The sequence below is a fragment of the Lepisma saccharinum genome, chromosome 1, assembly GCF_977018435.1.
Source record: "Lepisma saccharinum chromosome 1, izLepSacc3.1, whole genome shotgun sequence".
Taxonomy (NCBI): domain Eukaryota; kingdom Metazoa; phylum Arthropoda; class Insecta; order Zygentoma; family Lepismatidae; genus Lepisma; species Lepisma saccharinum.
This window is the reverse complement of record NC_139229.1, coordinates 112,180,610-112,252,698: the sequence shown is the minus strand read 5'-3', so window position 1 is coordinate 112,252,698 and position 72,089 is coordinate 112,180,610.

Sequence of the window (72,089 nt, the reverse complement as noted above, 5' to 3'; positions counted from 1 at the left end):
AAGAGGCCAGCGTCGATTCCTGCGTGGATTCCAGCACCCCAACTTGATCCCTGATGTTGACGACAATACTCTGAAGGTTCTCGACTTGATTTAATTTCGAACTTTTCTCGGTAAGATCGTTCACGATGCTTCGCATCTCGGTAAACTGCGTGTGAAGGTCGGCGACGCTCTGCGAAGTGGGCAGCGTCGACACCAGCGAAGCAAGTTCGTCTCGAATCTGTTCCACGTTCGCCGTTTCTGTTTCTAGTCGTTTTAGCATACGTGATATGTTCCTTTTCAAAGCGTGTAATTCTTTGGAGGTGGGGAGATTGGCCACCCTACTCTCGAGATCGCTCAATGAACTTTTGATGTCGCTCGAATCGGATAGTGCCGTTACTGCCGTTTTCAATTTTTCCAAATCTTTGCTCGAAGGTACGCTCGTCCGTAACGATTCCAAGTCACCCTGTATGTTGTCCAGCACGTGATGAAAATGAGCAAGATTGGATTCGACGTTCAAATTTTCTAAATATTCGATCTTCTGCTGAACCGTGCTCAACGTGTCTTGTATGCTCGTCAACGCGTTCGCTTCAGCGTGAATATTTTTAATTTCTTCGTTGATCAACTCCAGAGACGCCTGAAGCGTAGCGATGGTGGTTTGAATGTGTTCGAAATCTTGATAAGCCTCCAATTGAATTTTTATGTTTGCGACGCTTTTGCTGATGACCTGCAGTTCGTCTGACGATGGTAGGTTCGTCATAGTATCTTCCAAAGTCTGTAACTTGGATTTAATTTCTTCCAACGTGCTGGCGAATTCTTCTTGTAATTTGGAAACAACAACATGCAAGCGTTCTACATCAATATTTTTCACGACGGTTTGAAGTTCAGAGAAATTCTTTTCGATTGCCGAAGTTCGTTCTTCGATTTCGAGTTTCAATTTTTCCAAATCTTCATTTTTCGATTGAAATTGCTGCAATTTGAGCAAATCATTTTGAAGCTTATCCACGCTCAACTGTATATTTTGAACGTTGTCGTAAGAAGGTACGTCGACATAATTTTTTATGAGCGTTTTCAGTTCGGAATCGATTTTCAGAATGGGGTCGAGACATTGCGTTTGGAGCGTAGCGATCTCCGACTCTAAACTTTTGTTTAAGGTCTCCTGCAAAGCGATCAAATCGCTCCTCAACTTTTTAATTCGGACGTCCAACATGAGAATCTGTTCTGCGTGGTCTACACGTTTGGTGTGGCCGAAAATGTCGTTAGGCATTTTGGTTACGGGTTATTTATTAAAGGATAGACGATTCGTAATTCTACGAAGAGAGGAATAAGTTTGTCGTAATCTCCTAGGAGTTCCACGTATAAACAATCTCCTGCAGAAACATCGTACGTAATGTTAGAAAGCATCTTGTCGTGCTTGATTCGAAAAATGTTTTTGCCGGTAGATATTTTGATTTCGCCTATGTTTTCCGGATTCACGGTGATCCGAAGTTTTCCATCGATCGGAATTTTGTAAAAATGTAAATTGTTGTTGAAGACGTAAAACATCTTGCCCACATCGTCATCCAATTTTGTCCAAATACTGTTGAGATGAACGATCAGTAGACCGTTGAGTTTAGTTAACATGGAAGGTAGAAATTCATGATCTGTTGTCGCGCGGTGTACAGTCTCCATGTTGGTTTGTTTTCGGAAACCAAAGAGATTCATAGGTATGCTGGTTATTTAAGAATACGGTCAAAGTTTTTTGTAATGACTGTCAGTGTTTTTTTTTGTTGTTTTTTTATGAATCTTCTGTTGAAGATGGGCATATGTTGCAGGTTTTGCTTTCTGCTAAGCGATAGTGCCCCCACGGCAGTGTGTGGATTCCACATTGGAGAACGCACCTCTTGTCGTCGTTGGGATCCAGGGCAATCTTCCTCACTTTGTTTGTGGTGATGATATGGTCGACGCTCTGGATGCGCTGTTCTGCTCTTAGAACCGACGACTTGGTCTTGAGGCAATCGACGAAGTCCTCGAATGTGAGATGCTCCCGAACCACCTGTCTGCCGACACCCTTGGCCTTCTTGGTAACGCTGCCCTCGGCTTTGATGGTATAGGCCTTGGGGCGAAGACCTGCAAACTCGAGAATCACGTCTCCGTCCTTCTCGTCTTTGAGTTTGCCGGGCTCTTTTTTGTTGCGAGTCGGGATTTTGTATCGGTTTGGCTGGGGATAGCCTGACGTGTCAAAGAGGTTAACCAAAGATGGAACTGTGGCTATATCCCCGTATGCGTCGGCTGTGCGAACGTGGTACACCAAGCTGCCCGTGTCCGTGTAGAGAAGCGAGATGTTGTGACCGTAGTGTGGACGTAATATGTTGTAATACGTCTCGAACATGTGAAGCTTGCTCAGATCCAGAACAGTGGCTCCGACGTAGATGGGTTTGTCGAGCCTCACCTCACCTTGCTTCATGTGAATCAGAGCCAGCTGCTCGTTATAGATTGTTCGAGACTTGAACAATGGACTTGCGACAAGCTGACGACATCGCTCTTTCCTCGTCACCAATTTTATGTCCACGCGATTCCGTACATTCTCCATGTTTTTGCCAAACACCGCATTATTCATGAGTTTGAAAAAATCCTTATCAAACTCGGACGTGGCTGCTGTACGATGTTCGGTGTTGAGCTCGATGTATGGGCGCAACCACGGAGAATGCTCGAACTTGAGGATGTGGTGAACTGCGTGGACTGCGACCCCTCGCTGCATCAACCACCGGAGATTCTGGTAGTGCAGGATGTAATTCTTCTTGGGTTCGAAATCCATGACGAGCTTCTTCTGGTTGGAATCGGGTGGACACTTGAACTCGGGTGCAGGGGGGAGATCGCAGAACAAATCCTGCAGCTTCTCGGAGAACTCAAGGTCCACCTCGGCGAAGAACCCATGTTCCGAATCGTCGAAGCTTTCGATGTCGAATTTGGAAGGATCGGCCCACTCGAACCCTCTAAAGGGGAGTGGCTGCATCATGGAGTGCCCGTACAAGTTATTCACGTCCGTGTGCATGATGTAGCTTGACGGTTGGGTGGAGTCGTAGCCAGTAGCCATGTGATGGTTGTTGGCGCGTGCATGCCGTTGCGACACCTGGACCATTCCACCCCGCACGGCACGTTCTACAAACAGCATCATGTCCTCGTCCGAAAGAAGCTCAAGCTCGATCTTCGTCACCAGAAGCATGGCTGACCACGCCAGTCCGGGGAGGCTATAGAAGTAGGCGGGGTCCAGCTTGTAGATGGTCTTCGCAGTTGCACGAAACGCCTGGAACACATCGGCGAGAAGCGTCACATCAAGTTTGAGGTACGCGTCGTGGTAGTCCCCGAGAGTTCGACAACCTACCTCGCGCCACATGGACTGGGCATGGTGGTATTCTTCGTTGGTGATGTTCGAGCCTCGTAGCTGACTGTAGAACTTCGCCTGGGGAGGTAGCGACGTCTCCGCGAACTTGGCAGGGTCTGTGACGTATTCGTAGGGGTAGACCCCCTTACGCCTGAAGAGACCGGCGTCCAAGTTCGGAAAATTTGCAGAGGTAATGAGCATTTGCTCGTTGCTAAGCTTCCCCGCGAGAGCATCGAGGCTGGTCGGGAGAAACCTCAGGGAGTCGAGGAAGCGAAGCTCGACGGTAGAGTCTGCTCCCGGGATTCGAACCCATTTGCTCACACTGATGTAACGCTCCTCGTTCTGCGCCAGAACGTTGATTTGCATGTTGTCGTACCCAAGATGCTTGATCAGGTGGTGAAAGTCGTACCCCGGTCCATTGTGAAAAAACACAGGGATGAAGCGCGGGTCCCGGGCCATGTGGTTGCAGTCGTCGCACCAAGGACCAACATACCTACCGTTAAAGTGATCGTGGTGTCGGACTTTATGGTTTTTGGCAGTGTATTCCTCAACGCAGACAGGGCAAGCGATGGCCTCGTCGTGTCTACGTTGATCGTCGGGGGACAGTGGGAGCATAGACTTGGGGGTCAACAGCACCTTCCCTATCTCGTTGGCTTCCACAACCATCCTCTCGAGGAAGTGTTTGGCTGCGTTGGGACCACGGTACACGTAGGGCTCGGGGGCGATGTGCTGGTCTCGTCGCACCACAACGTAGGCATAACTCGAGGCCTCGTGGAGTTGGTAAGGGGTGGTGGAAGAAACTTCAGGATCGGGATCGCAAGTAGACAGGGGTTTGAGGAAGGCCTCGAAATCCGCGATGATGATAGCAGGGTGCTCCACCATGGCACTGTGCATGTGGAAACGCTCCACGGTGCCAGGTTTGGGCAAAACTACCACCTCAGGCTTGTTGGCATTACAATAAAGTTTGTGGTTAGCGAGCTTCTCGACAGCGATGTTGGAACCTCTGATGCGGTGATAATCCTGCTGTTCTTGATTACGAAATATAGACAAGCACCTGCGACAAACTTCTATGTGGTGACTATCACTGCTCCGTTGGCTCGAAACAAGCCGAGAGAGGGAACGGATGAGGGTGTAATGGTGATGGGTCTCGTCCTTGATGAGCAGAAGATGAATTTCCTGCACACCATCGTCGTCTACGTCGCTCACCCGGATAGGGTACACCACATTTTCGTCGGTGAGGCCATAAACGTTGATGGCCAACCGAGGGTTGTGTGTACGGGTCTCGAACTTGCGAATGTCCGAAAGCGCCACCGGGTAGTCGATCCCAGCCATCGCATCTTCCAGCTCTGGCTCGTAGGGTAGGTAGTGGTTAACTCGGCGTGGTTGGTTTTTCCAGTGGACAGGGTGTAACGCTGCAAGCACACACCATATGAAGCACTTGGCGTCACTGTTCTGAATGTTCAGGACGGCCTTCTTTTCCACAATCTTATCTGGTAAGTGGACGTAGCTGGAGGCGGAGAGAGGCACAAACTTGCAAAGTTTGATGCGCAGTTCGTGAGGCTCCCCACACAGCGAACCCCCCGAGCCCTTGGCTTGATGTTCCTCCTGCTTTGCCACCAGCTCCTCGGCAAACTTGTTGTAGATGACCTCTAGGTTTTCGACATCCGCCAGATGCAGCGTCTTCGCCTTGGTGTTGTGGCAGAAGCTGTAAATTTCATCAGACGGCTTCTTGTACCAGCAACGAAGCGATGCGTAGAATTTGGTGGAGTGCGTTGCAAGCACATCGCCGAGGATGGAAATAATTTGGGCTTGCACGTTCTCCAAAAAGCTACGCACGTCGCATGAGCCCTCCGAAGTAAGAGGAAAATCCTCTAACAAACGCTCGAAAGCAGACTGGTTCGCTTTCGCCACAGTCTTGATGCGTTTGGCGGATGGTGGCGAGTCGGCTTCCGCTTTCCTCTTGGTTGAGCTGGTCGACGGTTGAGCACCAGATGTACTTTTGCTTAGACAAGTAAGCTTATGCTTCTTGGCATACGCAATTGTGATGTGTTTATTGCATCCGGAACATAGTTCGGTGGCAGCCAAATGCTTGCCTGGCACGCAGGTGCGACAATGTCTTGCAAAATGTTTGCTTGATATGGTTTTTTTGCACACGGGGCAACTTTTCATGGAGCGCATTTTTTCGGGGTATGTTTATTTATATGTGATCTGTTGGTGGTAGAGTGTTTACAAAACAAAAATGCCTTATGAGAAAAATTTTGTAAGCTAATTCTAATTGGTGTTAGTTTGAGGGGTTTATTTATATATGGGTAGTGTTGTCTTCCTCAAATATGTGCTTTAATCAACCCTATAAAAAAATAAAAAAAATATATAAGAAAAATATGATTGTAGATAGAAAAAGCACAATAAATATTGTATGCATGTGTAATTCTATTTAGCTTATTTTTGCTAGACACGAATATTCTTCAGATTTTATTGCCTATTAGTATATTTTTCTACTATTCTAGTAGAGGTGTGAAACTATGAAAATGTTTTTGTTTATATATATTCTATTGTTTTGGCTGATATAATAGCAAATATATATATATATATAGCTATTTTGAAATTCTAAAACTTTCAGGTATACTTATTTTTACATGCGAAGATACATCATAAAAAATTACACAATCGTATTTTTTTTCCATACACACATTTTTTTTTATTTTCAGAAAACAAAGTTATTTTCGATCTCCATTTTTAAAATCAAACAATAAACATTATTTGTGTTTATAGTATTTGTCGGGCAATAGTAGATAAAACAGGAATAGGTTTTCTACGACCTATAGTTTTCGAGTTACAAAACAACTTAGAAATTACATCTTGAAATTTAAATTTAAAATAACTCGAAAACAGTAAGCACTAATCATTATGTTTCCAATAGGTTGCAGAGTACATTTAATTTTTTATCAAATATCATTAAAATTTTCGAATTAGAGTAAAAACTAAGCCGGCAAATCAAGTTTCTCAAAAAATAAAAAAAATGTCTGTATTTCCAAAACTTGAGGGGGTGGAATCGATTTTATTTGCTAGTCGAATAGTTTTCGTCGAATCCTATCCAACAAACCTAAAATCATCATCCTAGCTCAATTAGGAGCCGAGAAAATCAATGTCTTGGAAAACATCTTAAGACAAATGTCTTAAGAAAATTTTCTTGACAAACCGGAAGTAACATCTTGAGATACCGGAAGTCGACTTTCTTAAAGATTAAGATATTTGTCTTAAGACGTTTTCCAAGACATTGATTTTCTCGACTCCTATGGGGCCTAGAACCATGTAACTTTGGTTTATGTATATACCAGTACTTGCCCGACCCTGTGGCCGAGTGGTTAGCACATCGCGCTGCGACGCCAAGGGTCCCGGGTTCAAATCCCGGTCGGGTATGGTTGTTTGTGAATATCGATTTTCATCAATTTCATCACTCATCCCCATCTTCGCAAATTAGCCAAGAGGCACAAAACGCGAAGTTAAAATAAACTAAATCAATCAATCAATCAATCATTAAGTTCCGTGTTGCAATCATGAAATTAAATTTTAATTAATTTTTTTTTCTATCCATCTCTCAAATCTATATAGCCTGTTCATATTTGGCATGTCGACCATTTTGTTTACGTAGCAAAAAAATCTCAAGCTATTTTTTTTTGCGAATGCTCGTTGTAGCCATAAGTATATTTGGATATAATTGCCGGATTTTATTTAACTTTAGGTTTAAAAATCAATAAGCGTGCATAAAAAAACTAAATATTTTAAATAAATAAGATTCGAATAACTATGTACTTCCACTAGCCTTTGCGATGGCGCAGCGGTAGCATTGTAATCAAAAAATCTCGGGTTCGATACCCGCACAAGTGGTTCTTGAAACTGTAGGTCCAGTCCCGATTAGCCTTACTGTGCATAAAATAGACTTAAAACATCAAATCAATCAGTACTTCCACTAGCCTCTGCGATAGCACAGCAATAGCCTTGTAATCAAAAGTTCGTTACCCGCACAAGTGGTTCTTGAAACTGTAGGTCCAGTCCCGATTAGCCTTACTGTGCATAAAGTGAACTTAAAACATCAAATCAATCAATCAATCAGTACTTCCATTAGATATTAAAAACACGCAACTCTCCTCCATTTTTTCTTGCGTTCCTCTAACAATTTAACACATTTATTTTTTGAAATATGCCCCGCACACATATTTCCTACCTACCAACAACAGCGCGCAGAAGAAAAAAAAATATTCCAGCTACCAAGATGCATGCTTCAAATATATAAAAGCAGAGGGAGACATGAAACATCTTCTATATTCTCTCTCTTTTTGCATGTTTTGTGAGTATATTTTCTTCCACAATACATAAGAGCTATTTGGTTTTCAAGAAGTTACCTTCCTTCCACAATCTTTTATATCTGTTTTGCTAGGTTCAAGAATCAACTCAACAAAAGCAATACCATATTTATAAATCAAAGCCAACTCATGCAAGCTAAGAAACAAAGTTACTTACTTTTGGAAAATACTGCAGAAATGCTCTTCACTGACGTTCAAAATAAAACAAGAACTTTCTACACCAGCGCTTTAAGTTTTATACGGTTTTCTAATGAGGTCAAAAATAAAATGTTAGCCAACGCAACGTGGACCAATAGAAATCCGAGACAATCTTCTCTAGAACATTCTCCCCCAGAGCTAATGTTAACAACCTGTTGTAACCTAAGCATCATGTGTATTGCATCCGGCGGAGCAACGTTAACGCCCAAGCAGCCCGCTATTATGTACCTGTACGCTCCGGATGTGCTGACGATCTTCCACCCCAGCTCGCTGTTGTGTGCCTGTACGCTCCAGATATCTAATAATCTTCGGGGGCATCTCGCTCGCTCTGAAAAAAAATATAAACAAAACAAATTGTATACGCCCAAGCAGCCCGCTATTATGTACTTGCACGCTCCGGATGTTGCGAGTAGGTGTACTGACGAGGCTCGCCGTTGTGTAACTTCCGTCGTCCCAAGGCCTACGTATTGTTGAATTTGTGTCATTGCGTCAACATTGATAGCACACATAGAGAGGAGAGGGAACAAAATTGCAGTTTTTCTAGATGTGCTTGCGTCACAATACAGAAATAAAGAGAAGTACGTACGTGTGTGTGCGTGTGCAGCACATCGTTCCCGCGAGAGAGGTTTACAAAAATCACGAAATACATTGGCGCCCGGGACTTGGAAATAATGCGTATTCGTTCACCACTGTTGCCAGCTCTAGGTCTCTCTCTCTTCATCTTACAGCAATATTGGTATCTCTATTTTTTTTAGTTGTAGGTGGGTTGCCAACACACTCTAGTTAATAATGCTACATATTATACACACGCACGCACACACATACTGTGTTGCCATCCATCCATCCATCTCTCTCTTTTACGGCAGTATATATTTGCTGCCGGCTCTCCTTGCCCAGTGTATGTATGTTACGCCAGTATATAAATTGGCTAAGCCCTTGCCAAGTAAAAAAAAAGCTGTAGGTAAATATTCGTAATATTGTCGGTTGTTTAACTCTTCCCTCTCTCTCTCTCTTTTTTTTTTTGTAAAAAGCTATGGCAAAAATACCAGTAGGTTGGCAAATTGCTTTATGCACTGTAAAGCCTCAAGCAGTATTGCCAGCTCCTTGCTTTAGGTTAGGTTAGACCAAAATAAAAACCTTGGTGACTTTTCGAGTAAGATGTTGGCAATACTGCAAGACAAGCCTCAAGCAGTATTGCCAGCTCCTTGCTTTAGGCTAGGTTAGACCAAATAAAAACCTTGGTGATTTTTCGAGTAAGATGTTGGCAACACTGCAAGGCAAGCCTCAAGCAGTGTTGCCAGCTCCTTGCTTTAGGTTAGGTTAGACCAAAAAAAAACCTTGGTGATTTTTTCAAGTAAGGTGTTGGCCACACTGCAAGAAAATAAGGCTTATGCCTTACGAGAGGAACCCATTAAGGCAAGCCTCAAGCAGTGTTGCCAGCTTCTTGCTTTAGGTTAGGTTAGACCCAAAAACAAAAACCTTGGTGATTTTTTCGAGTGAGGAGTTGGCAACACTGCGAGAAAATGGGGCTCATGCCTTACGAGAGAAATCCATTAAGGCGAGCCCCACCGAGCCCCATTTTCGGTTTGTGAACCGGTGCACCTACACTACTATCATTTATGTTTATCATTAATTTATTAATAATAATCTAGTCATCTGAGAAGAAAGTGTTCCTAATAAAAATTGTAGCGTAAACGTTTGTCTTTAATTTGAAATATTACACTTGTTGGTGTTGACCTCAAAATTCATATTAAACGAATTAATTATGTGGAGTATACAGCAAATTCTTCCAGCAGGATGTGTTCTTAGTCCTATTTAATTTCACCTATATTGTAAGTGGTATTGACTATTGATTAGTATATATTGTTGCTATATACATGTAATAACATGTATATAACATGTATATACATTTAATAATAATATATAATAATAATATATTATATCAGCTGGGTGCGCCAATACAGTCTCGGTTTTTACCCTGTGCAAGGAGAGTTTAGAGAGACGCATGGTGATTTCCTAGCTATTGTAAGGGACTTGGCCCCGTATTATGAGACGGTACAAATGCTGACGCATCCAAAATTTTAATTTAAATCAATAAATAACATTTTTCCATGAGCACCGGTAACATTTAAACCCTTTTCTGCACGGATTCTAAGCAATATTTTTACTTGACATTCCGGCATATAAAGGGCAAAACATTACTGCCTGTGATATTTTGTTGATGCCTACTATTGTGGCGCATGGTCTGTGTGACATTATACACCAAAGATGGCTGCCTCTGAAGACATTAACAAAGAAAATCTCCGTCTGAAGCCATTTTGACCGTTTGAAGGTTCGTTTGGGTTTTTGTATGAAGGGAAGACATGTGTATGGAGGATGCCTTCATTTTGAGGCATGCAATCATAAGTATATTACTAGGTGTTTTGATGGACAAATCGTCAAGAGAAGGTATATGGCGTCGGGAATCCAAGATGGCCGCCATGGAGGTTCTGAGCATAAAATACTGTCCATATCCTGATTTAGAGTTTGTTTATCAGATTTCTCCAGAGGCATTTTCTGTTAATAAATAAGTGAAAATAATAATAATAATTATTATTATTATAACTACTATGGTAAAGTTGTAATAACATCACCTGTGATTACCGCATTGTCTTTTGAAATTTAATCAGCTCACTTGCTATCAAGATTTAGAGTAGTCGTAATCATTTGGGAAACATCATATCATCAGTACTGCCACTTTAGTCAAATTCCTTGTTATTTTGATCTGATGCTCTGTCTTGTAAGTAATTGTTTTAACACTTTTCTTCATCTCCACTACAAGAACACAGTTCAGTACGTCGCAGGGACTGGTCTCGACACATGCATGAACATTCCTCTTTCTGCAACCACAACATGTCAACTGTAATATTCTATGGAGCTGTAGGTAGTGTGAATATGACAGGAATGATCTTGTTATCCTCATTTTTTTCTTTTTTACCATCAATAAATAGCCTATTTGATTGGGTAGATATGAATGTGCCTTTTCTGCTTTTACTTTACTCCACTACTTGGAAGTAAGCGTTCTGATGAAAGGTGTGAGGGTCACTTTGGCGGCAGCGTTCACACTATATATTAATGCTATCCCAGATTGTGTAGGTACAGGAGTACTTGCAAAGAAGGCAAAGAAGTGATTGTTGAATGTATTTGATGGTCCAGAAGATGATGTGCTTCAATAGCTTGAAAATTTTGGTTCTCCTGGATTCTCCTGGATGCTTAATTTTGGACACTACTATAGTTACAACAATTATAATAATATTTTTTTTCACTTGCTATTTATTAACAGAAAATGCCTCTGGAAAAATCTGAACTCTAAATCAGGATATTGACAGTATTTTATGCTCAGAACCTCCATGGCGGCCATCTTGGAATCCCGACGCCATGTACCTTCTCTTGACACATTGTCCAGCAAAACACCTAGTAATATACTTATGATTGCATGTCTCAAAATGAAGGAATCCTCCATACACATGTCTTCCCTTCATGCAAAAACCCAACGAACCTACAAATAGTCAAAATTACTCCTGAAGGAGATAAGGAGACATGGTCGATTTTCTTTGTTAATGTCTTCAGAGGCAGCCATCTTTGGTGTATAATGTCACGCAGACCATGCGCCACAATAGTAGGCATCACAGGCAGTAATGTTTTGCCCTTTATATGCCGGAATGTCAAGTAACGTGTAAAATATTGCTTAGAATCCTTGCAGAAAAGGGTACGGAATTCTTTCACTGGGTATATATCCATAACAGTGCAAAATATAACACAAAAACTAAGAATATTTTTGTTCCGTTTTCAATTCTGAACAAAATATATGTCTATAAAAAATTGTCAGAAACCAATTTTAAAGGAGTTATGATCGATTTCTTTTGTTGGTGCGTGAAGCGGCAGCCATCTTGAATCTATGGGGCCCTTTCCACTTTAAGTACAGAAAGGCTAACCGGGACTGATCCTACAGTTTAAAGTGGGACCTGAACCACTATGTGACCTGTATAATATGCTCACAAAAAATCGTAGTGATTTTCGGCCAGGTCCATGATAGTACCTTTAAAAGTACATGGAGCTCTTGTTCTCAAAACTCGGAAAGACATTGGACGAATTGCCGTGACGTTGTAATCCTGACTCTAAGGGAACGTTATAATATGCCGGTGCAATAGCGACGATGGGGTGCAAAACTGCGCGAGGGGGGGGGGGTGCACAAGGAATGTATTTCTTCTTGGTAGACAAGGCTTCGCATTGGCCCCGTCTAGTTCACTGCACCTTTTGACACTAGCTGTAATTTAGGTGTATCTCGGTGTCAGGCTGGTGCAAGGAAATGACGTTTAACCAAGTAGACGAATAGTGGTGTTCAAGTTCAAAAGATTCAACAAATGCCTGTCTGTTCTTTAAACCATAATTTAATTAGTTAGCACGCACGACGTGACCATACATCACACGCTACACCGCTCCAGAACGTAATGCAAACGGTATAGACTGAAAATCCACTACTTGACACCAAATCAACGAAGTAGACGAGTCGGTGTTGCACCGTGTAACCAACTAGACGCATGAGTGCAGAAGTGTCAAAAAGTGTAGCGAACTAGTCGGGGCTATTAAGAGGCCATTGTGCAGGGCAAAGAGTGAGTGAGGGGCAGTTGATCGCCACTGGCCGGTAGTGTAAAATGCAGTCACGCTAAGGTATATTAAATGAAATAGCTTCTGAACGGGAAACTTTGGCAAGTTCATTTTTATTTATTTATTAATTTATTTATTTTGCATGTAATCAACTGCCAACACAACGTATGTCTCTTTTCTTCTGCCGACGATTCATGCTCTTCAATGCTCGTTTTCTCACCTTATTTAAATGTGGGGATTTAACTTTTGAAATTAAGTTCATCTTAGTAAAAAATAACTTGCAGCCCGCAGGCGCTAGAACCACCAAAATGTACTAGATGATAACCTTGCTTCACTTAGCGGCTACCCCATTATATATAGCCTATAATTTTTAAATGTGATGAAGTTAGTGAGACACACCGGGCCAGAAAAACAAAACACTTCAAATTCAATACCCATTGGACTAGAAGCAAGTCAAGCATCTGTTTATTGTCAGTAGGTAGCCAACACATACATAGTGTACGATTTTTCTTTTTTAAAATATCCAAAATTATTAGATATGACACTTCAAACAAAAATAGTTTCATGCATATAGTGTCGTGGGTGCTTTCAAGTTAAACAACTTTAAGTAAATATAAGATATTTATTTAACAAAGTTTGTTAAATACAATTTCCTGTAACCATGCGTCTAATAGGTTCAAACATTAAATATATTATTCTCACGATTTCATACAATTTTGCAAAAGCTAGATTTCAGCTTTGTTTAGAAGAGAAAAATTGTTATTCACAATCGTTAAATTATATGTAGTTATAATTAAGATAGAAACCAACGTCAGAGGTCATATGGATGGCTTCAGAGTGAAAGGATAATACTATAGGATCTCCATATTTTGCTGCAATGAAAAATCTTCATTTTAATGCTGTACGTACTTATATGACAGTTATAATATTCATGTATGTATTATTTCATACATAGAGCCTATATATTCTTTTAACATTAAGAATAGATTGGTTTCATACAAATGTGTTACCAATGTAACCAGAAACAAGAAATAGCTTTCACAATGGAAACACAGATATTAGGAAATTCAGAGAAAAAGGAAACATTTGCTTTCACTTAATTTAGAAAATCTGCTGGATAAAGAACATGAGACACCAGTTCAGGCTTTCATCTCACGTCGTCTTAGTTTTAAGTGTAATTACTAAGCGATATAAATGTACTTTTGAAATATCTATATTAATTATAATGGCATGCACTCGCCTAAGAATTCTGACATCTACCTAGCTTCTTGCATCTAACTGATCATATTTTTTTTTTATAATTGTAGAGTTCACCTGCGAGGTATATTGAAAAGATCTTACCAGGTCATATACATATCGTAACCAATAACTCTACAGATGGAACATTTAGTTGGGGCCACACATTCTTCGGTCTTGGCCATTCTGGAGGTGCACCACGCTCCGGCCGCCTTTACCCTCCAGGGTTGCCCCCAGGTACTCATTTACTTGAGGCTGGGTGACACCCAGAGACTCCTTATGCAGGGACAGGGCCGGAAAAGTTCTGACCTTAGATAGTCCACCTGAGCAATCAGATGCCCAATCAAGATATAATCCAATTAATTATTCGTATGGACTTCTAAAATAATTACATTTACCCAAGCCGGGGTGGAGGGGAGTTCTTTGAAGGAGACACTTGATTTTATTCTCGCCCATGCCTCAGTAATTTTTAGGTAAGGTTCAGTATATTATGTTTCGTGCAAACAATAATTGAATTGATCACACGAGAAGCACGTTACTTGGTTTGCCTAGTTGAATTTTCTATCTTAAGTTACAGTATGTAACATTGTTATTCGTACACACAGGATTTCCGAGGAAAAAATGTCATATCTACTAGTAAATATAATCATTTTCATATGTACCTGGAAATTAATGTTAATGAAGGTTTCACCAACAAATGTCAATAAAAATGTATGTTCAAAGTGTATAAACAGAGCATATAATTTCTGTGAAAAGAGAAAAACACGCTGTTTCATGCAAGATTGTTATTCGTACAGGCAAGAGTTTCAATCTTCCTCGCATTACAGCGCCACTGCTATTCGGGCGATTTCGTGCAGTTTGCAACTTCGTAACAAGTTTGAACATGCAGGCGCGCTCCCCGTCAAGCGGAATGCTGGCGTAGGTATTGTTGTAGGCCTATCGTCTATCTATCAGCGTTCGAAATGGGCAAGGTGAAGGAATTTAGTTCCGATCTGAAGGATGTTATTATAAATTTGGCCCTTAGAGGTCATTCGTTAAGAAAAATTGGACAAACAGTCAATAAATCACACTCCACAGTTCAATACATAGTAAACAAATTTAGAGAGGAAGGTTCAACACAGAATGTGCCGAGAAAACCAAAAGCGAGACGGTTGAATAAACGCGATGAAAGCTTTATTTTAAAAAGAGTGCGAGAAAACCCCCGACTAAGTGTTCCTCAGTCACGACCGTTAGTAGAAAATGTTGCTGGCAAGATAATGTCCGATCAAACTGTCCGACGTGCCTTGTGGAAGCATGGATATCATGGCAAAATACCACGAAAGAGGCAGCGGCGTATACTCTGGGTCATCTAGGTAATCGCAGATGACCCGGCAGTATTTCTTTTTTTTTTTTTTAAAAAAAATATATATATACATTTCTTAGCAATATTCTTCCAAACCAATTTCGATGCATACATTTCTTTGCTTCCAGCGCGCAAATGTTTCCAACCGTTTGCCGCTGAATATCCGAGAACCTTTCTCCAGCCGGTGGAATGACTTCAGGGAATCTCACCCTGACGTCATTCCTCCCGCTTTCCTTACAACCCTTGGCGAGGAGGGAGGAGAAAGGAAAGAGGGGGAGGAAACACTGCTTCTCAGGCGCAGTGATTCCGTGGCCAGGGTAAGCTCCTTCTTGTGAGAGTCCACCGGTCGCACTCTCAACCTTCAGAGACTCCCCGTTCCCTCCGCTGAACTAGGGAAAACATACCCGGTAGAGTGCGAAGAACAGGAAAATTGAATAACATGGGCAAACAAATTCTACGCTAATTTTCACTTTACATTTGCTTCTGTCTTGCTGATTTCTGTTACTTGAACATAAATTTATCAAAAGGAAAAAGCTTAAATATTGAAGATGAAGCAAACTAAAATAAAATTCAAAGCTTAAGCAATTAAAGCACCTATATGCTGACTCCCCCCATCCTTGCATTTACAAAAATAGTGATTGTTTCTCCTCTCTAATCTTCAAAAGCAGCGAGAATACTTCTTTCACGGAACTGAATATTTTTTAAAGGGAAAGATATCAAAAATAAATTATATATATATATATATATATATATATATATATATATATTAGTTAATTTAAGTTGCTATATTCCGCCTCTTCAGATTAATAGTGATGAAGATGAACGAATTAAACATAAAATGAAAAAAACACATCAGGCACGTAGCCAGGTGGAGGACTCGGGGGAGGGGGGTGGCTGAAACTCCCCTCCCCGAAATCCTACAAACATCTAATTTAAAAAGTGTATAGTGGTAATTAATTTTACTTCATTAGGCGTGGCGGATACTGTAATCTTTGCAACGCTTGTGCCAAACATGAAAAATCCAAAAGTCACATAATTTCCTTTGTTAAGCTGCAATCCTTCGCACAGACACGTATTGACGTGCAACTGGACAAACAGCGTGCTTTGGATGTGGTAAGGCACAAGTAATCGGGTCCTGGAGTAAGTTGAATTTTGCACTTAAATTAATATTGCGGGTTTTTATTTCACTAGTGCACGTCTTTCATTTTATATTTCACAGGTTGTTTTTTATAGCTTTATAATACGGTCTTGTTTTATTATTTGAAATTCTACACTATATTAAACTGCAATAACGAGAATTAATTGATTGTGGTCGTAGCAATAAGACAAACATTCCGCCACAATATTCCTAAATCCAATATGGATCCTGGATTAAGGGTCGGAGATTACCCACTCGTTAGCAGTCAATAAATCACACTCCACAGTTCAATACATAGTAAACAAATTTAGAGAGGAAGGTTCAACACAGAATGTGCCGAGAAAACCAAAAGCGAGACGGTTGAATAAACGCGATGAAAGCTTTATTTTAAAAAGAGTGCGAGAAAACCCCCGACTAAGTGTTCCTCAGTCACGACCGTTAGTAGAAAATGTTGCTGGCAAGATAATGTCCGATCAAACTGTCCGACGTGCCTTGTGGAAGCATGGATATCATGGCAAAATACCACGAAAGAGGCCGTATGTAAATAAGATGAATCGCAGGAATAGACTTTCATTCACGAAAGAGCACATCCACTTTTTTCTTTTATATTATTAAGTGTACGAACAGAAAAGTTGTACCGAAAATGGCATGTTTCTCTTTCAGTTTCATTTAATTTATTATTGTCATTGGTTATACAGAATTTGGCTCAGATTTTATGTTCCTAATGATATTAGTTATTGAATTGTAAAGAAACAATTTCAAAAGGGTGTATTTCCTTTCAGATATTAAAGCATTTTCTTTGAAAATCCGTGTGTACGAATAAGAATGTTACATTCTGTATATTGCAATTCGTGTTAAATACTCAAATCGTTTGTTTTTTAAAACATATCTTATTCTACACACACAAACCCTGTATAAATGCATATTTATATAATTTACGTTATAACATTAGAGATTAACTTATGCATTCAACCAATCAATGTCCTAGGTTTCCATTATTTCGAAAATTTGAAGAATGAAGCAAAAATGGACAGTTTATCAATTAAAAATAAATTTGTTACGTATTTATCCAAATTATTTATTGGGTAAATGATAACAGATTTTGGAGGTAATGGGTCCATGGTTTTTTGGGGGGGGGGGATGGGCACCACTGTTAAGAGGGAGGTCAGATCAAGTATAGTGTTAAGTAGAGCTAAAACAAGTTACTTTCAGTGAACACGCTGTGATAATTAAATACGAGATCATGAGAATTATGACATGCTTTTAGGGGTAACGTGTCACTGGCCTTGGGGAATAGGCGCTCCTGGAGGGTGGGTGATCATGCTGCACCAGCCTAAGTCGTTTTGCCTGATTAACCATTTTGAGTGCAATGGAAATAACATTGGTTGAAGAAATGATCGGCTGCGTCACAGTATGCACACGTACGTTCCTGACCACGTGACCCAGTAGCGCCCGCCACTGATCGTAACGTATGAAGGTATCACACGAGAGAAGTTTAATTTTACCAATTTTCTTCCAGTTCTCACTTGGTATATGTGGTCTTCTGAGTATGTTTCGTAATTACTTAGCACTGAATGTATTGCTTCATTTGACAGTTCCCTTGGCAAGACGTGCAACCGCACTAACACATGACTGCGTCGGTCCGTGTCACAATAAACCTTCATGTTTCACGTCATTATCACTATACGTATGCACTCCTTTCCACTCATGTAATGATTGTTCACTCCGTTACTTTTGACAATAAATTAATAAAAACACATTTCCTATAATTATCTACTTCGACACAAATTGTTCTCTTTTCAGTCTTATCTTCATGCTAATCCAGCAATGTATTTCGTTTGACGTTGGCTTATTTCTCATTTGGATGATATTCAATTTCAGCGTGTTCACTCGCTCTATCACTATTTTCAAGAATTCTATTCTGTTCTACCGTACGGTTACGTAATGAATGCACGCGGTCTTGACCTCCTACCACGCTCGCGCGAGACGCCGACTAGACCACCACGGATCTACCGGTCATTTAACGCTTTATTATATCCAGTGGCAATATTTAAATAATAATAATAATAATGTCATATTTTGTCATTGTGATTAACATTAATTAAATGTTTGTAATATACACATCCCAAATTTAGAAAAAAGGTGCAATATAGTGTGGATGCAAAGAAGGAATATTTCAGGATTTTGTTATTTTTAAACTCATACACATCTATCTGTTAAATTTCTCTTTTATGAACACGAAATACAGAAAGCTTTGTCTGAGATTGATTTTGCGAAAATATCTTGTCACCTGTGTAGGCCTACACATACTCTTACATAAATGCATGCATGAATTTTCAATCTTACAAAATACATGAATTGGTTTCAAAAATGTATTTTAAAAATATTGAAAATGACGTAATGATAAATGTAGAAAATGATGAATGATAAATGATGAATGTAGAATGTAGAAAATTTGCCTAGCAAGGTAGCAACAAAATGTTTTTCAATGTATAGGCCTAAAGGCTACAGGATTTGAAACTTGCATTCATATTGATGTCAGAAGTAATATCACGTGCAATACAAATTGAAACAAAATCACAAAGGATAGAAGTAATTACGTCGTTACTAGGCATCATAATATCGTGTCATAAAGCGCGATTCATCGGGAGAAGACTGTATTGAGACTGACACCAAAATCCGAATAATGAAAGACAAGTTACATCGATCTCCAAGAGGATTCCATCCAGAGAGCCTGTTGAATGCACATCAACACATCTCGCCCGATTGTCTGCTGCTTTTGCCGTACAAAGAAAAAGAGAATGTACTGAGATGCCGTAACAAACTGAGGGGAACGAACAGTACTTTTGTAGCAGAATTTCTGTTATTCCAAGCGCAAAGAACGCCAAAAATTACTCAAGGCATGTATTGTCCTAGACCCTAGACATCGTGCTTTCATTACACCATGTAACAAAAAAAGTTTTATTTTTGTTTAAGTGAATTTTTGTTTTGTTTATGATAAATTAGGTCAAAACTAATATGTATGTTGTATTGCTACCTTCATGTAATTATTTTTCTGGTAATGGTGGTCAATTATATGAAATGTATTGGTTAACATGAAGTAAGCTTAGGAAAATTCATGATAAGATAAAACTGTGCAACCTAGTATTCTAAAATCTGTTTTGTTTTTGTTTCGGAGGGTTGCAGTATGTAAGGATGGCATCTTCCTGTCGTTTTAAGCATGATACAGACAGTTTTTGCTATGTGTGTGGCGTCTTCCTTAGTTCAAAGGCACTAAAACATAGGATAAAGGAGGGCAACAACTTCTGCTCAGCGTTCAAATCTTATTTCGGCATGTCTGTGGGAGACCAAGACAAAAAATGGGCACCACATGTTGTATGCGGGTGCTGTAGTTCCACTCTCAAAGCCTGGTATAGAGGAGAAAACAGGAAAATGAAATTTGGCGTATTAGGAATTTGGCGAGAACCTACGGATCACCTATCCAACTACTATTTCTGTGTTATAGATTTGTCCCATCACAAGAGGGGTAAGAAAACCTGTGTTTTTGAATATCCTAACCTGCCATCATCTCTCCGTCCCATTCCACACAGTGAGGAGCTTCCTGTTCCTTCTCGTCCCCCAGTATGGGATGAACGTGTAGATACCAGTATTAAATCGGATACCGACATCTACCACGAAGAAGGCCTCTCAGGGGATGCAAATGATACACCTCACTTCCCCACGGAAACTGAGTTAAATGACTTAATCAGGGATTAAAGCAGTGGAACCTATTGGATAAAACCTGCAAGATATCCCTCCAGAGGAAGCATCATGAAACTTTCTCACAATACTTCACTCTCACAGAAACAATATGCTTTGCCACAGTGTGGATGGCCTTTTCAAAGAAATAGGGTTTGAATATAACCCAAGGGACTGGCGGCTCTTCGTTGACAGCTCCTGCAGGAGTCTTAAAGTTGTCCTCCTTCACAATGGAAATGAGTGATCATCAATTCCAATCGCTCATTTGACTCATCTAAAGGAAGATTACTCCAGTGTTCAACATCTTCTGCAGGTGGTAAACTATGCTGAACATCAGTGGGAGATAATCGGTGACTTGAAAATGATTGCACTTTTGATGGGCTTACAAGGGGTAAACACAAAGTATCCTTGTTTTCTCTGCCTTTGGGATAGCAGGGATACAGGTAGACATTTTGAGACTGTTCAGTGGCCATTAAGGACAGAGTTAGAGATTGGACAGAAAACCGTGAAGTGGGAACGCCTTCTCAAGCAGGAAAAGATCCTAATGCCTCCCCTGGATATTAAGCTTGGTCTCATCAAGCAATTCGTGAAAAGATTATTACATACAAATGTGAAAGCTTTCAAGTACCTCCAGACTGTTTTCTCCAAACTATCCGAGCCCTCAAGTGAAGAAACTTCTTAACGCTGACGACTTCATCAGAAAGCTTCGACCTGTTGAAAGAAATGCCTGGAATAGCTTCAGGGACATAGTGAATAGTTTGCTGGGTAATCACAGGGTGGAAAATTACAGAGATGTAGTACAGGGTCTTCTGAATAACTACAAAGCAATGGGATGCAGAATGTCTCTAAAGGTGCATGTACTCCACTCACATCTAGATGTCTTCAAATCCCATATGGGTGCATACTCAGAGGAACAGGGCGAAAGGTTTCATCAGGACTTACAATTGCTTGAAGGAAGGTACCAGGGACAGTATCAAAAGAATCATCGGATTTCAAAAGTCTATATTTAGGAAACCAATGAACATAGAACCTTGCAGTAAATTGTAAACTGCTTGTGAGAATATAAAGTTTTACTTACATAATTTTTACAAATGCTCAATATACCCAGCTCTGGATGCACGGCATACATCCACACGATAGTCACATTCATCTCCCATACTTGGGCGAACATGTCTGGTGTTGCTGCAATCTCTGCTGCTGTTATGCGGTTTCAAAGATCGTCCACAGTTCTTGGAAGGGGGCACATACACGGAGTCTTTCACAACCCCCCAAAAGAAATCGGAGACTGTGAGATCTGGCGATATCGCTTGGCAATGGTGTCATGTCAAATCGGTAGACCCCCTACAGCCGATCCATTGTTGAGGAAGCTCATTGTTAAGAAGATGCCAGTGGGGTGGTGCTCAAAGTAAAACTTTATATGCCAACATGTATTTTACAATTTACCGCAAGATCCTATGTTTATTGGTTTCCTAAATATTGCCTTTTGAAATCGGATGATTCTTTTTGATACACGCTGTATAATGAGCGGATGCTAGGCGATTACATCTGGGGACTGATCAGAGAAGCTGATGGACATCTCAATAGGAAAAGTAGGAAACCAACACTTTTAGAGACGTTATCATCTTTACATGTAATGTACAGGTCGTCATGTACTGTAGCCCTTTCTTTATATTTCTTCACTCCATTTTGACATGTGTTCAAACTTGTTTAATAATGTAAACCAGCTCTCATTGTCCCAAATACATGCATTTACTAAAAAATCAGAAAATCGTTGTCATTTCATTAAAAACAATTTCCTACATGTAAAATTGTGTTTTTCTAGTGTTTTGTAGTAAACTGCATCGGAAACAGGAAAAAAATTCACTTAAACAAATTTTTGTTACATTAAATGTAAAATATTCTCTGCAAGCTGGCAGTTCATCTGAAGCCCAAAGTGTTGTGATTCCCTCCCGGAGCAAAGTGAAGGTGGAGATCAAGACCGTCACCTCCTGTTCACTCAGGAAATATAGGAATACTGGGTGGTAGGAAAAACAAGTGGTCACGAGGAAATGGTTTCTGAGCTCTGAACTCTTTGAGGACGTCATCGTAGCCACACCCAGAGCAACTTGAAAAGTAAGGAGTTCCATTTCACATGTTCATGACCGTGCTTTTGTGGAGGCATCAACCAATCATATGATAACAGACACGTTCAAAGTTCTGGGTCTCATCGATGGCGCAGTGGTAGCGTCGTCGCCTTGTAATCAAGGGGTCCCGGGTTCGATACCCGGTGGAGGCACATAGTGGTTCGGATCCCACTATAAACTTTAGGTCCAGTGCCGATTAGCCTTAATGTGCATAAAGTGGACTTAAAATACCAAATCAACCAACCAAATTGTTCAAAGTTCTACGTGATAATCAGACAAACAAGGTACACATGAACATAATTTATCAGTATCTTAAAGTCGTTCGTTCTAAAACCAAACAGTTCTTTGTCAGCGTTGCAAGTAATATTTATACGATCCTGTGCACGGCAAGTTCTAACTCCTTCCATTTGCAATGGAGAAATATTCGTCTAAAAATGTAGCCTTTTCAGATCGAAACGCTTTAGGAACTGGTGAACTCTAGGTGACCGTCCTCAGTGGTATAAGGAAAAACGTAACCCTATAATAGTCAATATCTCTTTAGACGAACAAAATATCGACAGTTTAATTATACAATTCAAAACAGAACATGCTCGTGAATGTTACGTATGTGTAGTGTACATATATACGTAATCTGCATCCCTAATTGGTTCACATGCGAACTTGTTTTGCCTCATAACTGCACATTGTCATCAGGGGATTCCTTTGGTTATTCTTTGGAATTGAAATATCTCCTAGACTTTATTGACTTAAAAAGCAAAAATTCTATCCAGAATCTTAATGATAGAGCACTCAATCTAGTTTTAACAAATAGTTGAGACTATAAATATAGGCTATTTCACCAATAACCTTTTGTACATGAAGACAAAACCCATCTCGCTCTAGTATAAATATAACACGCGCCGCTCCGCTCAAATGCAAAGTTTAACCTAAACTTTAAACGATTAAGAAAGCAGACTTTGTTAGTATGATGACATTTGAATTAACTGACTATGACAAATTAGAAGAATGCCGAGTGACAAATTCTACGAAATAATCTAAATGATTTTAAGAAATGTGTCCCATGCATTCGTTCAACTGAAAGGATTTTTTTCCTTGTTAGTTCACGGAAAATAATTAAAGATCTGAAAGCAATACGAGGGTCACTATTTATATTTTGAGTCTTGGCAACACTGATTGAAGTTAGGCGCGATTTGACGTTTGCACGGAATCGTCTGGCATTATTGACCATAACGTACTTCAAATGGTTTGTCAATAGCTTCATTTGTGTTGTTTATGTTGCCTTGGAGATTGCGCGACAACAATAAAATGGTATTAACTCGTGAACATTTTCGTGCGATGATTTTTTACGATTTTCGACGTGGATTATCAAGACAAGAGTGCATCGATCAACTTACTTCCACATTTGGCGATAAAGCCCCATCCTTGGCCACTGTGAAACGCTGGTATAACGAATTTAATCGTGGCCGCCATTCGCTCACCGACGAGATTCGCGAAGGTCGTCCAAAATCAGTTGTTATTCAAGAAAACATTGATGCTGTGCAAAACCTAATACTGCAAGATCGTCATGTGACATACTGTGAGATTGAGGCAACCATAGGCATTAGTTCCACCAGCATGTATAAAATATTACATGATCATTTAGCTGTGAGAAAGGTATGTTCTCGTTGGATCCCACACAATTTGACAAAAACTCAAAAAGACGCTCGCGTCAATTGGTGCAAACAAATGCTCAATAAATACAATCGTGGTGCTTCAAAAGACGTATATAAGATTGTATCAGGTGAAGAATCATGGATATATGCATATGAGCCGGAACGTAAACAGCAGTCGACTGTATGGGTGTTTCAAGATGAACCCAATCCAACAAAAGTTGTTCGCGCTCGAAGCACATCGAAACAAATTGTCGCCTGTTTTTTCGGGAAAACTGGTCATGTGGCAACTGTGCCTTTAGAGAAACGTAGAACGGTCAACTCTGAATGGTACAGAACAATTTGTTTGCCAGAGGTCTTCGGTCAAATACAGAAAACAAACAAACGCCGTCGGATCATTCTTCATCAAGACAATGCCAGCTGTCACACATATCGTCTAACAACAGACTTTATGAACAGTCAAAAAATCGAATTGATGGGTCATCCGCCGTACAGTCCTGATTTGGCACCCAATGACTTCTACTTGTTCCCGAATGTCAAGAATAAATTGAGTGGACAACGATTTTCGTCGGCGGAAGACGCCGTTGATGCGTTCAAAAACCATATTATGGAAGTGTCTCAAGAAGATTGGAAAAACCGCTTTGACAAATGGTTCGAACGAATGCAAAAGTGTATTGACCAGGAGAATACTTCGAAAAACAATAAAGCAGTTTTCAATGCCAAATTCCTGTTTTTTCATTGTTAGGCTCAAAATATAAATAGTGACCCTCGTAACACAATAAAAATTGGAAAAAAAATAGCAGTTAAAAAAGGTAAAAAAAAGGTAAAGTGTTCCCCTGTGCATAGCACCAGGCCATGAAGGCGTATAGGGGGTGTGGGGGTAACGCCCCACACTTTCTTGATATAGCAGGGCATGTAATAGGTCACGAAGTTAAATTAAAATTTTTAAGAACGAAATTAAGATGGGAATCCAGTTAAGCTTCAAAAACTATCTTGAAATTTCTTAAATAAATTTTGCTCACGGCACTAATCAGTTTTGGTCTTCTTATAAAGAAGACCTACCTGTGCAGCTAATGAAGTATAGGCGATAAACACATTGAAAATAATGAAAGTGTGTTCCATAGACTATGGTTTATAAGATCCATTTTCTTAAAACGATCCACATCAGAATACAAGCACTACCTCACGTTCACGTACTAATTTCTAAAATATCTCTGTAATTTCATTAAACGAAATTGAGCAAGCAACTTAAAAAAATTATACAAAAAAAAAGCCGCCGGCCAAGACTCAATCCCTCCTTATGTAATTAAAAGATATTCAGAATTTTTTAGGTTCTCTCTTCACATCCTCTTCATTTAGCGAGGATTGTTAAAATGTAGGAACCCATAAATCGTAATGGGTTCTATTGGGTTCGTTAACAAAGACAGGAACATTTTTTCTTGCAAAATTTAAATATGGCCCAAGTTCGGTACTGTTTCTTTTCGGTACCAAAATCGGAACGCTTTTAAATGGGTCTTAAAAAAAAAAAAATCTGCTCTATGATAATTCCGGTTTTAGTTTGTCCGGTGCGATGCAAAGTTTCGTTCTAAGTGTGTGAGTTCGTATCTAGAGCATAAGCCGGCCCCTGTAGCAGAGTGGTTAGCTACGACGCCAGGGGTCTCGGGTTCGAATCTCGGCCTGGACATCGATGTTTGCGAGTGTCCATTCATCAATTTCATCATATCATCACTCATCCCCATCTTCGCAAATTAGCCAAAAGTGGGACAAAAAGCGAAGTACGCATAAAATAAAGCAAATCAATCAATCAATATCTACAGCATTTTTACACTACGGAAGGTAACTCCAAATTTTCACTTTCTTCGTTGCATTGAACAGCTTTATTTTCAGCACGAAAATCGTATGAATGCAGACACATGGTCGCAACACAAAACAAACACTAAACCGGTTACCTGAAGTATAGTATTGCAGCCACGAACTAAGAATCTTGATTTCTTCGTACTGGAGTGCTACTCAAGCTTAAACACTTTCATACGAAATCCAATGGTCTTCGACCACTTTTCGCAGCTGGCTCCGTATTGTTGATAGATAGCCCAGGGCTATTTCGATCATTTCTGATTCAAAATTCAATTTCCGTCACAAATTAAAAATTTATTAGACAATAATTGGTTGACACATTACATTAGTATCCACATTTTACGGTAAATAAGGAACTGGGCCTTTGAAATGAAGTACATACACATAATAAAAAAAAGCAAGTAGTTGCACAGTGCGGATTATTGGAAAAGTTTGGGGTAATTACGATCACGTTTGGGGCGATTGTGATCACTAACACAGTCGTGATTTTGTCAGGTTATCGAATGCTGAATTACATACTGCAGAATAACATCGCTCCTCTCGTGATTGGCTGGAAAATGTACGAAATATTTGAAATTTGTAAATAATCCGTGTTAAAAAGATCCTGAAATATAACTCTGTGAAAGCTTCATTTTCAGTGACAAGTGATCAAAACTTGGGTTCCCAATACATTTAGCATCATTATGTACGCAAAAAATGGGTGCGAGTATTTGACATGGGTGGTTATACACTTCATCTGGACATGTGTACCCAATATGGCCTAGTAATATATAATAAAAAATCATGTAAAATACTAAATTTCACTCGTAATTAAGGGGTGAAAATGTATCTAGCATGTCATTTACCCACTTATAAGCAATTTCTGGCCGTGGTTAACATTTTTGTATTATCACAACATTCAGAGGTCCTTTGATAAACATTTCCTTACACATTATGATAACGAGAACCAATTAACAAAAGGTAATGTGTTTTTGGAATACAAAACTCAAAAATCTGTAAAAGTATGGATACGTTTCTGAAAACATTTCTGTCTAGAGCAGCGTAAATTGGCAATTTTTAGGAGGGACCATGACTGGCTTCGACAGCTCCTTCGTCCACTGAACCGGCAAATATGTGATTATGAAAGAAGAAACTATACATAGTACATTTAGAGACGTAAAAATGCTCTTAGTACTGATTAAACTTACTTATAACAATATCAATTATAAAATAATAATTCGTTTTGAAAGTTTTTTCGAACACGTATTTGAAGCAAATGAAATACTTTTTTACGACGTTATTATACAGTATTAGTATTAGTAATTCTATTATATTAACGATTCTCTGAATATAGAAATGATAGTACGCAATTTAGAGCCAGTATATTTTAAAACATTTTCATTTACCCCAGAGAAGTGACAAATAATAACAAATTTCTATTCAAACTTTTGTTGCAGGACAACTTTGTTAATAAGCGAGCATGGCTACAGTGAAGAGACAAAATGTTTTGTTGCAGAGATACAGCATTGACATATTTTTTGTTATAAATTCCTTGCGGGCTCGAGGGTTTTGTTTGCACGTTAATATTAAATATAAGTGTATATTACCAGAACATTAATATTTGCCCCAAGCTGTATGGAAGGGGTGGGTGGGAGCTAGCGCCGAATTAGTTAGCTCCGGGAGCCAGCATCTCTAATTATGGTCCTGTATGTAAGCAGTGCATCAGTGGTAAAATGCAAGTTTGCAATTTTGAATTTAGCTGTCTATACAGGGTGTTTCAAAATAGCTGTTACAACGCTTGGGAGGTGATTCGACAAGTAAAAACAAGGAAAAAATGCCATGTGAAAAAATGTCGAAATCGGCACCGTTTGCGAGTGACAGACGTGCGAAAATCGCCTCACATCATGTGTAAAGCACAATAACTCAAGAAGGAAGAAATATATCAATGTCGGATTAAAAGAATACAAAGCAAGCCGTGCCTGACGAATACAATGGTGCAGCAATTGATTCCTAGTGTAAATTGCGCAAGGGGACTCTCAAAGAAAGTGGGGATGGAACATATAGGAAATTTACTACTATTTTCTACATAATGTTGAGATCGGAATGTAGGCAGTAAAAAATGACGAAGTATGTCTACATGTCCCACTACTGCTGGGACACCGTCCCACACCCGGAAAATAGGAAAATAACTGAAATCTCCTGTTGTACACGGTTCACATTGCGGTATGAAGAAGAAAAGAAACCAATTTGTCGCATGTCTCACTACTGCTTGGACACCATTCCAAATGGAAAAATATACGGGGAAAAAAACGTTTTCAATCCCTTAATGTTCACACACTAGTTTGCAGTACGAAAAGCAAAAGTTAAACAATGGCCACATGTCGTCAGGCTGTACATACTACAAGAGAGCTCCTCAAAGAAAGTGGGTAATCCTCGAAGGAATGAAGACGGAGAATGGCGAGAAAACGCACACAATGGCATGTAACATTTCCAGGCACAGCACATCTTGAAGCGATTTCATTGAGAAGCGCACAACCTCCGCACATGCAGATAGATGGTATGAAGTACAACGATCTCCAGCATCTTCACTCGCACCTTTCACTAAAGGACACTATGCGGTGCTGATAGGGGCTCACAAACACCGGTATACTCAAAGACGTTGTTGAAAATGTCCGCCATTGACTTCAAGACAAAGATGGCATCGGCGAAGCACTGATGTCTGGTACGCGCAAATACCTCTGGCATGTCACCAATTGTCCCAGCAGCGACACTAACACGAGCACTTTCCACAGGGGTTTCATACACGAGCCTTTTCATTTCTCCCCACAAAAAGAAATCCAGTGGTGTGAGGTCGGGGGAAAGAGGTGGCCACGGTAAAGGTCCACCCCTGCCAATCCAACGATCGCCGAAAATATCGTTGAGTAAGGCCCTGGCTCCCCGGTCAAAATGTGCGTGGGCGCCGTCGTGTTGAAACCAGATACGTTGTCTACCTGCCAGTGGCACGTTTTCCAAAAGTTTAGGTAATACGTCATGTAGAAACACCCGATAATTCCCACCACACAAAATAGAGGGCAAAATGTATGGGCCTATCAAGTGGTCACCTACCACGCCACACCACACATTCACTGCGAACCTATGTTGATGATGGCGCACAATGATTGCATGCGGATTGTCCATATCCCAGACGTGGCTGTTGTGGCTGTTGAACATGCCGTCCCTGGTAAACATTGCCTCATAGGTCCACAAAGCTATTGTTGGGAAATCTGGAATGGCAAGAGTTTGTTGCACGTACCATTGGCAGAAATCCATGCTTAGGAGAAAGTCCGTGGGCAATATGTGGTTCACCTTATGCAATTTGTATGGGTGCAATCCCTCCTCCTGAAGGAACACATTGCTATGGTGGGTTTGTTGCGTACGAGCAATGAGACGTGTGCTGGTGCCAGGATGGTCTCATATCGCGCCTAACACGTCCTCTTCAAAACTGCACAGTGCGCACAGTGCGGGGTCTTCCACAATCCCACCTACGGGATAGTAGAGATCCAGTTTCACGCAGTCGAGCATCAAGTCTTTGAAAGAGTGCATGTGCTGGTAATGGCCTATTGGGAAAACGTACGAACGCCGTGCTTCACGGCTGTTTCGGTTTGCCTCTCCATAAAATAGATGCATATCAGCAAGCTCGTGGGTAGAGTACTCCACCATTGTCCTGTTCGAGAACTGCCCAGCAACAGGTGCACTTTCCCTCCGAGTGACGGATCACAACTACCGTGATTAGCACCCACGTAATGTCACACAGGTGTCCACGCAGTTGTTGCAAACCGAGAAAGAACACGGGAATACGAACTCTACGTACAATATTCCTTGGCGCAATTCAACCACACACACACGCCAGACTAAACTCCACGCTGCGACACCCAGAACAGACAGGAAGAACAACGGTCGACTACACTCTCTACGTAGTATCCACCAACGCTAATACGTAACAGGTGACCTACACTCCCAGCGCCTAGTGGGGCTTTCTGTATCAATTAGCTGAAATCAATCTCAGCGTAATCTGACGACATAGCGTCATTTTCGGGTGAATCTCCTATTTCCCGAATATGGGACGGTGTCCCAGCAGTAGTGGGACATGTGGACATTCGTCGTCATTTTTACTGCCTACATTCCAATCTCAACATTATGTAGAAAATAGTAGTAAATTTCCTAAATTTTCCATCAGGGGATTCCCCACTTTCTTTGAGAGTCCCCTTGCGCAATTTACACTAGGAATCAATTGCTGCACCATTGTATTCGTCAGGCACGACTTTCATTGTATTCTTTTAATCCGACATTGATATCTTTCTTCCTTCTTGAGTTATTGTGCTTTACACATGGTGCGAGGCGATTTTCGCACGCCTGTCACTCGCAAACGGTGCCGATTTCGACATTTTTTCACATGGCATTTTTCCTTGTTTTTACTTGCCGAATCACCTCCCAAGCCTTGTAACAGGTATTTTGCAACACCCTGTATACACACACACACACACACACACACACACACACACACACACAGGGTGTCCATATACGAAACACGTATTCCATTATGTTCAGTGGGAAACGTTTTGAGGCCAACCATTCCCTATTCGGGTCCCCCACAAGGGGGTAGTCTGGGGTCGACTCAATTTTTTCAAATAGCAAGGGGGGTCGAAGAATATGTCGTTTGAAAGGTCTTATCATAACAACAATAATACAGCAAATTCAGGGTCTCTACGTAGCTCCAATTGACAATGGCGGGAAATCAAATGTGGAACATGACCAACATTGGACAGGACTCCAACTAGACAACAGTGGGAGCTGAAAAAATGTTCCTACACTGTAGCATGATTCGGAAATATCCTGGCAGTGTCTACAAATACGTACACCCCCCCCCCTCCCACAAGATATGGCAAGCGTCCGTACACAAAACCGCATATTATCGCGCCCCCTCAGATTGATACCAGAAGGACAAGGACCGACATGCACAATCGCAACTCAAGTCAAATGGTGAAAGAGGCACGTAGTTACATGTACAATGCCAACTGAAGGCAAATTGGGGGGGGGGGGGGGTGTTACAAAATGTTACAACACGTACACCACTAAAAGTCAAATTGAGTTTACCTACTATTTACAGAAGATGTTCGAAATGAGCCCCATTCACTTCTTGGCAGTAGAATAGACGAGTATAACATGCACGTCGCACTTTGCTGAACGTGTCTGCTGAAATGTATCTAGGCTGCTATTATTCTTTGTTGCAGATCAGCAAGACTACTAGGTTCTGTTCTGTACACAACAGATTTAAGGTGTCCCCAAAGCAAAAATTGTTCGGAGACAAATCAGGCGATCTCGCAGGCCATTCGATGGTACCACGACGGCCTATCCACCTATTGGAATAATGTTCGTTCAAGTCCTCACGTACGTCCCGGCTGTAGTATGCAGGACATCCATCTTCCTGAAAAACGATATTGTCGGCATGGGCGTCCGGAAGGGGGGCAAGGGGGGCCACGCCCCCCCCCTGGAAAATGAATGTGTACTAAAAATTATATATTTCACACATAATTTCATTTCAATCACAGTAATTTATGTTAATTATTATAAATTCGTTGAAGAAACGTGATAATTTCAGACTGAAATAGTGTTTTTTGAGAGGGTATCACTATTTTGGAGGAAAATATGTGTCCTTCGCCCCCCCCCCTGGAAAAAAATTACCTTGCTTGCCCCTCCCTGGAAAAAATCCTGCGGACGTCCATGATTGTCGGCATCAAATTCAGGCACACTGGTTGACATCGACTGAGTTTTCTACAAGGTCCGTTACCAAGGATCCACTGTGTCACGTAGAATTTGCAGGTACAGATTACCGTTTAAATTGCTATTAAGAAATAGGGGTCCAATTATGTGGTTTCCTAAAATACCTGCCCACACATTAACCTTCTCAGGTCTTTGCGTATGGCCTTCCCTCACAACATACTCGAACAGTGTGTTTATTAACACAGCCATTTAGGAGAAAAGAACTTTCGTCACTGAAACAGATGTTGTGTAAGACGTTCTCGTTGTTAGCAATCCCGTCACACATTATTTCGCAAAACTCAATTCGTCTATCGAAATCATAATCTTCTAGTTCTTGCTTTATCTGCATTTTGTAAGGATGAAATTTATGTAATTTTAACACCTTACTGATAGAACTCCGTGGAATGTTACTTGTTTCTTCTATTTGTCTGAGAGACGTTTCAGGGTTTACAGTCACGCGTCCTATAACTTCCAACACTGCTGCCTCACCGATGTGAGGTCGTCCTGGACGTCGTCTATCATTGACGCTTTGCGTTTCACGGAATTTTTTCACAAGGTCTGAAACATACTTATGGTCAATACTAGGGCGTTGGGGATGCAATTCGTTAAATCGTCTAGCAGTGGCACGGTAGTTTCTGCCACATTCATCGAAAAGAAAGATTTATTTCCACTTTGTCTGCGCCAGAACGCGCCCTTCCGGCACCATTCATTTTTCTCGTCGTTGCAAACACTTTAACCGTCAATACACACACACAAACAGAACCACGGTAACGGAAGATACAGGAAACACGTTAGTAGAACACAGTGTGTACGACACTACAACTCTTCTACGTCCAGTATTTCAAAGTCCCGTCGAACTTTTGCGGTCCGGTCAGTTTGCTTAAGAGAACACAAGCAGAATGGTCCTGTTGAATCTTCATCGCGGTAGTAACATTGGTTACTTGGTCTGTTTCGATACTCCGTCTGCATTCCCTTTCAAACAAGTGAATGGGGCTCATTTCGAACATCTTCTGTAAATAGTAGGTTAGCTCAATTTGACTTTTAGTGGCGTACGTATTATAACATCTTGTAACCCCCCCCCCCCCAATTTGCCTTCAGTTGACATTGTACATGTAACTACGTGCCTCCTTCACCATTTGACTTGAGTTGCGATTGTGCACGTCGGTCCTTGTCCTCCTGGTAGCAATCTCAGGGGGCGTGATGATATGCGGTTTTGTGTACGTACGCTTGCCATCTCTTATATGTGTGTGTGTGTGGGGGGGGGGGGGGGGTGTAGTATTTGTAGACACTGCTAGGATATCTCCGAATCATGTTATAGTGTATGAACATTTTTCCAGCTCCCACTGTTGTCTAGGATTACTACTGTAGGAGTTGGAGTCCTGTCCAATGCTGTTCATGTTCCACATTTGATTTCACGCCATTGTCAACTGCAGCTACGTAGAGACCTCGGATTTGCTGTATTATTGTTGTTATGATAAGACCTTTCAAACGACATATTCTTCGATCCCCCTTGCTATTTGAAAAAAATTGAGTCGACCCCAGCCTACCCCCTTGTGTTTAGCCATTTCTTCCTATTTACAGCCGTTCTCACAATACCCAGGGCGGAGTGAGACTTTATGGACACCCTGTATATATATTGTAGGCGGTAGGGTGCAAGCGAAGCGTGAACCTTGCCTAATGCGCACGTAAGCTCGACGTCAAGCGACAGGGAGGTCATGCACCTACCTGTTATACCTATATAAGCATAGGATCAATTACGTGGTGCTCTCTTTTTTCATCTAAGTTTACGCCTAAGCTATTGGGCTGGTGATCTTGGGATACGCTGTGCTCAAGGAAGCGTCGCCGGATTAGGCACGGTGAATGAACGACGGTATGCCTTCCGTTTACAATCTTTACCTTCAGAGTCACATCAATAAACCTAATGTGGAGAGAGTATCGGTCATCGTAATTTACTGTTTGCCTTATCCCGGTACGATCTCTACTCTCCCAGAGGATACGCGGTCGGTAGAGCAATGGGATGCGACGATCCAGCGTCGTCTTGTCCTATAGCGGACGCACGCCGTTCCCTCGGGGAGAGCAGAGACCAATTTATATACATATACGTGTATATGCAGTGCTAGATTTATCATAGACCTTCGCATTCATTCTTTCCGATGAGCTTACAAGATATTTACATAAAGATTCAATTTTAGGAGTACAAAATATGGTATAAAATAGCCATTTTAACATTTATTTTGTTTTAGTGATATTAAAATTCATTAAACATATCTCCAGATGTCGAACTGACACCTTACTGGCTTGGGGAAATCAGGCGATTAGAGCATTTTCGGGAGATATTTTGCTACCACCACTTGACAGTCATAAAAGGTTTCCTACAAACCGAGTGAACTCACATTTTCATCGTCCATATTATAGTAGTTGTATAAAGGGTGTCGCAAAACAACTTCAACAATGTTTGGGTGCTGGTAGATATCATAAAAATAACCAACTTTTCCTTATAAACTTTACCTCCAAAGCGCTTAGTTTCGGCGCTATAAGCGCTTAAAATCTATCCTGAATGTATGCAACCCAACACAGCAAACGACCGCTTTCACATAACTTCCTGGGGCGCGCGGCAGGGTTGCCACTAGCGTCACTTTGCAGTCTTACCTGAGCAAAATACAAATAGAATAATAACACTTGCGATGTTTATAAGAAGTATTTGCAGTACTTACAAACTTACCAAGGCAAAGGATTCCCAATAAGTGAAGAATAAAAATCATGAACCGGCCTCCGTGGCGTAGTGGTTCCCACAGTACTTTACGATTCCAGGGACCCCGGGTTCGTTTACCGACCTGCGCGTGGAGTGTTCCTTTATCAATTTCATCATATCATCATTCATCCTCATTTTCGCGATTAGCCAAAAGTAGCAGAAATGCGAAGTAAAATAAACCAAATCAGTCAATCAATCGATCAATCAATCAATCCGTATTAGGAACTAAAGCCAAATTATCTATAGATGTGTCAAATGATGAGCTGCATAGGGCGCTTGGAATGCACAATGAGAAAACAATGCAAAGGAATATTCTCGAGCCGCCTCAGGGACCGATTAAGTTTATAGATATCGGAACACGTTTTCAGTACCAAAGGTTTCGGATTCTACTGTAGTTCCTGCCTGGACAAAGGTGTCATTCGTCGTGTTTGCCTGGAAAGGCAGAAAGGTTAAATAAAAAAAGTGGGAATACACGAGGGTTACCCTAGAAACTGCAGAAGCTCGTCTTCTGCAATAGGAAGATGCGGGCGCTGTAGTTACAAGTTCCGACTACGGTACGAATTAGTCCCGTTTCGCTGAAACCTTTTTATCCGAATGTACACAGAGTACTTTACTTGTATGTGAATAAGATGCTTCGTTCAACAGAATAATGTTAATTTTGTTTTCTTTAAATACTATTAGGCTATCTTATACAGCTCAGCGCTTGACATAAGTATGGAATTAGTTCTTGATAAGGAGCTCATCCCTTCGTTAGTTTTATTCTGAATTAATTTATGTTTAAACTACGTTGTGCATTTTATTGTCAGAGCCATCATTATTAAATTGTTTTTAGTACGGGGTTTGCTCCCGTATTATGTGACGGACTTGATTAGAAATTACCCTGCATGCCAAGGTATAATTTCCAAATAAATTGTTACAGTCCGCGTGTTCGAAATGAGGCGGCGAGCACATTATGTTAGCATTTGCTCTTTCGTCGATTTCATCAACATCTGTCGCAAGCCTTTTTTGGGAACACGATGGAGACTCTTTATAATGACCATTCTTGAATTTCAGTCCTCACTTATTGGGAATCCTTTGCCTTGGTAAATTTGTAAGTACTGCAAATACTTCTTACAAATATCGCAAGTGTTATTATTCTATTTGTATTTTGCTCAGGTAAGACTGCAAAGTGACGCTAGTGGCAACCCTGCCGCGCGCCCCAGGAAGTTATGTGAAAGCGGTCGTTTGCTTTGTTGGGTTGCATACATTCAAAATAGATTTTAAGCGCTTATAGCGCCGAAACTAAGCGCTTTGGAGGTAAAGTTTATAAGGAAAAGTTGGTTATTTTTTTTATATCTACCAGCACCCAAGCATTGTTGAAGTTGTCTTGAGACACCCTGTATATCTCTCATTTATGAATAATACATACCAGTAAATGAGGTTTCTTGTGCGCAGCATAAATTGGTCCACGGTCCATTTATTGCATTTATGTATGAAAGGTAATCATTGCAAATGTTGGGCGTCGGACAAATAGTGTCATCAGATAAATGAATCTGTCCTTGAAACCTTACTCCGCTTGAATCCTTTGATCTTTTGAAGCAGATGTTGTAATCTTGGTTTGTGAGGTAAGTTGGTGGGTCTCCATTCCAATTGAAACTCTCGATTGTGCCACTGGGGTTCGTATAGTACTGCAGACAACCTACTGGAGCTGGGAAAAGTTAAACACGATAAAGTTGTATGTATGTTCAGCATAATTGTTATTTACATTTGTACAATCCCAGTATCATATTATTTTAACTTATTAAAGAACAGAAATTCAATTCGAAGTATATCACTTACCTTGCAATTCCTTTACGGTGCCAAATGACCTAAGCTGCTATCTTACAACTGCAGACTGAACAGATAGGCACCCAAGGACTGACTCTTTCTAGTAAGCAGCTTACTATACAATGGAAGAGAATCGTAACTGAAATTCAGCACTGCTAGCAGACGACGGCGCCATAGTGAAGTCAAAATGAGTGCAGTACCTTCTTGTAACTCGATTACTCTTGTTTATGGGGAAGGAGCGGTTCAATGTAGAGTTAGATTGGTTTGTAAAATGAGCATTTTAAAATTACGTCCAACCATTTAAATATAAATAAAATTCAAGAAAGTATAGTCTTAATAATTTCCAGGACATTTGTGCATTCCGAAGAAACTATTTGGGACACAGGGACAAATGATACAATTCCGGGATTGCCCTTGAAAATCCGGAACGTATAACCCCCCTAGGTATGATCTGGCTATCAAAATCCAATTTTCCACTACATGCAAGGCCACAAATTTATTAAATTAAGTCTATCTACGAACTTCTAAGTTCTCTACATAAAATGAGCAGAAAATGTTTTTGAAAAAGCTATTCTCAGCTTCACTTTAAAAAACAATAACAGTATTAGAATTAGTATTTTCCTCCTTGCTACAAAATTGAAAATAACATCATCGGTGTTATTTTAATATTCGTATGTACACTTTACAGTGCAGAGTCCATTAGTCGAGAATCTTCCGTTGAATTGCGAGGACATTATTTCAACCTTTTTAATGTTGCACATCCTCTCGGGTGTTGAAATTGAAACTGTCAGTGTGGCCAAGATCACCAACAATTTGTGCATATTTGAGAAAAAGAGCTTGTCATAATTTTCTGCTGCCTACAGTGCAGACACTGAACATGTCTTTTCAATTACTGTTTGCCACATTTTTCATTCAGATTTGAAAATGTAAACAAACAACAAGAAAAAAAAACAAAAAAAAAAACAGGCCATCCAACATTTTGACACACTGTTCCAATGAATGAGGAATATGCATTTCACAATTTTGGAATAAGTTGTTGCAATTTTGTAATATGTTGACTGTGTTCAGATAAACGTGAGTATATTTCTACTAGAAAATGGTCCAAAAAGGGACAACATAGGTTTGCCTTGCGAGTTTTGGTATTATTTTGTGCTCTCAGCTGGTGCATTATTCCTCCTATTTGACGGCTGAGTGTTCTAGGTCTCTTCATTTCTTCATCATAGTCTCTAAGTAGTTTCTCTGTTTGGAATAAATTTCACTAAATTTCTCAGAACTTTCTCTCAGTTTATTTTAATATCTCTCTCTATTAGAATACTGAAATGTTTACAATACTGAACAGTCCACGTTTTGAGGTTCCCAAAATCATCTTGCACTGCATGAAAACAATTTGGTTAGAAGAAGTGGAAATATTTCAAATTCCCCACAGGTTACACACTGAAGAAACTGAAGAGCTTGCTGAAATGTTTCTCTTGTACTGGTAAACTGTAAAGTTTTAGTGAATGCAATCTCACAAGTTACCCTACTTAGTATTGATACTTTTCTGTCCATCTTGTGTCAAACAACTTGAGAATGTTACAGTATTTCCCTGACAGTATTTTATTGCACAGCATTTTTTGAAACCAAATTCATTTGAGAATACTCGAGGAAAAAAAATATAACTGATTTGACAGTCTCAATATCGCAAATATTTCATAGGAATGGGCAAAAGCTAGAGTTAAAACATGTGCCGAACAATGTAAAAAAAATGCATTTGGATACTTCTCTGAAATTATCTATCTCACTCCCTTAATTCTACCACCCATTACATCAGCACCATCATATCATTCACCAACCATTATTTTTTATAAATCCACACAGACCCAACCCAGAGAGAGTAGAAGTACTAATAGCTGAAGCTAACCCAGATGGAATTACAATCTCCAGTAGGGACAAATCGGAAAGAAAGTTTCCCATTCCGATCTAGACTTTGGCAAATGATTTATCGACTTTTGGGATTATCAAACAGTCGGGAAATTTCAAATTGTCAAAAAATTAGAACCAGAGGAATACTTAATTCTTGAATGGTAGCACACCATATCGGGAACACAGGTAATCTGGTAAATTTACAGAACCAAAAGGGAGGGGGGGGGGGGTGTTGGACCAGTTGAACCCGCCCTTAAATACGCTCATGTTGACAAGTCCGCAAGGATTCAAAACCCGGCCAGAGCTTCATCTGAATTTACTTCAGCAGAAGATGGAAATCTTATTGAGATGGCTTGTGATAATACTCTGAAGACCAAGTTTCGCAGCATGAACTAACTGTTTTGGATATCAGTAAAAGATGAATATGCGCTAAACGGTAAAGCTCTGAGTATAAAAAATCTATTGCCGACATCATATTTTTACGAATTTGATATGAATTTAATTTGAAAAAAAATATTTTGGTGCGTCAGCACTTAGGCTATTTTGCACCCGTCACATTTTACGGGGTCTAGCCCCTTACCATAACTAAAATAGCATAATTGCAGTGTCGTGTTACTAAAATATTAAAATATTCTGACTTTCGTTAAAAGCTGAGGCAAGAAATAGGTAAACTTGATAAAAAATAAAAATGGTGATTTTTTTTAGAATATGCTGTTAGGTAGATAAAATAAACTAATGAAGGACTAAAATGATATGGTCTGACTCAGTTGTTAGCATATGTAGATGATGTAGACTTACTAGGGAATGATGTATACGTATACAATTAAGAATAATGCTAAAATATTTTTCAAGGCAGCTAAAGACATATGTTTGGAAGTTAGCAAAGAGAAAACTAAATATATGCTTACAGGCCGAAACCAAGTGTTCGATAATAATCAAAATCTAATTATTGATAACAACTCGTTTGAATCCATTCCTAAATTCAAGTACTAAGGGAGTAATTAATACTAACATATGATATTAAAGAGGAAATAAAAAGCAGGCTTAATTCAGGAAATGCATGTTATTTTTCTCTCATAAACTTTTATCTTCTCGTATAATATCTAAGAAACTAAAAGTTAAACTATATAAAACGGTAATTTTGCCTACAGTAGTATATGGATGCGAAACGTATTATATGGATCCCTTACATTGAAAGAGGAACATAAATTGAGAGTATTTGAAAATATAATCCTTAGAAAAATATTTGGACCTAAAAGAGACGAGGAGACAGTTGAGTGGAGAAGGTTACATAATTTAGAACTACACAATTTGTATTCCTCCAGATATTATTAGAATAATTAAATCAAGAAGACTTAGGTGGGCAGTCCATGTGGCACGAATGAAAGAGGAAAGAAGAGTTTACAGGATTCTTGTTGGGAAACCTGATGGTAAGAGACCTGTAGGAATGCCAAGATGAAGATGGAGGGATAACTTTGAGATGGACCTAAAGGAAATCGGTAAGGATGGTAAAGATTTGATTGATCTTGCCCAGGATAGGAACCCATGAAAGGCTTGTGTTGCTGCAGACATAAACCTTCGGGTTTAAGAAGTCTAGAGAGTTAGTTAGTTAGCTAACTATCGGAGTTGATTCTTATTTTACGTCGAAAATTATTGTTGAAAAATTATTGACAACTCATTAATGTTAGTAACAACTGGTTTAGTGAAATAATTGTAATTAACTTACCAATTAGTTCCGAATCTTTTTTACAATTTAATTGTGTAACCTTTATCTTCCACTTTGATTCGCCGGCGACAGCATTTGAAATTACAAGCTGTACAGGAGAAGACTTTCTCAACGGAATATAAACTGAAAGAAACAAAACAACACATGCTCTGTTAAAAAAACACACAAACAAACAAACACACATACACATACTTCCGCAGAATCTTTTTAGGGGGTGAAACAAAACATTTCTCAAAACACTGCTTCATTTTGAAGTTGTCGCGTTCCTGTAACGATCTGTACCAGATTTACTTGTGAATATCAATCACTTATATTTATGACGTACCAAAGGCCGAGCTTTGAGAAAGGTCGTAGATATATTTTAATTGTTTCGAACAATCTGATCTCCACGGGGAATAACAAAGTTTTGAAGTTATATTTTTAAATAACAGGGAGCAAGAATTGGCACATTATATGTTTATATTTAACAGAAGACGCTAAATAAATTTTTTCAGGACCTTGACAAAAAGTACAGCCTTACATCAAGAGAAGAATGTTTAATCTCCTCTTCTATCCTTTGAAAACCTTTGTATTATTTTGTCAACACTTGGGATTAGATGAAAATGAATGTTCAGTAGTGCCTGTTTTGTGAGCCGCTCTTGGCAAAGTTTTCAGACGTCGGAGGGTTGATAAGCTACTTTCAGGTGTGGCAACACTCGTAGGAAGTGCAACCCACAGTCGAAGAAGGCGGTGTATGTATACTCTCGCAGGATCAGATACCATCATATTTTCCCGCTGCTTCCTGAGCTGTCTTCGTCTGAACGTACATCGTTTCTCTGCAGCCACTTCTCTCGCTCCAGCTGCCCACTAGATTCTCACTCTCAGTCTTGTCTCCAAGCAAAGTTTCGTTGATATTCAGCAAGTCGCTCCACTTTAATTAAGAAGTCACTGCTATATTGGGGATTAGCAAGTTCAAGCTGAAAGTGTTAAGTGTGTCATGGTTAAGACGCTCTTGGTTCCTCGGAGTTGCGTAATTACCTAAATCGCATTGACGACTTAGTGTTCTTGGTGTTGTAACAACGAATCCAAAATAATCGCAGAGCCATGCTAGCTTCCACAAAATATCGATCAACCTTTTGTCTTCATTTTTGCAAAACATTTACGGTAGCTGACAGCATTTAAGAGCTATTATTTTGAAATTTAGGTAATTGAGATAGTTGTATTTTTTGTTTTGCTTCATTTTTTTTACATATTGAAGTATGTCATGAGAAATGAATATTGAGACCCAGAAAAAAATCCATCCCCTGCAGAAAATGTCAAAGTTCAGGGTCATATCCTCCATTTTTCGTGAAAATTGAAATGTGAGTAAGTTCGGAAAGAAATGTGCTTTATTTGGAAAGCAACAACATTCCAAACTTTCGTTTTTATATAGCTTACTGTTAACGTTAGGCCTCTTGTTTAAAAACATTCATTTGTTTTGATGGAGCACTGATGCTTTCCTTTGTTATGTGAGAACTAAGAGTGTCCAAAATGCAGTTTTTGCTTTATTCTGCCCTCAATATCTTCGTTAAACCTGCCAAATTTGTTTACTGGGCATATATTAGGACAAGATAACTGACATAGCACATTACTTGTATATTGATGCTGTTAGCAGATATTATCCGTTAAGCCATAAATATTTTAAAAATCATCAACTTTAAAAATGGGCTTGTTTTTAAAAAACCCAGCAGGGCAGGGAAAAACAAAGTATGCCATCTTGTAGCTGAATCCATCTTTTGAATTCGTTGTTACAACACCAAGAACACTAAGTAATGAAAACTGTGCAAAAAAAAAAAAAAAGAAAGAAAATGAGGTGAGGACCCATTTTCGAGAATTTTTAGAAAAAATGTAAGAAAAGTCAATGTAAATTACACAGGGCCGCATGGATTCTGTTGTTTTTATAATTTTGGGTGTTTTACATGTATTTGAACTTGCTGATGCTGAAACTGGCATTAGTTTTCTCACATCACGCAAGAATTTTTTACAATTCACGATTTATATATGTGGGTTGTGGTATGCCCGTTTCAGTGCAATTGAAGTGATTGTCGCTAGATGTCACTGGTACGTTTCAAAATTATTCAACAAGTAATAAAGACGAATAAGCTTTAAATACAGAGAAGTTTTGTTTCATTTAAATTAATTAATATGTTTCCTGCCTAAATGCTGAAAATAATACTATGTAAAACATTGATATATCATGTGAAATTAATTTGATATGTAACTGTCAAAAGTCTAAATTTTCTTCCATGGTGGTATGTAAGATACGTTGATCTACATTAACATTTGGTTGTTCAGTGTGGTACATCACTGTAGTGTGGCCATGGCATATCGTGGTTGTCTGAATAGCCCATATGTGTTTTGCTACATCTGCGGTGAATTTGTTCCCCGGATACAGATACAGGAAATTACAGATTTTGTAAGAAGAGAATATTACGCATACTTTAAAATGAAACTAGATCAAGATAAATCGTGGGCCCCACACAAGGTATGTAGATCATGTGTGGAATCTTTACGAAACTGGAGCACGGGAAAGCGGCCATCTATGCCATTTGCAATACCCATGGTGTGGAGGGAGCCTCAGGATCACAGCAATGATTGCTACTTCTGTTCCTGTGAAATTGTAGGTCGAAATATTAGAAACAAGAAGAGGATAGTGTATCCCAATATTCTCTCTGCAATGAGACCTGTGTTGCACGGTCCAGACTTGCCTGTACCAACACCTCCATCAAGTCTTGAGCGTGTAAGTGATTCTGATTCACTAAGTGATTCAGTGGAAGGAAGTGAAATGGAAGATGACATTTATGACCCCCCTCACGGATCTCGTGACCCTATACCGTTTTTTGGTACAGACACCGAGAAAAAGAGTTTGTGCCTTATTTCTCGAAACAAGATTCTCTCGTGTTTTGTTGTGATGTGTCCGGTTTGCTGACGAAGTTAAAATTTTCCTTGTCTTTCAACTGATTGGAGGCTATTCATTGACTCGAATAAAACAAGTTTAAAATTTGTTCTGTTACATAATGGAAATAAGTTACCCTCAGTTCCTATTGCTCATTCTGTGTCACTAAAAGAAACCTACAGCAATATGCAACTTGTTCTTAATAAAATTAAATATGAGGACCATGGTTGGTTGGTGTGTGGTGATCTTAAAGTTTTGAGCATTTTACTTGGACTACAATGTGGATATACGAAAATGCCATGTTAGATCTGTGAGTGGGATAGTAGGGCACGAAATTACCACTAGGAAAGAAAAGAATGACCAATACGGAAAACGTTGAACCCGGGTTCAAAGAACATCGTACAACAACATTTAGTCAGTCCTGAGAAAGTTGTACTTCCCCCTCTTCATATCAAATTAGGGCTGATTAAACAATTTGTGAAGGCACTTAACAAGGAAGGACAATGTTTCCAGTTCATATGCAACAAATTTCCATCCCTCTCGTACGGCAAAGTGAAAGAAGGTGTTTTTGTTGGACCAGACATTAGGAAATTAATGAATGATAAAGACTTCGAGGAAACAATGACTGTAGCTGAAAGAGATGCTTGGATATCATTTAAAAGTGTAGTGTTGAATAGTGTTGCCCACGAGACGAGACTTTGGCCTGTCTCGTCTCGTGGAAGTCTCGTGGAAATGCTGTCTCGTCTCGAAAATATTCGTTTGTCTCTTGACACATGGTCAATCTCGTCTCGTCTCGAATTTTTAAAAGCCTGTCCCGTCTCGTCCCGTGGACAACACTAGTGTTGAACTTCTCGGGGAACCACAAAAGTCCTGATTACAGAGAAGTTGTTGAGAATATGTTACTTAAATTTCAAGAGCTGGGTTGTAACATGAATCTCAAATTACATTTTTTGCATTCACACCTTGATAACTTTCCACAAAATCTCGGTGAATTAAGTGAGGAACAAGGTGAACGGTTCCATCAGGATATGAGGGATATGAAGAAAAGGTATCAAGGACATTGGAGTGTTAGCATCATGGCTGACTACTGTTGGGCATTGTACAGAGAAACGCCAGAAGAAAATCACAAGAAAGTTAGGAAAGCTTACAGAAGAAAGCGTGGTAAACAGAACTGTAAAATATGTATTGTGTAATGATTTCCTTGTGTGTATATTATATACTGCTATATGTCTTTTTCTATATTATATGGGTCCTTTGTGTCTGTCTATATTCATTTGAAAATAAACATGTTGATGCGTTTAGTGTGATAAGCTACTTATTCTGATTGAAGAAAAGAAAAATTATAATAAAACAGTATGCAATATTGGACAAAGCCCAAATTTTGAAATTTGATTTGTAAGAAAACCTTGCGTGATAGAGAAAAACGAATTTCATATTCGTGATTAGCATGGCACAAATAATAAAGTTCACCTATTAAACAAAAAAACAACATTAAATTTAATTTAATTTGCGGCCCTTTGTTATCACACTTCCTTCACTATCAGAAAGTGGAACAGCCCTTTCTCCTCTCTATGCTCCAAATATAACAGTCCATGTCTTGGTAACCTGTGCGACTTATTTTTTTTAAAATGAATGGCCTAGTGGTAACGTCGTCGCCTTGTAATCAAGAGATCCTGGGTTCGATAACTAGTGGGGGCACAAGTGGTTTGGACTCCACTTTAATATGCAAGTCGATGAGAAGCGTCCACTCTCGCATACTTGCTTCAAAGGACTGCGCAGGGAAGTTGGTGTGTCTGGACGTTTCTCTCTGTCTTTTCTGGACTTGTTACTTAGTTTTAGTGTCAAGACACTTTTTACGAGGTTCGAAAATGATGTTTTGTATTTTTCTTTATCAATTTATTGTATAACGTTGACCGATCTTAGGAAGTATTTGTATTACGTACAATCTGATGGAGTTAATATAACGTAACAATAGTTTTCCATGTTTGTTGCAGGGAAATCAACAGGTGTTCTTTTCATGTTGATTATTAAGCTAGTCAGTTTTTTCTATACCTTGTATTTAGTTTGCTTGGACATAATGGGGGTGAACTAAAGGTCCTTGTATTTTCTGCCAGTTGCTAGCACTCAATGTTGCGGCCAGCCTCTAGTGTGGTAAAATAGCTTTTCTCACAGCTAATTCCACAAATATACACATTAAACTGAATTATTATATTTGTATTAGTTTCGTATGTTGAGTTTCCATTGTTGTAGTCCCAAAATTTTCACAAAGGATGTACGCTAAGTTTCGATAAACGTCAAATTGAGACCGTTATCCTTTGATTGTTTTTCCAATAAATATATGAAGGAAAGCATTAAACTTCTACAAATGATTTCATTCAAGGCAGAATACCAATGATGATAATGCTATACCCATAATTGTGATAAAAGACGAATATTACAATAGAGAATGAATTTTTAAAATAAAAAAATAAAAGGCCTATAGGCCTTAAAAAGATTTCGAGTATCGTTCGTCGTAACATGCATTCTGCGTATACAAAGAAGACATGAGTAAGAAACAGGATTACATGGCAAGTAACAAAGAAACGAAAGTGGGCAAGAATTTATATTGCGACATTCTGTGATCAGTTGTGTACTCTAGAAAAGAAAATATTATATATGTTCTTGTTTGTATTGACAGTTTCAGCAGATATACGAGTACTAGCATCTTACGCCCATTTCACAAAGTGACTGCCTAATTCGTGTAAGAACAATTACTGGACACATATTCAATCCATGTATTTTCCCTGAGAATCTCCACTGATAAAGGATTTTCAATTCTTTAAACAGAATGGAATGTGTCCAGCGCATTCGAGAGTTCTATGACGGGTCCAGTTATGCTTTGCCTGGAGAACCCGATAATAGGCAGTGCAGCACCTTGAAATTCGCCGAGAAACCTAAATTTAAGATAGAAGCAGCCAAGAAAATAGCTTGCAGCAATCAAGAGCGCTCAGAATTGCTGCGAAGATCTTGGCTCAAGAAATATCCTCTTTCTGGGAAGACCCACGAGTCTCTCTTGGGATTAATACTCTGTATCACATTGTTTTTGAGCAAACTTCAGTAAATATTTTTAAATTTAAGCAAAGCGAAGACTGTAACGTACGTGGAAGGCCACATAGAAATTAAGTTTAATGTGAACAAATATAGATGGCAACACTAGACAAAATAAGAGAAAATAACGTTTTTGTCCAGGGAATTGTATATAATATATATGAGCAGTATGATAAAAGACAGTAAAATTGTTACAGGCGTGAACAGTTGAAATAATAAGTGGGAAGATAAATTCAAATTTGTATCCGCTGCTGTCTAATACCACCCCCATAGTGGCAATTTTTATACACTGTGGTGGCGCGTTTCAACCGCGACCCACAGCACTCTTGGCTGTGCGACACTTGCTGTACCGACTTGGGAGCGTTTTGCCAACCACAGCACCAAGTCCACACTATTTGTCGAGTATAGTATAGGGGTATTACGTTCCAATCGACGCCCCAAGGTTGGGATATTAGCTTCTCGACAGTAACCAATGCCCAAAATTAGGAGAAGGAGGTCTCGAAAAAAGGTTAAAGAATTTATTAATCGAAGCAGAAGTGAAGAAGGTGGCGAGGAAGTAAATCCGCCAGTGCTAGACAAGAAATAATGCTGTATATTACTTAGAAAGGATTTTCAGACAAGTTATTTCAATAATATCTGAAAGTGAAATTTATGTTAGTTTGGAATGAAAATGATCTTTCGTGCCCTATTTATAAGACCCTGAAACTTAAAAATATCATTCTATCTTTTTCCTCGCAGATGTCTGTAGCTTCGTTGGAACAGAAGATAAAGAAGTATCTGCATATACATGGCCATTGCGGTTTAGCGAGAGGATATAGCTGCCTGCAGTGTTCGTCACCGTCTTACATTTTGCACTGGCGTACACACGGAGGGCTGACGGGGCTACAGCCTCTACCAAAATTTTGATGAAATCAACATTTTCAAATAAAAAGGTGAAAAACTCGGGGAAAATGTAATGGTAAATGCAACACCATCCTGAAAATTACCCTTTATTGCTATTTTTGAGAGTGGAAAATTCTAGTTATACGAAATATGGTGTACGCCGTTCCCTTGGATAGCAACTCTATACTAAACAGCTTTACAATTCCACCCTCCCCCCACCCAAGAAATCCTGCGTATGCAAATGACCTTTGGCTACAGCTGTAGCTGACAACTCTGAAGAACTGAGTGTGGTGGTTGAAATTCCGTGCACTGGTGGATGCTCTGATGAGAAATTTCGAATGTTGTGTGTATTTAAGAAATGTTTGTCGGTTGATGAAATGATCGTAAAATATTATGGTCGCCACGGACTGAAGAAATTCATTCAGGGCAAAACAATTTGACTGTGGGCTTTGTGTCGCTCAAATGGATACTGCTTGAATTTTGATATCATTAGGCGAATACATAGCACACAATGAGAGAGAAGACTTAGTTTTGGGTTGCCATGTTGTACTTAATATGATGGATCCAATTCAAGAGCCAAACAGTCTCTGGGTATTTTTTTTTATAATTTATTTACAAGCAGGGACTTACTTGTTCACTTACGAGACAAAGGCTTTAGAATTACAGGTACGTTGAGACAGAATCGAGTTAGTAAGTGTCCCTTGAAGGATTCGAAAGAATTGAGTAAAAAAGCAAGAGGCACATTATATATTTTGAAGTGGAAAGAGAGATACTTTTTGTCAAGTGTTATGAAAATTAATGTGTTACTGTAGGTACAAACTCAGCCATATGTTATAAAGACATATAATAATTTCATGGCCAATACAATGTTTCAGTCGAAGTAAAAAATTGTATTTTTTTTTACAAGAATGCTTGACATGGCAGCTGTAAATGCGTGGATAGTACGTAGAAAGATATCACAATCACGAATGGACTTGTTGGAATACAGAAGATGCATTGCTGTGGAATGTAGGAAGGGCAGGACGTCCATCTACACTGGGAAAACCCGCAAAGACGTCACACATCCAATTGCAAGATGTCAGGCATGATGGCATTGGACATTATGTTGAGCAGAGATAAGAAATATGGTGTCAAAGACAGAACTGTACATCTAAACCAATAACATCTTGTGAGAAACATCAAGTAACAGTTTGCAAAAACTGTTTCACACCTTATCATACATATCACGTCCTAGAAGATACTCGCGGTTGATAAATACGAGTACCCTGTTGACACGAATTTTTAAGTCCTTTCTTTCTCTCTCACGATGCCCTGCAGTGCCATCAAGTCCTTCTCGATGGTCTTAGCGTTTGTTCCTATCATATGCAGCAGTCTCTTGGATCTCTGATCTTGTAAGAAGTCACATTCTATTTTCAGAATTTTCACGGCACACTGGCAGTTAGTATAGTCCTCACATTTGCATGACGAAGTGTAAAAAACTTCCTCTCTGTAGCCGTTTAAGATGACTCCACTTTCTTCCGAATCTCTTTCATCCTCTGGAGATCCAATTCTCGAAGCTTAACTTCCTCAAAATTCTCTCAGTTTGTCATGCATTTTTCTTCAGAAGCTGACGGATTCTTCCATTGTTGGCTGTGGAAATGGATAATCTCACCCACAAGTTCTTATCTTCTAGAACAAGCTCTGTCACGTCACTAATCTGCGGTTTCCGCTCTCCGACGACTACATCTTGTCTGTGCTGAAGGTAACGCCTCATCACCTCTGCTTCCTCTCGGAAGATGAGAGCTTCTTAATGGTGATGTATCGCCCAAGAATGGACATCGACTTCTGATTTATTTTAAAGTCCCGTTTATGCACAGCTATGGCATGCAGTTTAACTTAGATACGAACCGCTATGTGCCTCCACCACGCACCAAAAAGTGGGATTTCATAATAACAAGGTGACGACGTTACCAGACTTCCACCAGGGAGGCCTGGACATCGGCTCTTCTATCTGGTTTCAGGTGTCATGATTCTCAGATACCTGCCTTAGAAAGAGCGTTTCGCGGGCTAACAGCAGACGTCGCTCGCACACTATTGCCGATACTCTCGCGTCATCTGCTCCTCAGCCGAACAAACAGGCCGAGGTAGCAAGAGGCAGAGGTCACTCACCCTTCCAGAAGGGTGCAGCGAGCTAGCTGTGGCAACCGTGCTCGCTCATTCGCGGACCTGATTGGTTCTCGCAGACACACCCCCATATTGTTGTCTGCTCGAAGCCCGCGAAGCGATCATTTTAAGGCCTACTGAACCAAACAGATTATGCAATCAACTGCCAGCAAGTCGACGACTTGATGTGTTGCCATCCAAATTCTGGACGAAGTAGGTACAGAAATGCTGTTTCTAAGTTGTCCAGAGTATCGCCAAAATGGGACTAAAGATTGGATATGAATATCGATGCCCTCCATACGTGCTACTTGCCCTTTGGCTGTGTGCTAAAGGCGTCTGGAGGAGAAGCAACGTGATGACGGAAGACGGCAACCCGTAACACACGAATCATAATATTAATATTTTTTCTGCTGCTTTTGGTCCGCTGCTTCGTTCTTTTTGATGAACGGTACCAGATGTCTTCCTTTATTCATAGAGACATACAACTTACGATTTTGTCTGAACGCAAATATACTTTTGTGGTGATCTACCCTGATTAGAAGGAACAAATTAAGACCTCTTTCGTTTTGAAATTTCATCCTTTGTTCATATCACTATGCCATAATGAACAAGCTCTATTTCAGAAAACATTAGCCACAATTACAGGTTTTGTAGTTGTGCTTGTACGTATGTCTGCGTGCGTGCGCGCCGGTGTGTGTTTCTGTACACACAAACACACGTACTTCTTACTTTGCCTCTGATTTTGCGCCAAGATTCTCAATTTACCGAGTACAGTACGGTGTTGCGATAACATAAATGCTCCCTGTAAGGACGAAGCATGTGGCAACAAGGCAATGCTATCTCATTGAGGCTCGTACACCGAACAGCAAAAGAAACAGTAGGCGAATTGTCCACCACCATTTTCATTCAGTTTGATTTCGACACTGTGATGACAGAAAAAAACTCGTCACAAAATAGAAGCCAACACATGCTTCGAAGTTCGAATCAACAAAACTCCATTTCTTTTAACAACATGGAATATGGAATAAAAATTAATGAAAATAGCGATGGACAATTTGTCTACTATTTCCTTTGCCGTTGACTGTACCAGCGTACAGCCTCAACGGTGCATGCTACGTTGAAAATTCAAGCACATTATATTTAAAACCTCATATTTCCAACGACTATCCCCTCTTTCCATTTTTCGCCATCTGCACTAATAACGCAGTTGTCCTAAGGTGTCAGACTTTTAAAACACCCTGTATATATACAGATTGTCAAAAATTGAACTATTGTTATTTCAGGCTCAGTCTGATACTATTTTGGATGCTACCGTTGAGTTGTGGAACCTCCAAAACATAAGGTTTGATCCCAAAAATGATCACATAGCTGAAAGGGTTATTTTTAGACTTTTTGCGGTCATATTAGCCGCCATATCTAATATTATTTGATAAAGTGGGTCTTTTAAATTTATTATTGTCATAATACAGTTATAACCTGCAAATATAAGATGACATGAACGATAAATGACTGCAATGAACTAACAGGTTTCAGGAATAGACTCTTCGTCATGACCGCCATTTGGATGTCGTCATTACAGACAAACGAAGGATTGAAAACTTGCGGTCTAGGACGTTTTAGGTTCAGGAATTAATGTACTGTGCGTCCATTTCCTTGCGAGGCCGAGAGATCGGGAGAAGTGTGGGGGCAGCGCTAGCGGAGATTCCCACATTTTCGACCAGTAACGTCAGGCTTATTTTTATGGACATATCTTTAGTATGTAGATATTTATTTTAATATTGCAAAACGAGCACTAATTTGTGTACAAATCGCCTACACACGTCTCGACACGAGTCTGTTTTCACGTAAGTGAAACGTGAACTTTACGGCTGGCATTTCAATCGCCTCACTTACATACAACACACACACACTGCAATTACACAAAGCAGTAGCACGGCAAGTAACAAAAAATCACACCGTACGAAATTAACACGCTCTTGGTTCAAGGTATGTTCCTCACTCCATTCGCAGCTCTGTCCAGGGCACCTGTAGTCGTGAAGGAAAGAAAAACTCAAGCTCGGAGCTTTAAGATTGCAAACAATGCTCACTAAAAACATTGACTTTTAACGGTTTAGTATGCAACGTAATCTTGATACAGTGTTGCACATTCGAAACCTCCAAACGATTCCGAGCGAAGCAAAACGATTTCGAGGGTAAACAAACTTAAGCGGGACGTTACTGGTGGAAAATTTCGGCATCTCCGCTAGCGCCGCCCGCCACACTTCTCCCGATCTCTTGGCCTCCCAAGGAAGTGGACGCACGGTAGTATCCGCACTTCAAAGAGCACCATCTCCGCCGGAAGTGAAATATTCTTCCATTTTTTCTTGCTTTCCAACCGGACTAAAGTCAATATTCTAGTATTATACAAAGGCACTAAGTTCTTGTTCTGAACTATTACAGTACCTCGTCAAAATTTACTATAATACTCTTGACGGTTTTTGTGTAAATGCCAAAGCCCAGATTGCCCAAAATTTGTTGTGCGCAAGACCTTCAGAAGTTAGAGAGAGGGCACGAGCGATCACCCCCCAAAATCTAACAATTTCATAGTAAGCTCTCTAAGTGTAATTTTAAAAACATCAAGGTTTTACTTGATTTCTTAACTATAAAAACTCAAAATTAATTTTTACGAAAAAACTAAATCCATTTTTATTGTATAAAATTCTAAGTTTCAAATAATTTCCCTCTGTGATACCGCTATTTTTTAAAATTTCACTTTTTTCAAATAACTAAAGCGAAATCCATTACTTTTTTTAACTCTAAAAATAATTGAATGCCTTACTCATGTGAGTCAATTTAAAATTTTTTTGCAAAATACCCCAGTATACATTCGGTCCATTTATATCTGAACCGAAGATACCGTACTTGCATATTCTCATATCCTCCAGTGTTATGACATTGTTTTTCACACTGTTTGTGCTTATAACTAATCAGCAACATCATGGCGGTACAAGAAATATACAAGTTTAAGATATTTTATTAACATTGGGGGCCCTACAAACTTAGTTACGTCAGCTTAAGAGAGCTCTATTATGGTCTTCAGCTAAATCCAGTCACTGCTTAAACATGTTATAAAGCATAGGTAATGAAACTTGTGTCTGACAAGTATTTTTTTTCAACTAGATGGCGAGCACTTACACACACACATACTTCTATTTGTTAGTAACCCGCCTCCCCTTCTGGAAAAGTGTAATATGCAAGTGTATGTACAAACAATGTTACTAGCTCGGATAAACTTACGCATGCTCAGTTATGAAAGCTATATTAGTACCCTCCATTGCAACTAGATGGCGAGCACTTACATACACACACACATACACACATGCTTCTATTCTGCTATGTTTCTCCAAGTACAATTATTTGCTGCTAGATGGCAATACTGTGTAAGAAATAACTTATCTTCCTCTTTGGGGGCTCTGTAATACGCAGGTGTATGTAGGAACAATGAGGCAATGCCCTGTTAGAAGTATTATGTCGATAATAGTAGTTCGGAGATGTTATGCAGGTTGCTTAAGGTTACATGATTTATTGCAAGGTGGAGACATTGGTCAGTTAGGGAAAGTTATGTTAATAAATACTGTCTTTGGGGGAATGTTACCCCCCTCCCTCTCTCTTCCTCTCCTCCTAAAAAATCAGAGACACAAAAGCTGAATGAATGAATGAATGGCGAGGTCATGCATCTTGAGCGAAGAGAAAATCAATGTTAGCTTGTAACACTGACATATGTAGCGTGCAAACAGGGGATCGATGACAGTTCATGACTTAACACGCTAAACAGATTCAACTTGGAATAAAGATTGTTATCTGTTTCTTTGCGTGTAATAAAGAAAGACAATAAGTAATAGATTTTGTCTTACAGTTTTCTTGACCCAGTGATTACTTGCAAATTATTAAAACCTCATATCTCAAAAACTATACAACGTAGAAAGGTGCGTTTTTTTTATTCGCTTCGTCTCAACGTACTCTTTAAAATGAGACCAAAGTCGACATAGCTTATCATAAAAAAATAGTTTATATCTTAAGAATTAGTAAAAAATATAATATATTAAAATGATAAAAATATCCCAAAAGAAAAAAAATTCCCAATGAATGTATTTGGCTATAAGAAGCAACATATTTCACAAATAGAGAGAAGTCCAGACAGCAGCATGTAAGTAATTTCCGATCTTAACCGTAAATTGAGAGGTCTGGTTATTATTCATTTTAATAGTATTTCGTACGAAGTTGATGAGAATACCGGAAAACAGCTATATGTATTCAATAACAACTATCCATCATATGAAATCCCTGTCATAGGGAAAATCCAAATAACTATCTCACCACCTAATGCTTCTGTGGCCCATATAGGAAAAAATCTCTATAGAATTAAGCACAATAATATGTTTCCAAACACAACATACGATGTAGAAAAAGGAAATTTCCTCTACGCTGAAATAATTGGCGATTTTGATAAACTAATTCGTCTCTTCATCGAAATAAGAATAATCTATCCTCTCATGAATATATAAATACCGAAACAAAAATAAAATAATAAATAAAATAAAATAAAAAACAAAATGGACATATTTGGAAATCGAAGAAGACAGGAAATACCAGATAATTCCAGCGACATTGCCAGATTAGACGAACGTCTTAAGAAACTTAAATCTGATTTATTAATATTACAAAATTCTTTGAATGTAAGCCTACACGCTGAGATTACTAATCTACAGTCTGAATTAATTAATCCCATAGTGAAAATTGATGAGGAACTCAAGTCCCAACCTCAAAAATATACTAACTTAGCTTCTATCGATAATATTGAAAATTTAAAAGAAAATTTAGTTAAATTAAAAAATGATCTTGAGAAATTCCGTCAAATTCAAACAACTACTTCGGAGCATCTAAAGCAAGAACTAAATAACCAAGCGAATACTATTCGTACCGAACTACTTTCCATAATTGAAACTATCAAGACACAAGAGCAATATGAACTGCTCAATGCAAGCATTCTTGAATTACGGGACCAATTTTTATCTTTTGAAATTCCCTCATTGGAATATATTAAATCCGAACTTCAAACAGACCAATTACATGCAGCCATAACAGAAGTTCAATCCAAACTACAAACATTAGAAGACTTTATGAATAATTTACCTTCATCTTCCGAATTAAATGCCATCGCACGCAGTGTTGCCAGCATAAAATTACAGTTAGAAACTTACGAAGATTTTGGGAAGAAACGGGGTACCATAGCTCATATTGAAGACACTTTGACAACTATGAGAAATTAATTGACAAATGTACAGGAAACTCTGGAATTTAAATTGCCAAGCATAACTGAATCTTTAAATGTAATTCAACGACAGATCACAAAATTACAGAATCTCAACACTGAACCTGAACTATCTCATTTTCACCATCTCATAGACGACATACAGAAAAAATTGCAAACACTGCAACAGTCTACCCCTACGCAATATGTCATACAGCAACTTAAAAATGCCTTAACCAGTGTAGCAGATGCTACAGAGTTAGATGTAGTTAAACAGGCCTCGACAACACTTCAAAACACAGTATCCAATTTACCCACTTCCCAAGAGTTAAGGTCTGTAAAAAGAGCAGTAAATAGAATATTGAAGTCGGGGGACATTAAGAATATTCAAGCAGAAATTGCTGTAATTGAAGATACCATCGCTACTTTGCTTACCAACCAGATTGTCAACGAACTTTATGCTTTGTTTGAAGAAATCAGAAGTCAGGTACACGATCTTGCGAGCCAAAGTACCAAATTGAAATTTGTAGAAAGTTTACAGGATATTATTTCTAACATTAACTTCCAAATCAGTACCCTCGAAACAAGTCAAGAATCTGCTTTATCAGGTTTTACCTCGCAACTTCATAATCTCAAAGAACAATTTAAACATTTGTATGTCGATGTGAAAATCAAACCCAGCTACGATGAAGTGGCACCATAAACGAATATCAAGAAACGGTATTAAGCAAATTAGACGATCTTGAATTACGTCAGAGATAGTTACACTTGAGAGTACCAAATGTACGAGGGCACTGGACTTATGTTAATGTAGGAAATGTTTACAAAATGTATCCATACACTCAGTCTCATGAATTTTTCCTTGATGGCGAAATTAAATTTTTACAATTTGGCTATGTGAAGAAAGGAAAACGTGTGGAAGTGCCAAATTTCACCATACTGAGAAAAGATGGCATCTACAGAGCACTACAGATACCTGTTGCATATTGGGACAAATCTGGAAAGAAATATAAAATACACGAGGATCAAGAATTATCTGTTTTCCCAGTGCAAGCTAATGACCAATTATTATTTGAAGTGAAACACTTATACCCCGAGGATAATCCATTTTATGTTATATTTTCTTTTCAAACTAAATGTCAAGACAAAATATAGTTAATGAATTACACAGACCAGCTTGTCGTAACTATAAACGACTCAGTGTGGTAACGAAAGGTGTGAATGAATTCTTCCAGGCTGATCTGATTGAGATGGCTACAGGGACTTTAAAAAATTTGGATAAGATAAATCATGGTTACAAATATATGCTTACAGTTATTGATACATTTAGCAAATATGCATGGGCTGTTCCCCTGACATCAAAGACTGGTGCTTGTGTTACCGAGGCTTTTAAGTCGATATTTAGTGAGGGAAGGATACCGAATTATTTGCAAACAGACAGAGGGAAAGAATTTTACAATTCCACATTTGCTGAGTTAATGCAACAACATAATATTAAACATTATTCTACATACAGTGATCTGATAGCTAGTATAGTGAAACGATTCAACAGGACATTAAAAAATCGCATGTGGAGGCAATTCACTCTACAGGGCAATTATAAGTGAGTGCAAATTTTACTCAAGCTACTTCATAATTACAATAATACAGTACACAGTATAATTCATATGAAACCAGCTGAGGTGACCAAGTCTGATGAGCAACGATTGATTTCTACTGTTTGTTGTCAAAAATATACATACACTACCAAGAAGCCAAAATACAAAATAGCGGACCAGGTAAGAGTCAGTAATATAAACAGTTATTCGAAAAGGGATTCACCAAAAATTGGAGTACGGAGTAGTAGTTCAAGTTTTACCAGGGAATAGAAATACATATATCATAAAAGATAATCATAACAAAATATTGAAAGGGAGATTCTATTAAGAGGAACTCAGTAAAACAAAATATCGAGATACATATATAATCGAAAAAATATTGAAGAAGAAAAATAATAAATTGTATGTGAAATGGCTAGGTCTGCCAGACAAAAGTTGGATAGAAGGAAACCAGGTGATTCTTTGACACCAACATGGAATGTGGTACAGCGTTTACCAGATGTAGTGGAAACTAACGAAAAACGGAAAGCTTTTACCTGATAACATAAGATGCCTCAATGCAGGCCCATGCAGTTGTGGAAAAACCACTTTGCTGGTTGATAATTTCTTGCTTGCCCCAATTGGCTAGATTGGAAAAATAGACACTTGTATGTATTCTCAAAGAGTTTGGAACAACCAAAATACCAACAACTCAAAAAGTTGTACGAGGGACTGGACATATTTACATTTGCATCAACAATAAAACCTCTCGACCAATGTTTAAAAAAGTCTGATGTAGTTTTTGATGATGTTATTCTGGAAAACCAGAATGAAATTAGATTTTTTTACACAGGGTCGTCACAAAGAAATAGACTGCTTTTATTTAGCTCAATCTTATTCCAAAATTCCCAAACAGTTACTACGAGATAATACAAACTTAATCTGTCTGTTTCGTCAAGATCATACTAATTTAAAACATGTATACGATGATTATGTTGGAGGAGACTTAAATTACAACCAATTTTCAAAATTCTGTTCATCTTGTTGGAACAGTGATGATTTTGGATTTGTCACCATCGACATGACTCGTAAACCTAACAATGGTAAATTCAGAAATAAAATCAACGACTTTTTGAACGTTGAAACGATATAAAATAACCATTAATCAAAAAAATATATATATATGACAAAACACAAAATTGAAGATAATTCGAAATTACGAGAGTACTTGTCGAAACGTTTCAAAGGTTGGAAATCAGAGAATCGAGGTTTTTACGAACAACACAAACGTGAAGACCAACCAATTATCGATGCGATCAGTGGTCTTGGTAAAGAGATTAAGGGTGTGACAGAACAAAATAAAAATCTCATCAATCAATTGCTACCTCTTACTGCTAAAAATTATGCAGATTTCCCTCCTACCCCTTTGTCTAGTATCCACACACCCCTGACCCTCCAACAGCCATCTAAAGCAGTTATAGAAGAAGCAGAGAAAATCGAGTTAGGTCCCCTGGCAAGAGATTACCTGAGTACTGGAAAATTCGAAAAAATGAAGTATTTGGATTGTATCCAACTATGGAACCAAATGAAGGTGTGGTATGGAAAATTGGCAAATCTAAAGTAACATTCGAAGGGGACAACATAAAAAGTAATTTGGGCGGGAGAAACACCTGGTCTAGATATCCTGGTACTGTTGGGCTATGGGAGCTCATCACCAAGAAACAACCATAAATTTTTACAGAAGATGATTATCAAAGTTACTCTGAAATTTTCACTCTCTGATGCTCTGTACCAAAATAATGATGCCAGTCAGAAGCGAGTGAAATCGAGCAGTGGTGATAAATACAAAAATCTAATCAAACCCATCTGGAACCAACTCAAAACCGGTAATAGTATCAAGCAATACAATACTCTACCTAAAGAATTTGTGTGGGTAAACGATGTTAGAAAACTCATAGATAGATTGCTGGTTATAGCAGGGGAGGAAAATGCTGGGAACAACAACTTCCATAATGAGAAAATGGGTATTGTAAACATGATCAGTGACAAACTAGCTAATTTTATTGTAAACGATTCCAAAGGTATAGGATAATTAATTAAAATTATCAATACTTTACCTCCTAAATTCTGGAATATATCAGAGGGTCGAGGTTTGGTGAATGATATTATTAATAAACTTCCATTCGAATTACACGTACCTGGTACCAATACTGTGGTCCGGGGACAAAACTTGAGAAAATATTAAAAATAGGTGACAGGGGAGTCAATCCTCTCGATGCAGCTTGTAAAGAACATGACATTGCATACAACATACACAAAGATCTGGATCTTCATGTGGCTGATCAAAAATTAGAAGATGCAGCATTTGGAAGATTAACTAGCAGAGATGCTTCTTTGGGTGAAAGAATAACAGCATTGGGTACAATTATTGCTATGAATACAAAACCAAAATTAGGGTGGGGTTTGTAATAAACAAATATATAATATAAATACCCTGAAAAATAATAATAATAAATAATAACAACAACATGAAGCCAAAAGGAGTTGTGTACCAAATACCATATCATGATCTTAAAAATTTAAAACTTAATTCGATTTTAACTAAAAAAACAACAAGAAAAGAAGAGACAATGTATAGCCAAAGGAAATGGAATGAAATTATTACTCAGTACACCACAATTAAAAAGATTGCAAAATACAAGAAAAAAAACACATAGTGGAGGATTCATTTTCAGCATTCCAGCTATTTTAGCAGCATTGGGGGTAGTTGGGACCTTAGCTGGGGGCAGTGCAGCTATAGCCAAAACTATTATCGACTCAGAAAAGAGTAAGGCAGAACTAGAAGAGCAGAAGCGTCATAATCTTGCCATAGAAAGAAAATTAGGCAGGGGTGTGAAGTCCAAAGCACTTAGAAAATTAAAAAGAAAAGAAGAAGTACTTACGAACCAAGACATTGAATCTTTAGTTAAAATATTTCAAATTAAACATTTTAGGGGTTTTTTCATGTCTGATTCTCTCCCTAAAGGTAGTCCCCCTTTCTCACGAGAATGTGGCGTGGTGAATTTGGATAAGTCCGAAAACATTGGTACCCACTGCATCTGCTATTATAAACAAAATGACAATGCTTTTATTTTCGATTCTTTTGGAGGGGTACCCCCTACAGAATGAATTCGTTACTTAAAACATGTTAAGGTTTATTACAACGACGATTGTATTCAAGATTTCGATCAAATTATATGTGGCCATGTTTGTATTACGATGCTCAGAATATTAAATAAAATACCAAACATCAAATTAAAAGATTTTCAAAAAGCTGTATTATATATTAAATATGGGAATTTTTCATCTCTCCAGCGAGACTTCCGTCTTGAAACTACATCTCCACGATGATATTATCTATCCAAAATTAATAGCTCTGAGAGCATTCTATAGTATGTATCTAATTCCGAATGTAACTAACTACAACAATACTATATTAGTAGGCAATGAAAAAATTATTATTCCTCCCGGACAGTATAACTTATCTACTTTACAATCTGAATTTCCAAACACTGTATTTCTGTCTCAAAATTCTGTAACACACAGAGTGGAGATTGTGTCTACCAATGAAACAGTGGACTTATCTACCATGGGAGAACTTCTAGGATTCGAGAACAATAGCAAATTAGAACCAGGTGTTAGGCACATAGGTAAATTTATACCAAAATTCTTAGCTATAGAAACATTAAATATTCACTGCAACATTGCCAAAGGTATGATTATAAGCAGAAGAAAATTCGATTGGTTGTCACAAAGAAACAGGTATCATTGCTACATTTAAACCAAATTCAGAATTTATGGAACCCATCTTCTATTCCCCAATCCCACCAGTCTATTTCCCTGTTTCTCTTGATAAAGTTAATTATATAGAGATAACATTTACAAATGAGAAAAATGAAATCATCGATTTTGCTGGTGCTAATAGTACTTCAATAATAGAAATTAATATTTAAAATATATAAATAAATACCAAGATGGAAAATATCGAGAGTTATGAATTAGAGTCCTTCCCTCCAAACAGAAAGACATTTGCAAATTTGAATCAGCCCAACAAAGAGATACAGTATGACATCACGGTGGGGGTGGGTTCATTCATCTACATAGATCAGATCTGTATATAAAATTTGATATTGTAAAACAAAGTAATGGTGAAGAATATCCACCCTCCGGGGCTAATGTAAAACTTATAGATAATTTTGTTCCATTCTTATTCTCTCAAATTGAAATTAGGAAGCATGGTACAGTGATTGACAGGGTTGATTGTCCTGGAATTACATCCAGTGGGGACATTGAAACTATCCAAATCAGAGAGTGTATATTATAAAGTTGATGGGTTCGAAGCTGGAACAAAAATTCAAGCAAAAAGTCACACAGTACTGTTCCCCATGAGATTGCTATTTGGCTTTTTCTCTCATTATAAAGAAATTATGTGGAAAGGTGGTTTGAGTGTCATATTTCGCAGATCACCCAATGATCATAATTCGATAATGAGATACAAAACTTTAAATGCAGATGGAACCGCTAATGAGGTTAGTTTACCCGAAGCTGTGAAATCTGTGATCCAGTCTATGGAATTACGAATGCCTATAGTTGATAATGAATCGAATTATGTTCTCAAATACAAAGCCAACATTTTGAAAAATCCTCAAATTCCGATTCAATTTTATACTTATCAATGCATACAGAAGCCTGTGGAGGGTAATTTTTTTAAAATTTGACATTACTAATCAGTTTCAATCTTTACAATACGATATGCCGAGTTTGTAGCTGTATTGTTTCAGACAAGGAGAGATGACAATCAGGAAAAGGATAGCAGCCAGTTTGATAATTGTAATGTTAAAAATGTGTATCTGAAGAGTGGCAGAAATGAGGTGTTCCCTCGTGAAAATTACAATTTAAACATTGCAGAACAAGATTATTTGAACTTATATGAAGCATTTAATGCTTTTAAGAGAGTGACTGAAGGAAACATAGACATGTATTATAATCCAGATGAGTTCATAGTTCACAGATCAATGTTTTTAATAAATGCATCAAAAATAAAATTGGTAGTAATAAATGATCGAACTAATATAAAATTGATATGTGAATTTCATGAAACTCTACCAGAAAATACTACATGTAGTGCTATATTAATAGTAGAGAAGTCATATGTATATGATGTAAAGAATGAGAGAGTGATAGAACAATTTTAAATAGAATAGAATAGAATATAGAATTTTATTATTTTATTATTTACTTCAGAGCCTCAGGCTCGATAAAAATATATGAATAATTATATATAACATTAAAAAAAAAATATAAATATTTTTATCAACTTTTTAATTTACATTTATTACAATGTTTTCTTATATTATAGTGTCCATATTCTCTAGTATGGATGTTATAATCTAATATTTCTTATTTATTGTCATGGCCATCGAGGGCTATATTATTTTTTATTGTAGTATAAACAACATGATTTTTGTTGGTAAGATAATATGCAGACATTAATTTTTTTCATTTTTATTTTCATATAAACAATTTTTAAAATCATCGATTGTCAGTCTTACTATATTTGATCGTTTCACACCCTTAGCTTTTTAATTTCTTCTTCTTTTTCATCTATTTTGACACAATACATTTTTTCTCTGAGTCCAGCAAATTCTGATATTATAGATCCTGCTGCTTCATCTTTCATTTTCCCAGGAATCATCTGGTTTTCAACACTGTATTAAATTATATAATGGGCAATCTTTTGGATAGTTACTAAAATCAAAATATTCTTTCATATCTAGTAAATCTTTGTAGAAATACTCTGTTTCTATTTCATATATAAAACTATCAGTATCCATGTATGCTACTTCTATTTTATTTTCGTATCTAGCTTGCATCACATCTTAATGAAATTTATACATTTCTAATTTAGATAATTCAAGAATTGTAACACCCACAGCTATTGGCACATCTCACACTACATCGATGTTACTTCTTTCAATAAGAGTCATATTTTCAGTAATTTCTCTAAAACCTTTGTATGTAGGATCAGCAATAAGTTTCAAAAGTTTTTTCCAATTGGTCACCAAACTACACCTCAATCGATTTTTTTTGTTCTCTAAAAATTTTCCATATATGGCATTCATTATTAATTTATAAAGATCTTTCAAAACTTTAGAATTTGTTTGTATTCGATTGTTTATATTTTTCCATAATATATTGAGCTAACCATTTTGCTTGATCAAATTTTAAAGCCCTATGGATTTTTGTTAATATCATACCTTGCTTCAAATAATATTGTAACAGTCGATAATGAACCACATAATGATATTTGTTTTCTAATGTTAACATTAATTTTGTTTCTTCTGTACCTGGAACTTTTGAGACACTGGTGCCATAGCTAATCCGTGGTGTCTCTCATGACACCATGGTGGGTATAGCATATCAACTTCCAATAGACAACCTTTTGGATGATCTTCAGACCAATTTAAGAAATCCCTGTCTTCAAGTTCTTCCTGGGTCATCCATTCGTAATTACCATTTGGGAGTGATTGAGTCATGACATACCCATATAAATTGTTCATATCAATATAGTGAATATATTTGGATTTTTTATTAGCATCATAATCAGATAAATATTCATTGTTTACTTTTATATATCTTAAAGGACACTGTACTATACCACCACGTATAGCAGATTCAACAAATGTAAACTGTTCAGTATCTTCCAGAAGACCAATTTTAACTCCAGTATTTAAAAGCATAGCTTGCCAGATAAACCAGGTGTTGTACACATAAAAACAGGATCCAAATTATACTTTTCAAAACAATTTTCTCGAAAAGTGTCGAACACATCAGTCAACAAGAGAACATCTAATTTCAAATAATAATCATGATAATCTCCCATTGTTTCGCAACCTAGCATGTCCCAAATTGTGTGTGCAAGTTGATAATCTTCCTCGCTACATTCTTTATCTTGAAGATGGTTATAAAATGCTTCTCTCGGTGGTAACTGTGTCTCTTCAAATTTTTCAAAATCATCCATGTATTGATTGGGAGAGACTACTTTTCTCATTAGCAAATTTATATCATATTGCCAAAATTCTTCTTTTCTATAAATAAATTTGTCTTCGGTTAATTGTTTGACCTGAGTAGCTAAACTGCTCGAAAGAAACTGAAATGAATCCAAAAATTTAAGAACAACTGTTCTTTCATTTTCTAATCTGATAGTTTTCTCTACAATAATATATTTTTCTTTAGTCTGTGATATAATATTAATATTCTCTGCATCATAATGTAATTCTTTAATAAATAAATGTGTATCAAATTTTTTTGAATTGTGAATAATTACTGGAATAAAAAATGTTTTTTGTATTTTCCAGTTACATGAATTACAAATCGTAAGGATGTATTCTCCATTAAAATGGTTGTGATGTTTCTTTTTCGATTATCTAAATCAAAATTACTTTTACAGTATTTGCAACGTATAGCATTATTATATTCCTGTTGTTGTTCTGGTGTAAGTTTCTTCATTGGTTTTTCTTTATTCAAGAATTTTTACCCACTCTCGAAGTGTTTCAATAAATTTTTGGCTGCATCTTCACCTCGATATATAAACAGTTCTCTTAAGTTATCTCGTATCTGGATCCCATAAGTATCTATTAATTTTAGTTCAAAACTACAAGCTTCGTGCTTAGCTATATGTCTTGTATATGATGTACTTGAATCTTGGTTAAAGTTGTTTACTATTAGTTTTTGTATTGTTTCCAAATCAGCAGAGATTATAAATGGATGTTTTAGCAGTGCCTTAAACATAGAAAATTTTATACTTTTCTTTGGAAATTTGTAAGTTACATGAGGATGAGTATTACAATTTTTAATATGTTGCTCTAATTGTTGTTCGCTTGATATTTTACCCCTTCCATAAAATATTTTCAGACATCTATCACATATAGTAATTTTACAATGATGTAGTGTTATTTGACTTTTTGTCAATTTTTGGAGACAGTAGTGTTCTTTGTTATTTTTTAACATATTATAAATTTATAGTGCATATATCATGTGGTGATGAATGATTCTGTTTGAGTACATGAATATTATTATTTTTTTCATCATAACCATAAACATGAACAGCTATCGATTGATTATTGTGTTGTTTGTATTGTTCTTTAAATTGCTCGATAACTAAGATGTCTACTGGATATTTTATTCCTTTCATAGCTTTTTAAAATTTTATTTCAATTTTTTTATATTTGGAGACACGATTTTTATTAATTTTAACTGGATGAAAATGTGCTGTGATGCACCAAAGAAAACATTTATTGTCATCATTTTGAATATTCAATACACCTATTTGTTTCTGATCTGTTCTGGTAATCTAAAATAACTAGATCCACTTTCCCCTCCAAGGGGGTAATATTTTGCCATTTTCAATTCAAGTTTATGGTTTGTATCACAAAGTGACCATCCTGAATTTCTTCTTTCAAAATTTTCATGTTTTAACTTAATTTCTTCACAAAAGCTATCATAAATATCATCTAATTGATGTTTGTTATTATAGTGTAGAATTTTTGTAAGAGTATAATGATAAAAAATGTCTTCTTTATTATTAGAAGAATTTCTAGGGTTTGATGATAAAATAAAATTTATTTTGAATAAACATATTGTAAGTTGACTATTTATTTTATTTATAATTTTGGGTTTAAGTTTAGTTAGAAAATGGGGAATATACAGAGTGTCCGAAAAGTCACGCAACCCGGTGTTTACGACCGTATAACGGAATAGCGAAACGGAATGAGAAGAAACGCTTTCTGCCAAGAGAACGCCCTGTATATTGGGAAAATTTAGAGACACAAACATATGTACGAACATGCATGTTTTAATAACAAATAAAGAAAGTGTTGCCAAAGGCGGAAAAAAAATATTTGCAAATCGTGTGTATTGATGCACAGAACTCACTGAGGTAAATTATTGCAACATTTCACAATACCAACGAACAATTTGGATGGCCATCTATTGAATTTGACAGAAAAAGAACTTTGACGAAGTTTCAAAAACATTGCAGAAGGGAATAAATGGGCTGTTCCAAAAATCGATGTTTTCACAATATTACGAGGGACACTGGCAACACTGTTGCTGTCACGTGTCACTAACAGACGTGTTTCACCTCAGGCTATCACACTAAGGCACTTTTAACGACAAAGGAGAAAGTTGGTTATTCTCGAACATATGCAATAAATTACATACACCTTGCAACCCTGAAATGTGGGTACAGAAGAACGTGTATCAATTGTTATGTTTTCTGTGCTTTAGGTGGTTGCTGTTTGCCGCGAACGGCATTCCAGATTGTGTCTACTTATGCTGACGTCGTGTGTGTTTTTAAAATGCCATATTCTACACAGGAAAGAGTATTTATTGTTGAAGAATATATCCGAACATCGTCATATTCTTGCGTAAGAGAAGCATTTAGGGATACCCACATTTCAGGGTTGCAAGGTGTATGTAATTTATTGCATATGTTCGAGAATAACCAACTTTCTCCTTTGTCGTTAAAAGTGCCTTAGTGTGATAGCCTGAGGTGAAACACGTCTGTTAGTGACACGTGACAGCAACAGTGTTGCCAGTGTCCCTCGTAATATTGTGAAAACATCGATTTTTGGAACAGCCCATTTATTCCCTTCTGCAATGTTTTTGAAACTTCGTCAAAGTTCTTTTTCTGTCAAATTCAATAGATGGCCATCCAAATTGTTCGTTGGTATTGTGAAATGTTGCAATAATTTACCTCAGTGAGTTCCGTGCATCAATACACACGATTTGCAAATATTTTTTTTCCGCCTTTGGCAACACTTTCTTTATTTGTTATTAAAACATGCATGTTCTTACATATGTTTGTCTCTCTAAATTTTCCCAATATACAGGGCATTCTCTTGGCAGAAAGCGTTTCTTCTCATTCCGTTTCGCTATTCCGTTATACGGTCGTAAACACCGGGTTGCGTGACTTTTCGGCAGTGGCGGAGCGTGACCTTTCCAACAGTGTAAGCCTATCATGATGAAGGTTATTTCCCGTTGTGCTTATTTTTGGGCTGACATGGTTAGTGATTTATCCACACACATCGACCCCCGCCCCCCCCCCCCAATTTTTTCAGAACACTTCCCTGGAATTTTTCACCAAATTAAAAATTCTGGATATCTGATAATTAAGTCAGTGTTATTCCTATCACAATGAGTAACGTAAAATATGCAAAGTTAGATAAAATGAATAATAATAATAATAAACAAACGAAAACAGAAGGAAACAGAAAAGTGCTGAATACTTTTTACAACCGCATAACCAAGTATGAGCTCCGTATCATGAATCGCAAAATCGGCGCACTTTATTTTTCGTTTCTGTTACTATGTCTGCTAGAGAAGGAAGGGGTGGGCCTACCTATATCCACAAGTTTCTTCTTGGCAGCAAAATCCTTGCTGGACAACGGCGTCTTCAACAAGTTCTCCACCCCACCGCACAATCACACTCAATTTATTACATAATGCACTTCACTACTGTATCACACCACAGCACAGGGACGACAGTCCGCTTTTCAATAGATGGAATTCGCAAAAGCAATACCTCGAGACTTTAACAAACACACAGCAAGAAGGGGGAAACAAAAAGAAACCAGATCCAAAATCGGTCACTGCTCAAAGCAGTGATCTTTCGGACTGTGAGGGGAATATCCCTTTCGGATATAAATAAATTCCCTCTCTTGCCTTAAAATTCCCTATATTTAGTAAAAAAAAAAATACAATATAAAATATAAAAGAAATGCTCACAAATTGTAGGGATATATCCAGAAATTTCTATCAAAGGACATGTAAGTGTTTTCTTAGGATAGTGTAAAAGCAAATCTAGCACCTAAAAGATCAAAACAGGCTTTTCGTACGTTGTTCGAAGAGTGTTTGAATCACGGACTATGTAATTAATAATATTTGGTTCACATTTGACATGAAATTTGTAAAATTGGTTCAATCTTCAGTTTTCATTAACATTTATTTATTTATTTACTTATTTATTTCACTTTTTAGCTCAATTATTACCAGCTGAGTTCATACATAAACGGAAAACAGAGTCTTAATATGTCTAATGTTTATGCTCTCCTACAAGCGAAAAACAGAAACAACAAGAATTTAGCACATCAATGTGTATCTAGTTTTCCCGTACCCGCTCATTTCTAGGTTTCTCCTTTTCCCCTTCCTGTTAGTTTTTTGCTTCAGAATTCCCTGTTCCTGGAAAAAAAAACCCTCCTTGAAGCACCACCGGCTCAAATTTCCTTTACAGTCAACCATTCATACCCGCCAACGCTGAAGCCCCTCCTCTTACAGGACCTGTGTATCGCTGACGCGTATTCAGTGAAGCCAACCCAAGCATAATGGTGCTAAATCTCGCACAAGTTTAAAAAGTCGTTTGTAAGTTTATTTATTTTATTTATTTATTTATTTATTTCGTCTTCTTTTACATGGCGAAGTTAAGGCTGTGGAGCCTTTTCTTCCACTTGACCATGTTTACAAAAAAAATTGAATATGAAAATAATTAACATATTGAAAAAAAAAAGGAAGAAAAAAAAATATAAAAAATTACAGAGAAATAAAAAAATACAAAGAGAAATTACATATAAGAAAGGTAATCTAACCTATAGATACGGACACACACACTCACACTCACACATACATATTTTTGCCCTTACACACGTACAAGCAAATACATAACATAAAATATATAAGATATAAATAAAACAACAGGGCCGCTTTTCGTTGTGGTTGAATTTTCTCAAACTTTTCACATAACGTGGAACCCATGTCGTTGGTTGAACCATTCAAATTTATATTTGTTTTTGTTATAAATTAATATTTATAATATGAAAATCCCAGAAGAATTTAGTAGTATGTAGAATAATTTCGGAGTTTAAACGACACCATGGATGTCCAGAAGGGGCAAGGGGAGGAGGCACTTCCTGAAAAATGAATGTCAACCATTTTCACACATATAATTTCATTTCAGTCACATCAAATTGTTAATTATTGTAAGGGCGTTGCAGAAAAATGTTAACTTCAATTTGAATTAGTATATTTTGAGAAGGGAAATATACCTAGTTCACCCTAACCCCTGAAAAAATACTTTGCTTAATCCTCCCTGGTGGAAAGAAATACTGCGGACGTCCATGAACAACACTTTTTCTAAACATGAGGTTTGCAACGCTGCTGTAAGCCTCTGCCCGTAGGTTTACACACCTAGGGTTTCGACGCGCTCTTCTCCCTATATTCCTCGTTCTTCTCCTTCCAGATACGGTGTGGCGACGGTAGGGACTGCTCCTTCGCGGTCAGAAATTTGTAAGGCAACATTCAGACTGCTTACAACTTTCCCCAAGCAAAAGGCGGGAGTTCTCATGTGCCATCTGGTGTGAAGTGTTGCAATCTAACAAACAGGATCTCGAAGACTGGTATCAGGCCGAGATGAACTTTGAAGTTTTTACGAATTTTGCCATATAATTACATACATGTTACTAGAATTAATAAAGTGTAAGCCCGGCTTACACGGCTTACATGGACGCTCCGCGCCTGCTTTTCGGACACTCTGTATAATGCTTCATTATTTATATCAGTTGTATCATATATAATATGATCTAAAAAAAAATGATTATTCATTTTCTTATAATTAAGTTTGGAATCAGTTTTATATATACAAAAAATATTATTTTTGGTTTCTTAAATTAATTTTAAAAAAATATAAAATTTGAGATTGGTTTGATTTTTTTTTACAAAAAAACTTTTTTTAAGATGACATATTTTTAATTAAAATAATTTAAAATTTATGTTATTTAAAAAACAAAAAATATAAAAATATACTATTCACTGTAACAAATATTTGTTTTTTTATATGTTAGTATACAAAAATATATATAATAAACAAACCTCTTCTCTGTTTACTTTGATCAAAATCTGTTTTAAAGTCTTAACACTGGCGAATATGAGAATATGCAAGTACGGTATCTTCGGTTCAAATATAAATGGACCAAATGTATACTGGGGTATTTTGCAAAAAATTTTAAAATTGACTCACATGAGTAAGGCGTTCAATTATTTTTTACAGTTAAAAAGTAATGGATTTCGCTTTAGTTATTTGAAAAAAGTGAAATTTTAAAAAATAGGGGTATCATAGAGGGAAATTATTTGAAGCTTAGAATTTTTTACAGTAAAAATGGATTAAGTTTTTTCGTAAAAATTAATGTTGAGTTTTCATAGTTAAGAAATCAACTAAAACCTTGATTTTTTGTTAAATTACACTTAGAGAGCTTACTATGAAATTGTTAGATTTTGGTGGTGATCGCTCGTGCCCCCTCTCTAACTACTACCTTCTTTTGGCCTTCATTAACTGGGTTATTGTGTCAATGTTGTACGAAGACATTGGGCACCTTCAGCATTATTCAACTGCTGACTTGTATGTTCTATTCAATAGAAATATTGCACCATGTTAATTGGTTTGATTTGATTTGAATTCAAAATTTTGGGTGCGTCAGCACTTAGGCTATTTTGCACCCGTCACATTATACGGGGTCCAGCCCCTTATCATATCTAAAATAACATAATTGTTGTGTCATGTAATTAAAATATTAAAATATTCTGACTTCGGTTAAAATCTGAGGCTGTAAAGGGGCACTCAGCACACATAAGGACAAAACAAAGGACAACACACAGAATTTTACTGGCCATAGTGCCAGTCGCCAGAGCCTCGTTAGTCTGCAAAGTGCAGTCCAGGGTGTACTACGTGGAAATGAGGTTGACATTTGGGTGTACTGCGTGGAAGGTCACCCCTTACACTCCCATGTTTGGCAATGATCTTAAAATGTATAAATGAAATATTACATCTCGAATCATTTGAATAATGCGTGTGCATTCTGTGTGAGTGACAGTGCTGTTTTTTTTAAATGCACACGCTTCTTTGAAGGTGTATTTTATTTAACTGTATAACTAAGGTCTTTTTTTTTACCAAAAAAGTATACTCTGTATGAGGAAGATTAATTTCATATAATAACCTACCGTGTTGTCCAGTATTTTCACCACAAATTGTTGCCAATCCTGCAAAACTAAATGTACCAAGTGTTAGGTCACAGGGAACGGTTTCATCTACGTCAGGTGTTACTGTGGTACTACTGCCTGGTTTGCCAACTGAAAATATCTCGAAATCCAACCTGAAAATGATTTTCATATTTATTAGACGAAGGCATGCCATTTTTAACTTTCTTTTTCCTACATTGATTTTCCACATTTCCAAAATCAATTCTGTCCTTCTAAAGGTAGTAGTTGTAACAACAAGCTACACAGCTAGGACTTAATTTCCAACATTGGGTAAACAAAAAATCTTGTGTATTTGTTACAATTAATTTAAAGATGTATAAAATTGAAATACAAAGAAATACAATGATACAAAACCATAATAACTATATGCAAGTGAACATATCCCATAAAACGTATGACGCACCCCTACCCTTACAGTAGGGTGGAATTAGTTAAAATTTTGCTCCAACCCGGAATTAAATACTACAGAAAAGATTTTTGTAGGAATGTTCTTCAATATTAGAACAACTCAAATTCAAAATGTCAAATGATGGAATCTTGGGGGAATCATTCTACATACGAGGGTAGGTCAATAATTATCTGCACTCTTGCTGTCATTTTTTTTAGGTTATCCACACTGCTATCTGCGGAGGTATGTCAATGAAGTGTGCATTGTCATTGATTTAGTGTATTTTTTAGATTCACAATTATTGTTTTCTTTTCTTGTAGTGTTTGCAGAGTAAAAAATGACCGCGCCACCCTCCATTTATACCAAAGAAGTGATCAGTAATCCCTCCTTTGTGGTCTGAAGGCGTATCAGGAACCGAAATTTGTCGATGACTTGCATCACAATATAGAGGACTAATATTGCAGATGTTACAGATGACTTGGCACTTCATCGATCATAGAATCATGGCAAGGACTTGCTCAATGTTGTCATGAGTACTGGATGTGAATGGCCATTTTGCAGCTCCTTCGCTCTTAACACTTGTTCGACCGTTTTTGAATTTCTCAATCCATTCGATCACAGTTTGTAGTGGTTAGCGTTTCCCCGATTTCGGCTCCTGGCAATCTCATATCTGCCATCTGAAATAATATTGCCTACTTGTTTTTAACCTTCTCTACGTGTTAAGTCACACATCTTGGGATTCTGATCGCATTATTCTCTTTCGACTTTATTGTTCTCTCATTAGGTCGAAGCTACATTGTGGATGTGTTGTGCATTCCACTGCTCATTTTTCTCAACTCGCATCCTCAAAGCTATTCGTCCTGCTGATATTCATCTGTTTTCCGGTGTATTTCGTACGGTCCAATCGTCTACTTGTTTTTGGACAACTTATTCTTCGACGGTTAGTGCCCTTCTCTGTCAGCGTGAACATCAAAGGCAACGAAGCAGTTGCTGGTGCTGTCAAATTCTGCTGATGGAGACAGCGAAGTGCTTTGCACTCTGCATGTAGCGTGACGTCGGGTATGTACGGGATCGAGTCACGCTGGGATGTAGCTCAGTTAAATAAGTTAGGTTTTAGTTTTGGTCTCGCTGAACCACCTCTACCCTGAATGGTACGGATGAAGGATTGTTGGGAGCCTAAGTCGTTGAACACTACTCTACTGCTCAGTTAAGTAAGTTAGGTTTTAGTTTTGGTCTCGCTGAACCACCTCTACCCTGAATGGTACGGATGAAGGATTGTTGGGAGCGTAAGTCGTTGAACACTACTCACCCCCTTGCTTGTTGTTCTGGCCCTCGGCTTCTGGCGTCGGCGACGGTCAGATGGAGACGGGTGCCCGCTGGAGAGATTGTTGGTGGCGATAAGAGGCGGCTGGAGATTCGGCGGTTTACTCGTCGGAGCACTGGTTCTCCGGACTCGGGCTGGACTTTGCCTTCTTGCTCTTCGCAGTCCGGACTGCTACTCGTACTTGTACGCTCGTTGCCGGCTCGTAATGTCGCGATCTCTCAGAGTCGCCTCGTCGATTGAGTTGCTGATGATGTGGAGCAACAGAGAGAGATTTACCATCTCCAGGGGTTTTTATACATCGGAATTCTGCCGTGACTTGGTGGACTTTGCACCTCCAACTGTTCATCTGGGGTATACCTTGGTGCAGGTGGAAATTTACAGTGGAGGTGCACTCACCGCTGGTGAGGGCCGTTTTCTTTGCTGACTGTGCCGAGTGAAAATTCTTGTTGCTCGGCTCTGCATCCGATAGAAGTTGGGGTAAATGAGCGTTCAACTGGCGAGATTCAAAGCGATGTTTTAATAAAATTGATATTTCCACTTTCATGCTCCCAATTCCTTCATGATTCCCCTGGCCAAGATGTATCCTCTGTGAGTGGTTACCAAGCAGAGTAGAGATGGTCATTGAGAGTATATTTCTCAATAGTAATTAAAAGACACAAGAAGTGAATAAAAAACAAAACCCCTGTATGCACAAAATGTCACGGCCATCTCATCCATCGTCAATTGCTGCAAGAGCTAGAACCTGTTTTAAATGTTCAGCACATT